Source organism: Salvelinus fontinalis, chromosome 36, assembly GCF_029448725.1.
Source record: "Salvelinus fontinalis isolate EN_2023a chromosome 36, ASM2944872v1, whole genome shotgun sequence".
Classification (NCBI taxonomy): domain Eukaryota; kingdom Metazoa; phylum Chordata; class Actinopteri; order Salmoniformes; family Salmonidae; genus Salvelinus; species Salvelinus fontinalis.
Genome location: NC_074700.1, coordinates 16,858,571 through 16,912,501, shown reverse-complemented (window position 1 = coordinate 16,912,501; position 53,931 = coordinate 16,858,571). Strand labels below are relative to the sequence as shown.

The 53,931-nt window shown below is 42.6% G+C and overlaps 2 protein-coding genes, 2 long non-coding RNA genes and 1 other non-coding gene across 5 annotated transcripts in view; 1 reads left to right on the top strand and 4 right to left on the bottom strand.

The window, feature by feature from the left end:
- Positions 1-3,538, bottom strand: part of LOC129835315 (uncharacterized) — a 5,009-nt gene extending 1,471 nt beyond the window's left edge. Inside the window, exons 1-4 of the mRNA XM_055900900.1 lie at positions 3,444-3,538; positions 2,975-3,322; positions 1,798-2,148; positions 1-61 (exon numbers count right to left, since the gene is read on the bottom strand). The exon at positions 1-61 is cut by the window's left edge and continues 44 nt beyond it. Of these exons, the coding sequence (XP_055756875.1) occupies positions 1-61; positions 1,798-2,148; positions 2,975-3,322; positions 3,444-3,534 (851 nt within the window). The 5' untranslated portion in view covers positions 3,535-3,538. The remainder of the gene's footprint in view (positions 62-1,797; positions 2,149-2,974; positions 3,323-3,443) is intronic.
- A 6,169-nt stretch (positions 3,539-9,707) lies between these two features.
- Positions 9,708-11,987, top strand: LOC129835815 (uncharacterized). The gene is made up of 5 exons (XR_008756543.1): positions 9,708-9,797; positions 10,610-10,740; positions 10,900-10,984; positions 11,088-11,653; positions 11,808-11,987. It is a non-coding gene; the product is annotated as an uncharacterized LOC129835815 (long non-coding RNA).
- A 15,965-nt stretch (positions 11,988-27,952) lies between these two features.
- LOC129835303 (uncharacterized) lies at positions 27,953-29,797 on the bottom strand. The gene is made up of 6 exons (XM_055900893.1): positions 29,745-29,797; positions 29,249-29,614; positions 28,797-29,147; positions 28,566-28,697; positions 28,378-28,427; positions 27,953-28,263 (listed from the first exon to the last, which is right to left on the bottom strand). The coding sequence occupies exons 1-6, from the start codon at positions 29,785-29,787 to the stop codon at positions 28,120-28,122; spliced, it is 1,086 nt and encodes a 361-aa protein (XP_055756868.1). The 5' UTR covers positions 29,788-29,797; the 3' UTR covers positions 27,953-28,119.
- Positions 29,798-43,501: 13,704 nt separating this feature from the next.
- Positions 43,502-46,302, bottom strand: LOC129835313 (uncharacterized). The gene is made up of 3 exons (XR_008756403.1): positions 45,789-46,302; positions 44,797-45,093; positions 43,502-44,682 (listed from the first exon to the last, which is right to left on the bottom strand). It is a non-coding gene; the product is annotated as an uncharacterized LOC129835313 (long non-coding RNA).
- Positions 46,303-50,173: 3,871 nt separating this feature from the next.
- On the bottom strand, positions 50,174-50,249 carry trnaa-ugc (transfer RNA alanine (anticodon UGC)). Its single transcript has one exon. It is a non-coding gene; the product is annotated as a tRNA-Ala (tRNA).
- Between the last annotated feature and the right edge of the window lie 3,682 nt (positions 50,250-53,931).

Sequence of the window (53,931 nt, the reverse complement as noted above, 5' to 3'; positions counted from 1 at the left end):
AAGCTCAAGATGTTGGATACGATTAGAGCCAGGAGCTTGGTGTCCACCAGATCAGCAGGGCCTGTGGTTTAAATTAAGCTGTTGATATTAATTCTCAGTTAAACAGATATACATTACCAGTCAAAAGTGTCTTTATTTTTACTATTTTATACATTGTAGAATAACAGCGAAGACATCAACACTGAAATAAAACATGGAATCACGTAATAACCAAAAAAGTGCTAAACAAATCAAAATATATTTTATATTTGAGATTATTCAAAGTAGCCACCCTTTGCCTTGATGACAGCTTTGCATACTGTTGGTATTCTCTCAACCAGCTACATGAGGTAGTCACCTGGAATGCATTTCAAATAACAGGAGTTCCTTGTTAAAAGTTAATTTGTGGAATTTCTTTCCTTCAATCAGTTGTGTTGTGACAGGGTAGGGGTTATGTAGAGAAGATATCCCTATTTGGTAAATAGGGTCCATATTATGGCAAGAAGTCCATATTATGGCCAAGTCCATATTATGGCCAAGTCCATATTATGGCAAGAACAATTCAAATAAGCAAAAAGAAATGACCGTCCATTAATTTAAGACATGAAGGTCAGTCAATACAGAACATTTCAAGAACTTTGAAAGTCTTTTCAAGTGCAGTCGCAAAAACCATCAAGCACTATAATGAAACTGGCTCTCCTGAGGACTGACAAAGGAAAGGAAGACCCAGAGTTACCTCTGCTGCAGAGGATAAGTTCATTAGAGTTAACTCCACCTCAGATTGCAGCCCAAATAAATGCTTCATAGAGTTCAAGTAACAGACACATCTCAACATCAACTGTTCAGAGGAGACTGCGTGAATCAGGCCTTCATGGTCGAATGGATGCAAAGAACCACTACTAAAGGACATCAATATGAAGAAGAAACTTGTTTGGGCCAAGAAACACAAGCAATGGACATTAGACCGGTGGATATCTGTCCTTTGTTCTGATGAGTCCAAGTGTTATATTGTTGGTTCCAACTGCCGTGTCTTTGTGAGAGAGTGGGTGAACGGATGATCTCTGCATTTGTGGTTCCCACCGTGAAGCATGGAGGAGGAGGTGTGATGGTTTGGGGGTGCTTTGCTGGTGACACTGTCAGTGATTTATTTAGAATTCAAGGCACACTTAACCAGCATGGATACCACAGTATTCTGCAGCGATACGTCATCCCATCTGTTTTGGGCTTAGTGGGTCTATCATTTGTTTTTCAACAGGACAATGACCTAAAACACACCTCCAAGCTGTGTAAGGGCTATTGACCAAGAAGGAGAGTGATGGAGTGCTGCATCAGATGACCTGGCCTCCACAATCACCCAATCTCAACCCAATTGAGATGGTTTGGGATGAGTTGGACCGCAGCATGAAGGAAAAGCAGCCAACAAGTGCTCAGCATACGTGGGAACTCCTTCAAGACTGTTGGAAAAGTATTCCTTGTGAAGCTGGTTGAGAGAATGCCAAGAGTGTGCAAAGCTGTCATCAAGGCAACGGGTGGCTACTATGTTTAACACTTTTTTTCTTACTTTATGATTCCATGTGTTATTTCATAGTTTTGATGTCTTCATTATTATTCTACATTGGAGCAAATAGTAAAATAAAGATAAACCCTTGAATGAGTAGGCGTGTACAAACTTTTGACTGGTGCTGTACATGTTACATTTGTAAGCTTAGCCTTACACCCTTTAACAATTTAGAGTTTCATCAGCACATTTATTTTAGTTTGATTGCTCTTGAATTATGACAGGTACAAATCTAAATTCAGAGTTTAAAATCAAAATACCTCCAACATCCAGCTTGGTCCCATTCCCAAACAGTATTTCCCCACATGAGGCCACAGCACAGTAGTAAGTCCCAGCATCAGAGAGGCTGAGGTTCCTCTTGGAGAGGTTGTAGACACAGCTCCGTGTAGGAGACCCAGCCTCAGGGATCTTCTCACACTGATCACTACTGTCTCCATGGGTGTAAATGATTCCTGGATGGGATTCTCCTGAGCCATGTCTGAACCAATAGACACTGTGATCTCCTGAACAGGTCTTAGTGTGTACTGTACAGTTCAGAGTCACAGAGTCTCCTGGCTGGACTGACTCAGACACAGACTGCTGAGTAAGATGCTGGTTCCTGGAATCTACATCTTTTACACAATAAAACCAAGGTTCTAGTAAATGTTTGATATATTACAATAGAACCGCTTGGAGAGCCTGATAGTCACATGTTAATAAATTTACACTGAGTGTACAAAACATTATCAACACTTAATATTACTATTTGTTTTCTACAGGATCGGGGTCAGGACCCAGACTCTCTAAACTACACAGCGTTGAGATTCAGTCAGAAGAGGACAAGGAATATGAAAACAGCTAAAGGTCTAATAATGGAGATGGAACATGTTGTGTACGCTGCCACAAGATCATGTCTACATGTTTTCATGTTGATTTCAGTGTAGCACTGATGAAGAACTAATGCAGCTGTTTTTTCCATGACACAGACTGACCAGGTGAATCCAGGTGAAAGCTATGATCCCTTATTGATTTCACCTGTTAAATCCACTTCAAACAGTGTAGATGAAGGGGAGGAGACAGGTTAAAGAAGGATTTTTGAGCTTTGAGACATGGATTGTGGGGTAAGACAAAATGGGCAGTAGGTGATAGTAGGTGATGATAGTAGGTGCCAGGCACACCGGTTTGTGTCAAGAACTGCAACACTGATGGGTTTTTCATGCGCAACAGTTTCTCGTGTGTATCAAGAATGGTCCATCACCCAAAGGACATCCAGCCAACTTGACACAACTGTGGGAATCATTGGAGTCAACATGGGACAGCATCCCTGTGGAACGCTTTCGACACCTTGTAGTCCATGCCCTATGAATTGAGGCTGTTCTGAGGGCAAAGTGGGGTGCAACTCAATATTAGGAAGATGATCCTAATGTTTTGTACACTCAGTGTATATATGTTACTTACCCCGATACATCAGAAACACACCCTTCCCGAAGATCATGGCATCGTAATCGCGTGCAGCACAGTAATACATCCCCATATCTGATGGTCTAGCATCTGAAATAGTCAGCACAAAACTGGTTCCACTCTTCATTGCCGTAAATCGGGTGTTGTTGATAAACTCTCCAAAGAACTTTGCAGTGTTGGAGTGAGTGTAAAGAGACAGCATCAATACTGGGGCTTGTCCTATTATTATCTTGATCCAGTTGTAGTAGTTGCCATCTTCTTCTGACATGAGGCATTCCAAATTAACTCTGTCTCCAGGCAGGAAAGTCTTTAAGACATCGCTCTGGCTGATTTTAGCAAGAGACCCTTAAAAATAATAAAACATTCATGACTTACTTTTTCTTACTAACTTTTTACAGGTTTTGTCTCAGCTGTTTCTAATCAGACTTGAACCCTAACCTTACACGCTAAGTTAGATCAGCCTTACCTGTTTTAAACATCAGTAAAAGTATGAGAAACAGTTGGGTTATTGTATAATTCCTTCTCTGACGATAGCATCTCATGTGTAGACTAGTCATCCTGTGTGTCAGATGAGAGTGAGAATCAGAGGGTTATGGGTGTCTTTTTATACTTGGCTTGGGTGATGGTCCACAGGCCTGATTGGCTGCTCTGTGAACTGTAAAGACACGTAACAGGACAACTTTACCCTCCCCTCTGACCTTTTTCTGTCCTCATGTTACACAACAAGTTTCAATTTTCTTCAGAAAAGCTACCGAGATATACACACCGTATGGACCATGTGAAACATCCTGGTCCTCGTTTCAGTTCTTTAATTTCACTTTTTTACAGTAATACGACATGATTATGATTGGCAAGCTCCTATCTACTCACTCATAGATGTATCAGTAGCATTAACATTATTCATCAGAATGACAACTGCTTATGAATGCCTTCTCCAGTACTTTAATTCAAGAGTCTTGGACATTGCGGCAAATTATTTTCTATCAGACAGAAACAATACTATTCATGCACTTTTTTTGTGATATTGTATGATTGAATGCATACATTGAGGAGTGTTTCCACTTGTCCTTACATGATTTATCATTCCATTGATCTCAAAGTGACCAATGTAGGCCCTTACCAACAGGGGGAATCTTGCTCTATGCTCCCTCAAATCTACTCTTTAGCTTACACCTATAAAGGTACTCCTTAATATTTCTATACTCCCAATACTTTCTCCAGTTATGCCATTTGTAACATACTATTTCATCTTGAAGATGAAAGTCGTGACAACAACAGGTTGTGTTCTGTAAACATGTGGGATGAGTGTTGTTCAGACGGAGGGTTTGGTGAAACTGGGGGTGGAAACCTTGGTTCCATCTGAAAGAGCACCATATTCCTTACAGCAGGGTTCCCCATCTGGCTTTATTTGGCCCCCCAAGTTTTCTGAGCAATAAAAAATATAATTAAAACTGTGTGGAATTGTCATTGTTGGACAAAAAAAACAGTTAAAAAAACGCCAGGAAATCAGCTCCAAGTGATTTTCATTTATGAAATCTGTTCCCAAGTATTCCCATGCATAATAAAGGGACACGACATGATAGTATAAAAATATAAGCAACGTTTGAAATTATTATTTTTTAGTCAAACATTATATCTGTTATGGCTTCTTTCGGTTAATTTGTAGTCTACAAATTATTTGTAATTATGTTCCACCCTCCGACCATCCGCTCAAGAATATTTGGCCCACGGCTGAATCTAGTTGATGATACAGTACATAGTGCACTTATTTTGACCAGGGCACATAGGGTGCCATTTTGGAAGCACATTTGTCATTTAGTTGATGTTATAGGTAGATAACGGTTTTGGTAAAAGTAAACTAAGCCTTGATAAGTGCATGTTCTTACTGCACCCTCCTGTCCTCCTAAACAATGAGGACATGAAAACCGTAGGCTAGAAGTGTAAGAGGTCAAATTACAGCTGAGACATTTTGTTATCAACTTCTTCTGAATCCCTCTGTTCAGAACAAATACAGAAATTGAAAAAGTGCATGATGACCAAAGACATCACAAGGCTCATCACAGGCCTTAGAAACACAATGAGTCAAATTATCTGATTGCAAATCACACTGCATTGGTAGAAAACTATAACACATAAAACACAATGTCACAGGAAATATGAGGTGTGAAATCAAAAGTACCTAAGAAAGAAACGTTTATGCCAAATGTGGAAAGGCATGATGTCTGTTTGTTTAGTTGTTGAGTGGAAACTTCTGACCACAGAGATCTTTGTATGAGGTGTGTGTTGTTTTCCATCCCTGTTCACACCAGCGAGTTGACACTGACCACAGGCCGAGGATGTAACATCTGCAGCAAACGCATCAGATGAGAGTCTGCAGAGAGGATTGACACCTGCTTCTGTACACTCAACATTACAGTAGTAGGTCTATTATTTATGGATGCATTCACTCTGCATGCAAATACATCATGGATGCACTATGACTGAAGGAGGCCTACAAGTGCTCAAAGTGTTCAAGATGTTGCATACAACATATTTTATGGTCTTTTGAACATAGCCCACTAAAGTATGGTTATTGTACTAAACAGAAGATGGTGGTGTGCAGGTGTCCCAATCCCCAGGTTTGCAACATACAGTATCGTTGTACATAGTGCATTCAATTAAATTCAACTGTATTATGATAACAACAGTAGATAAATGTTTGTCTTTATTTGTACTCCTCCCACATTGTGCACAAATCTAGTCTAGAGCCTGGGGTAGTTCGGTTTTGGTCAGGTATTTACTCTGTCAGTATGGATGGAAAGAGATGTGGGGCCTGATTGGTGAGAAGAGATTGTGTGCTTGAGAGAGAGAGAGAGAGACAGAGACACAGAGAGAGAGAGAGACAGAGAGACAGAGAGACAGAGAGAGAGAGAGACAGAGAGACAGAGAGAGAGAGAGAGAGAGACAGAGAGAGAGAGAGAGACAGAGAGAGACAGAGAGAGACAGAGAGACAGAGAGAGAGAGAGACAGAGAGACAGAGAGACAGAGAGACAGAGAGAGAGAGAGACAGAGAGACAGAGAGAGAGAGAGAGACAGAGAGAGAGAGAGAGACAGAGAGAGACAGAGAGAGAGAGAGAGACAGAGAGAGACAGAGAGAGAGAGAGAGAGAGAGAGAGAGAGAGAGTTGACGAGAACAACAGATCAGTGTGGTTCCACTGCCTCTCAGACAAATGTTATCACGAGAGGTCCAGTGTTGTTCACCTCAGCATAAGAAAATCTCAATTGCATACTCCTCAAGTGCTCTCCCCTCACCTCCTTCTCAAAGCCATTTGGATGAGAAAGCCAGAGGTTCCTCCCCTCTGACTTTGTCCTCCAATGGGTTTTGAGAAGGAGAGAGGACGCGAGGAATATGCTATTGAGATTCTCCCCAGGTCCCCCTCAACACTGAGCTGCTCCTTCCTGTCTCCCACACTACAGGAAGTGATGCGTTGCTCACTGCTCCCTCCTACTCTACCTCGGGCCCAAACCATGATGCCCGTCACAAGAGGATTTTTGACTACTTGGAATAGCGGGGGGAGAGCACAACAACAACAGTCAACTCTAAAACAACTATTCAATATACACTGAGCGATCAAAACATTAAGAACACCTTCCTAATATTTAGTTGAACCCCCTTTTGCCCTCAGAACATCCTTATGTTCCTAATGTTTTGTACACTCAGTGTATATTTATTCGTCGGGGTAAGGACTACAAGGTGTGGAAAATGTTCCACAGGGATGCTGGCCTATGTTGACTCCAATGCTTTCCACAGTTGTATCGAGTTGGCTGGATGTCCTTTGGGTGGTCTTGATGTACACAGGAAGCTGTTGAGTCTGAAAAACCCAGCAGTGTTGCAGTTCTTGACACAAACCGGTGCGCCTGGCACCTACTACCGTATCCCGTTCCAAGGCACTGAAGTATTTAGTCTTGCCCATTCACCTGCTGAATGGCACATACACACAATCCATGTCTCCATTATCTCCAGGCTTTAAAATCCTTCTTCAACCCTCTAGAGTTTTAAGATGGTCTTACCAAAGATAATTTAGATAATTTACTAAAGATAATTTAGACATCAATAAGGGATCATAGCTTTCACCTGGATTCACCTGCTCAGTCTATGTCATGGAAAAAGCAGCTGCATTAGTTCTTCATCAGTGCTACACTGAAATCAACATGAAAACATGAGTGAGTTTGCATAGAAATTAGTGTAAGTATTTGTTTTTAATGTTTTACGACTGCCCTCGTTTTTTTATCAGCTTTGGAGACAGATTTTTAAGTTCTTTGTTGATCTTGTGGCAGCATACACAACATGTTCCATCTCCATTATTAGACCTTTAGCTGTTTTCATATTCCTTGTCCTCTTCTGACTGAATCTCAACGCTGTGTAGTTTAGAGAGTCTGGGTCCTGACCCCGATCCTGTAGAAAACAAATAGTAATACTACACAAAACATACAAATACTGTATCAACAAAACAAACACTTCTAAAAAATAGCTTAGTCCAAGTACTGTTATCTTAAGGTCATGTACACAAATCAAGTAAATATAACATTTTCTATTACCTGGCTATTTTGTGGTTGCAGTTGAGACACGATATCTGAATAAGGAAAGAGTAATTTCAGTCAGTACACAAACAGTTATTCAAACATTCATGTTACGTTGTGTATCGTTGATGTTATGGGGCTATTTTTCCTCCACTGGTCCTCAGATCCGTGTTAAGGTCAACATCATGAACGTTATCAAGTACCAGGACTATTTTTAGCCAAAAACCAGGTTGCCTCTGCCATAGTCTGCCTCTGCCAGGAGGCATTAAAGAAATGGTTAATTCACCACAAAAAAACATAATAATTGTCTCTGGACTTGAACACCATTGAAAACCTGCAGTTTTAATCGAAGAAGGCAGTCCATAAGCGCAGATGAAAGGAATCAAGGTTCTGGAAATATTCTGTCTGGAGGAATGTTCTTAGATCCCTCATTATATGTCCTCCAATCTCATAAAACATTTTATAAAAAGGCTCAGTGTCTTTATCCTCGCCATGGGAGGATGCTGGAGTATTGAAAACAGGGGTGCCAATAATTATTTCTCTGATCAATTGTGTTTGTATAAAATAATGTAATTTTCACAGTATTTGAATGATTTGTTTTAAACAATCTTCTTTGCTCATCGTTATCAATGGTGACAATTTTGGAGGTGACTGTATAAGGCTTGTGGTCCTCTACTGTACCTGTGTTTAGTCTGTTTGAATCTCGTCTGACCTTGAGGACCAGGATGAGGATGATTATCAATAGAACAGCAGTTACAACACCCAGGATCACAACCAATAGGAAGAGGCTCATGGTTCCATCAACCTTTCCTAAGAGACAGACAGTTTCATTACAATGTCCTATTAGATCAGAGGTGTCAAACATATGGTCGGATCCGGCCCGTGGATGGTTTGAGTTTAAATAAGGAAACGAAAACATTTAACCTACTGGGAAAACTGGTTGACTCAACTTTGTTTCCACGTAATTTCAAGCCAAAAATTCAGTGATGACGTTAAATCGACGTGGAAAACTTATTGGATTTGAAAGAAGTCAAACTTCTAAAGAGAATGACATGGTAAAATGTTTTGTTGATTTCATGTTGAATTCACATTAGTTGACAATTCAACCAAGTGAAAATCAAAACTAGACTGAACTGATGTCTGTGCCAGTGGGACATTTCGTAAACTAAATTGAAGCTGTCTAGGAATGATAATGGATGTACATATATACAGTCTCTTCACTCTGTTCATCTCACTAACTATCAGCGAAATGAAAGCTAGCATCGGAATTTTTTTAAATGATGGATAGAGGGCACATTTTGACAGCGAGGAAATATAACACATTTTCAGTGCTGCCCTCCGGACCTCAGTGAAAACAGTACGTGGCCCCAGGAGGAAAATTAATTTGACACACCTTTACAACTATAAAAATTATTGGGGTTGTCCTTGGGCTTTCTGTGGGCGCGAACCCTGGCTTTGTCGCTGTCCTCCATTTTTTCCCTTTCCCTCTGCTACCAAGGAAGGGTTTTGCATCCTTTCATGTCCTTCCAAGTCCAAAACTTCCTCAACTCATGTTCACGCTGCTTGGTCCTTTGTTGGTGGGATATTCTTTCACGTACGTGAGGAGAGACGGACAAGGCGCAGCGGATGTTGAGTTCCACATATTTATTATAAAGTGAAACTTAGCAAGAACAAAACAATAAATTAATAAACAACGAAACGTAACTACGTGGTGCACATGCACAAAAATCAAAATAATATCCCACAAACACAGGTGGGAACAATAACTACTTGAATATGATCCCCAATTAGAGACAACAATTACCAGCTGCCTCTAATTGGGAATCATACAAATTACCAACATAGAAATAATAAACTAGAACCCCACATAGAAATAATAAACTAGAATACCACCCAGCCACGCCCTGACCTACTACACCATAGAGAAACAAAGGCTCTCTATGGTCAGGGCGTGACAACCGGTTACACTTTCATTAACTCCTGATTAGATCATTACATATTTTTAAGCGTTACATCAAAATACCTAACATACACTGTGTCCAAAATATTATCAACACCTGCTCTTTCCATGACATAGACTGACCAGGTGAATCCATTTGAAAGTTATGATCCCTTATTGATGTCACCTGTTAAATCCACTTCAGTCAGTGTAGACGAAAGGGAGGAGACAGATTAAAGAAGGATTTTAAAGCCTTGAGACAATTGAGACATGGATTGTGTATGTGTGCCATTCGTAGGTTGAACGGGCAAGACAAAAAATGTAAGTGTCTTTGAACGGGGTATGGTAGTAGGTGCCAGGTGCACCGGTTTGTGTCAGGAACTGCAACGCTGCTGGGTTTTACTGAGTAAGGTTTGTAGGCCTCCTTGCTCGCACACGATTTTTCAGTTCTGCCCACAAATTTTCTATGGGATTGACCTCAGGGCTTTGTGATGGCCACTCCAATACCTTGACTTTGTTGTCCTTAAGCCATTTCGCCACAACTTTGGAAGTATGCTTGGAATCATTGTCCATTTGGAAGACCCATTTGCGACCAAGCTTTAACCAAGCTTTAACTCTTTCCTCATGATGCAATCTATTTTGTCATAAACCTAAAGCTAAACCTTATAGCCCTAGCCCTAACCCTTAAGATAACCCTACAGCCCCAATCCTAACCCTAAATCTAGCCCTAGTCCTAACCCTAAAGCTAAACTTATAGCCCTAGTCCTAACCCTTTAGCTAACCCTATAGCCCTAGCCCCAACCCTAAAGCTAACCCCATAGCCCTAGTCCTAACCCTAAAGCTAACCTTATAGCCCTAGTCCTAACCCTAAAGCTAACCCCATAGCCCTAGTCCTAACTCTTAAGCTAACCCTATAGTCCTAACCCTAAAGATAACCTAATCCCGACTGTAGCTACAGGTAGAAAGGTAGACAGGCCTTTTCAGATACAGGCCTTATAGCTCATCATCAAAGCCTGCAGTTCTGTCTGAGTGTCAGAGCTACTAACCAATAATATCAGGTCATCTCTGGCTCCAGCCTTTTAGTTCCCGTCACCTCACACTGTGGTTAATTCTCGTCATCTTTCTAATGTCAGTTAGACCATGAAGAACAAACTACAAGAAAGGGGCAAAGCTGACGCCTATAAAGGATTTTTTTCACACGTTTTAGTCTGATACAGCAACATACTGCGGTTGAAGCCTATTCAGGATGGACTTGGAGACAAAGGTACATTCATTATGACTATTGTATTTAGTTTAACTTGAAAATATGGTTAATTCATGTAAAAATCCTTTAGGTACAGTTTAAAAACCAGAAACAGATAAGAATGTTCACCTCTTGATGTGTACGACAGCTAATCCCTTGTCTCTCACTCTTATTTTACAGACAAGATGACCAGTATACACGTTAGAAGGACAATGATGAAACTCTGTCTGTTATATGAAGGAAATCTATCTGTTATTCTGAACAGGTAAAGCTAGGGGTAATAAGAAAACAGACATTTTGAGTTCTTACAGTACATGCATGAACAATGATATGTGAATTCTTTATTAATATAAATATTTATCTCTCAGCTTTGTCTCTTGCTGTTGTCAGTCAGTCTGATGTTTGGAGCACCTTCACTCTTGGAGACACAGCTGATTTGGAATGCTGCATCACTGTGTATGACGATGGCAGGACAAGCCCCAGATGTTGTCTCTGTATTTTCACTGCAATTTTCTTCGGAGAGTTTAACAAAAAGCGTTGCTTTGCTACGAGGGAGAGTGGCACCAGATTTGTGGAAAAGCTGCAGATTCCAGGACCCAGCATGTTTTACAGTAGTCTGTGTCAGAGTCTCCTGGCTAGACTGACTCAGTGACTTTGAACTGTATAATACACACGGAGACCTGTGCAGGAGAGTGCAGTGTTTATTGGTTCAGACATGGCTCAGGAGAATCCCATCCAGGAATCATTTACACCCATGGAGACAGGAGTGATCAGTGTGAGAAGAAGAGCCCTGAGGCTGGGTCTCCTACACAGAGCTGTGTCTACAACCTCCGCAAGAGGAACCTCAGCCTCTCTGATGCTGGGACTTACTACTGTGCTGTGGCCTCATGTGGGGAGATACTGTTTGGGAACGGGACCAAGCTGGATGTTGAAGGTAGCTAACATTTCTTAACCCTTATGCTGTTATTAGAAAGACATTAACATTACAGTTTATTGATTGATAACACATTTTCGGCTGCTGCCCAACGCACTATAGTGGAGTGATACAGTAAATTGAATTTAATTCAGATGGTGACGTTGATCCACAGATGAGAATCCTGGTCCTTCTCTCCATCATAAGAACTGGAGTTTTCTTGTTGTCCTACCATCATCATCATCTACACAACCAGGAAATAGATAAAGCTAAGGCCAATATCAATAGAACGTATGTTACTTGCTTTCACCAAATCCCCGTGTATGCACTTATTGTATTAGCATGAATAAATAGCACTGTGAACACTGATACTGACTTACGTCATTCTGTTTGAGGGAATATGTCAGAGGTTTTCATGAAGGAAAATAGTTGATCAAACTATTGAGATGACACCCAATACTTTAGGTTTTGGGGAATGTTTTTTGATTGTTTGTATTCCTCACATACTTCGCACATCTGACTGAGCGGCAGGGGTCAGGTGTTTATCATCCAGATGAAGAGAGGTGTGAAAATAATGTGTGGTTTTGATGCACTGAGAGGTGTTGTGAGAGCTGAAGGCCAGTCTTCCTGTTGTGCTGGTTGTTTGTCTTCAGCAGAGAGAGCGTGACACATGATATGTCTATTGTCTCCATCTCACATCATTGTCAACCGCCCCTCAAATCACCCACGCATTTCTACTTACACATGTTACATGGTGGAAAATTGACCATGTTCTTTTGAGCAGGCACACCCTTAGAAAAAGAAGGTGCTACCTAGAACCAAAAAGGGTTATTTGGCTGTCACATAGGAGCCCCTTTTGAAAAACCCTTTGGTTCCAGGTAGAACATTTTCAACAAAGAAATGTATTGGGTGGGTGGGCAGAGAGGATATATATATATACACTGCTCAAAAAAATAAAGGGAACACTTAAACAACACAATGTAACTCCAAGTCAATCACACTTCTGTGAAATCAAACTGTCCACTTAGGAAGCAACACTGATTGACAATAAATTTCACATGCTGTTGTGCAAATGGAATAGACAAAAGGTGGAAATTATAGGCAATTAGCAAGACACCCCCAATAAAGGAATGGTTCTGCAGGTGGTGACCACAGACCACTTCTCAGTTCCTATGCTTCCTGGCTGATGTTTTGGTCACTTTTGAATGCTGGCGGTGCTTTCACTCTAGTGGTAGCATGAGACGAAGTCTACAACCCACACAAGTGGCTCAGGTAGTGCAGTTCATCCAGGATGGCACATCAATGCGAGCTGTGGCAAAAAGGTTTGCTGTGTCTGTCAGCATAGTGTCCAGAGCATGGAGGCGCTACCAGGAGACAGGCCAGTACATCAGGAGACGTGGAGAAGGCCGTAGGAGGGCAACAACCCAGCAGCAGGACCGCTACCTCTGCCTTTGTGCAAGGAGGTGCACTGCCAGAGCCCTGCAAAATGACCTCCAGCAGGCCACAAATGTGCATAATATACACAGCCACCCTTTGCCTTGATGACAGCTTTGCACACTCTTGGCATTCTCTCAACCAGCTTCATGAGGTAGTCACCTGGAACGCAATTCAATTAACAGGTGTGCCTTGTTAAATGTGAATTGGTGGAATTTCTTTCCTTCTTAATGCGTTTGAGGCAAATATTTATTTTGTGACAAGGTAGGGGTGGTATACAGAAGATAGCCCTATTTGGTAAAATACCAAGTCCATATTACAGCAAGAACAGCTCAAATAAGCAAAGCGAAACGACAGTCCACCATTATTTTAAGGCATGAAGGTCCGTCATACTGGAAACGTTCAAGATCTTTGAATTTTCTACAATGCAGTCGCAAAAACCATCAAGCGCTATGATGAAACTGGCTCTCATGAGGACCGCCACAGGAAAAGAAGACCCAGAGTTACCTCTGCTGCAGAGGATAAGTTCATTAGAGTTAACTCCACCTCAGATTGCAGCCCAAATAAATGCTTCATAGAGTTCAAGTAACAGACACATCTCAACATCAACTGTTCAGAGGAGACTCCAGAAATAAGTCTCTCACTGTTGCCGCCTGCTACCGACCCCCCTCAGCTCCCAGCTGTGCCCTGGACACCATTTGTGAATTGATCGTCCCCCATCTAGCTTCAGAGTTTGTTCTGTTAGGTGACCTAAACTGGGATATACTTAACACCCCGGCAGTCCTACAATCTAAGCTAGACGCCCTCAATCTCACACAAATCATCAAGGAACCCACCAGGTACAACCCTAAATCCGTAAACATGGACACCCTCATAGACATTATACTGACCAACTTGCCCTCCAAATACACCTCTGCTGTCTTCAATCAGGATCTCAGCAATCACTGCCTCATTGCCTGTATCCGCTATGGGTCCGCGGTCAAACGACCACCCCTCATCACTGTCATACGCTCCCTAAAACACTTCTGCGAGCAGGCCTTTCTAATTGACCTGGCCCGGATATCCTGGAAGGATATTGACCTCATCCCGTCAGTTGAGGATGCCTGGTCATTCTTTAAAAGTAACTTCCTCACCATCTTAGATAAGCATGCCCCGTTCAAAAAATGCAGAACTAAGAACAGATATAGCCCTTGGTTCACTCCAGACCTGACTGCCCTCGACCAGCACAAAAACATAATGTTTTGACTGCAATAGCATCGAATAGTCCCCGCGATATGCAACTGTTCAGGGAAGTCAGGAACCAATACACGCAGTCAGTCAGGAAAGCAAAGGCTAGCTTTTTCAAGCAGAAATTTGCATCCTAATTCCAAAAAGTTCTGGGACACTGTAAAGTCCATGGAGAACAAGAGCACCTCCTCCCAGCTGCCTACTGCACCGATGCTAGGTAACACGGTCACCACTGATAAATCCATGATAATCGAAAACTTCAACAAGCATTTCTCAACGGCTGGCCATGCCTTCCACCTGGCTACTCCAACCTCGGCCAACAGCTCCGCCCCCCCCCCCCCCCCCCCCCCGCAGCTACTCGCCCAAGCGTCCCCAGCTTCTCCTTTACCCAAATCCAGATAGCAGATGTTCTGAAAGAGCGGCAAAACCTGGACCCATACAAATCAGCTGGGCTTGACAATCTAGACCCTCTATTTCTGAAACTATACGCCGCCATTGTCGCAACCCCTATTACCAGCCTGTTCAACCTCTCTTTTATATCGTCTGAGATCCCCAAGGATTGAAAAGCTGCCGCGGTCATCCCCCTCTTCAAAGGGGGAGACACCCTGGACCCAAACTGTTACAGACCTATATCCATCCTACCCTGCCTATCTAAGGTCTTTGAAAGCCAAGTTAAAGTTCATCTTGAAAATCGAATTAGCATCAACATCCTCCATCCTCCATCCTCCTTCAATAACACCTGCGAAAGCAGCCGCTGCACTCTAGTTTACAACAAAAACTAGCTAGCTTAGACTGTAGGAAAACTACTGCTCGCTATTCCGTTTCAGGAATCTAGGCATATGTCGCGCGTCACTACTTCACAGGAGAGGCATTTGAAAGTAAAACTTTTTTTTAGCAAAATGCTTTTTTGAGGCAGATAGGTCTTCTGGAACATGTGAACTTTCAAACTTGAATGCCATCTGTAAATTTGAAAAAGATTGTTAAATTACGAGCCTTGTTACGAAAAAAGACAGGAATCTTCCCGCTAGCCATGATTCGCTGAAATAATGGATGCGCTGGACCTGCGGAGAGATGAGTTCGGATTGGTCTGCCATGTTGCACGCTTCTGTATATAACATGAGCTGCTCAGTATGTGTAGGTAATCCTTTCTAACGCGTAAAAAAAAGTATCAGGAAGAACTGTGGTAATGTTGCTAATTCTCTCCACTCTCCACTTTCTGGAGGAACAAGTTGTGAAATCAGTGGAATGCCTGGTGGAAGCAGAGTATGATAGCTCAGGAGATGGAGAAATTTCAGGCGTTTGATTATGCAGAGGGAGTCGAAAAGAGAACACACAAAGGCTGTTGTATAAAACACCTGTCTCTGGATTACAGTGGCTTGCGAAAGTATTCACCCCGTAGCATTTTTCCTATTTTGTTGCCTTACATCCTGGAATTAAAATGGATTTTGGGGGGTTTGTATCATTTGATTTACACAACATGCCTACCACTTTGAAATGCAAAATATTTTTGATTGTGAAACAAACAAGTAATAAGACAAAAAAACTGAAACCTTGAGCGTGCATAACTAAAAGTCAATGCTTTGTAGAGCCACGTTTTGCAGCAATTACAGCTGTAAGTCTCTTGGGGTATGTCTCTGTAAGCTTGGCACATCTAGCCATTGGGATTTTTGCCCATACTTCAAGGCAAAACTGCTCCAGCTTCAAGTTGGACGGGTTCCACTTTTGTACAGCAATATTTAAGTCATACCACAGATTCTCAATTGGATTGAGGTCTGGGCTTTGACTAGGCCATTCCAAGACATTTAAATGTTTCCCCTTAAACCACTTGAGTGTTGCTTTAGCAGTATGCTTAGGGTCATTGTCCTGCTGGAAGGTGAACCTCTGTTCCAGTCTCAAATCTTTGGAAGACTGAAACAGGTTCCCCTCAAGAATTTCCCTGTATTTAGCGCCATCCATCATTCCTTCAATTCTGACCAGTTTCCCAGTCCCTGCCGATGAAAACATCCCCACAGCATGATGCTGCTTCCACCATGCTTCACTGTGGGGACGATGTTCTCAGGGTGATAAGAGGTGTTGGGTTTGTGCCAGACATAGCGCTTTCCTTGATGGCCAAAAAGCTCAATTTTAGTCTCATCTGACCAGAGTACCTTCTTCCATATGTTTGGGGAGTGTCCCACATTCCTTTTGGCGAACACCAAACATTTGCTTATTTATTTCAGCCCACTCTTCTGTAAAGCCCGGACTAGAGGGCGTCGCTGGAGGCTCCGGACTAGAGGGCGACGCTGGAGGCTCCAGACTAGAGGGCGATGCTGGAGGCTTCGGACTAGAGGGTGACACTGGAGGCTCCGGATTAGAGGGCGTCGCTGGAGGCTCCGAACTAGAGGGCGACGCTGGAGGCTCCGGACTAAAGGGCGTTGCTGGAGGCTCCGTACTGACGGGTGACACTGGAGGCCTCGTGCCATAACTCCTCACTGGAAGCTTCGTGCCATGGATCCTCACTGGAGGCTTCGTGCCATGGATCATCACTGGAGGCTTCGTGCCATGGATCATCACTGGAGGCTTCGTGCTATGGATCATCACTGGGGGCTTCGTGCCATGGATCATCACTGGAGGCTTCGTGCCATGGATCATCACTGGAGGCTTCGTGCCATGGATCATCACTGGAGGCTTCGTGCCATGGATCACCACTGGAGGCTTCGTGCCATGGATCACCACTGGAGGCTTCGTGCCATGGATCATCACTGGAGGCTTCTTGCCATGGATCACCACTGGAGGCTTCGTGCCATGGATCACCACTGGAGGCTTCTTGCCATGGATCATCACTGGAGTGGAGAGACACACAGGAGGCCTGGCTCTGGGAGAAGGCACAGGACTCACCAGGCTGGGGAGACATGCAGGAGGGTTAGGGTTTAGCTGTTGTCGGGAGAAGGAGAAGACCAAGGTGCAGCGTGGTAAGTATTCATAATACTTAATAAATACGAATACTTGAACAAAAAACAACAAAATGACAAACGAACAGTTCTGCAAGGTGCAATACACAAAACAGAAAACAACTACCCACAAACACAGGTGGGAACAGGCTACCTAAGTATGGTTCTCAATCAGAGACAACGATTGACAGCTGCCTCTGATTGGGAACCATACCAGGCCAAACACATAGAAATACAACACACAGAAAAAAACATAGAATGCCTACCCCAACTCACGCCCTGACCAACCAAAATAGAGACATAAAAAGGATCTCTAAGGTCAGGGCGTGACACCTGCTTTCACTGAAACAGGCCCAGATCCACGCCTTTTGCTTGAAGAAAAGACGTCGGAAAAGAGGCCGCAGATCGGGCACCCTTCTGAGAATCCGGAGGCGAGCGAGTAAACTCCCATAGCCTTCCATTATTCTTGATAATGTGCAATCATTGTAAAATAAATTGATGACCTACGATTAAGATTATCCTACCGACGGGACATGAAACACTGTAACATCTTATGTTTCACAGAGACGTGGCTGAACGAAGATACGGACAATATAGAGCAAGCAGGATTTTCCATGCACCGGCAGAACAGAGACACTCCCTCTGGTAAGATGAGGGGTGAGGGTGTGTGTCTTTTTGTCAATAACAGCTGGTGCACGATGTCTAATATTAAAGAAGTCTTGAGGTATTGCTCGCTTGAGGTAGAGTACCTTATGATAAGCTGTAGACCACACTATCTACCAAGAGAGTTCTCATCTGTATTATTCGTAGCCATCTGTTTACCACCACAAAGTGAAGCTGGCACTAAGACCGCACTCAACCAACTCTATAAGGCCATAAGCAGAGAGGAAAGTGCTCACCCAGAAGCGGCGCTCTTAGTGGCCGGGGACACAGAGATGTATTCATAGCTGTCCCCCGCCCTCCATTTGACAAATCTGACCATAATTCTGTCCTCCTGATTCCTGCTTACAAGCAAAAACTAAAGCAGGAAGTACCAGTGACCCGCTCAATACGGAAGTGGTCAGATGACGTGGATGCTACACTACAGGACTGTTTTGCTAGCACAGAATGGAATATGTTCCAGGATTCATCCATTGGCATTGAGGAATACACCACCTCAGTCATTGGCTTCATCAATAAGTGCATCGATGTCGTCATCCCCACAGTGACTGTACGTACATATCCCAACCAGAAGCCATGGATTACAAGCAACATCCGCATCGAGCTAAAGGCTAGAGCTGCCACTTTCAAGGAGCGGGAGACTAATCCGGACGCTTGAAATCCCGCAATGCCCTCAGACGAACCATCAAACAAGCAAAGCATCAGTACAGGATTAAGATTGAATCCTACCACACCGGCTCTGAATCTCGTCGCATGTGGCAGGGCTTGAAAACTATTACAGACTTCAAAGGGAAACCCAGACGCGAGCTGGCCAGTGACGCGAGCCTATCAGACGAGTTAAATGCATTTTATGTTCGCTTCGAGGCAAGCAACACTGAAGCATGCACGAGAGCACCAGCTGTTCTGGATAACTGTGTGATAACGCTCTCAGTAGCCGATGTGAGAAATTTTTTTTTTAACAGGTCAACATTCACAAAGCCGCTGGGCCAGACGGATAACCACGACGTGTACTCAAAGGCATTCCAATCTTGCATTGTTATGTATATATAACAGTTAATATATTTGTGTAAGATGTTGTCTTTTCTTTTGTTGTAGTTCATGCACGTGCTGGGACTGAGCCCTCAGCCACACAACAGGAGAGTGGTCTCATATCAGCCAATGTTGGGGACACAGTGACTTTGCAGTGCTTCTATGAAGGCGACGTGGCCATGCATTTCTCCTGGTTCAAGCAACCCTTTGGAGAAAAACCTCAGGTCATCTCAACAGTCTATAAGTTTGACAAGAGTCCTACATTTTACCCCGAGTTCAAGGGTAACCCTCAATTTTCAATGCAAAGCGGCCAAGCAATAAATCACCTCAGTATCTCAGACTCAGTATCTCATCATCAACATCTCCACCCCGCTGATCCTCAACACTGGGGCCCCACAAGGGTGCGTTCTGAGCCCTCTCCTGTACTCCCTGTTCACCCACGACTGCGTGGCCATGCACGCCTCCAACTCAATCATCAAGTTTGCGGACGACACTACAGTGGTAGGCTTGATTACCAACAACGACGAGACGGCCTACAGGGAGGAGGTGAGGGCCCTCGGAGTGTGGTGTCAGGACAATAACCTCACACTCAACATCAACAAAACAAAGGAGATGATTGTGGACTTCAGGAAACAGCAGAGGGAGCACCCCCCTATCCACATCGACGGGACAGTAGTGGAGAGGGTAGTAAGTTTTAAGTTCCTCAGCGTACACATCACGGACAAACTGAATTGGTCCACCCACACAGACAGCGTTGTGAAGAAGGCGCAGCAGCTGTGAAGAAGGCGCAGGAGGCTGAAGAAATTCGGTTTGTCACCAAAAGCACTCACAAACTTCTACAGATGCACAATCGAGAGCATCCTGTCGGGCTGTATCACCACCTGGTACGGCAACTGCTCCGCCCACAACCGTAAGGCTCTCCAGAGGGTAGTGAGGTCTGCACAACGCATCACCGGGGGAAAATTACCTGCCCTCCAGGACACCTACACCACCCGATGTCACAGGAAGGCCATAAAGATCATCAAGGACAACAACCACCCGAGCCACTGCCTGTTCACCCCGCTATCATCCAGAAGGCGAGGTCAGTACAGGTGCATCAAAGCAGAGACCGAGAGACTGAAAAACAGCTTCTATCTCAAGGCCATCAGACTGTTAACATTAACATCTGCTAACCATGTGTATGTGACAAAAACAATTTGATTTGATTTGAAGTGTCTTGCTCAAGGGCACATTGACAGTTCGGGGATTCGAACCAGTAACCTTTTATTTACTGGCCCAGTGCTCTTAACCACTAGGCTACCATCCGCCCTACGTACTGACTTACCTGATCAAATAATTGCAAAATAAAATGCATGTTACTACACTGTAATAACCCCTACTGTATAATGGACAACTTGACATTGTTTCAGGGGGTGATATTCAAGTGGCGACTGAAGCGGATATGAGGATCCTTGTCCTCTTCTCCTTCATAAGAACTGGATTTCTCCTCTACTGTCCGACCATCTTCTTCATCATTTACTTCATCAGGAAATAGATTCATTCAATGATTCAGTTTCTCAGTCCTTCAGCTGTTACAAATACAAATGTGTTTTACTGTCTTTTCAAATGTTTCAGTGGTCGTCAGCTTTTGTAACATAACGTAAAGTAAAATGTCCATATTTCAGCCTTTTGACATGTTGAAGATGCAGATATTGCTGTTCAGACTTTCAATAAATACATTCATCTTTATTGAATTAAAATGCAAAAATGTTTTGCTTTCTTGAGTAAGGCACATCCAAAAAGCAGGTGTTTCAGCCTAGCTCAGTGCTTTCTGTGGTGGTGGGGCAGCCAGCGGAAAATACGGAGCATAGGGTTTGGCATTGTCCTCTAGTTGCGCCGTGATTGGCTCAGTGTTCTGTCACTCATGGGGACACTATGTCACTGCAAAATCTACAGGGAGAGCTCGGAAATTCAAGACCCTTGGGTGCTACCATAGAGTTACATTAGAAGTGCCCATCCAAGAAGGCCCAAGGTCATTGGCCACAGATAAAATGACATAAAATATCATTATATGTACTCTAGCTTTTGTTGGACTGATCATGTCAACATCCTACTTTCAAAATGTTAGCTAGCAAGCAGGCAGTCATCATCATGCATCAAGTCTGCAATCTATTGGCAAATCTTTGTCAGTCCTTGTCATATGAAGAGAAACTATGAAGAGAAATTATAGATAAAACATATTGATGCTCATCGGCCATTGGACATAAACATTACACAAGAAGTTGGAAATCGCAAATTCAACAATGAGTGGTTTGGAAGGAATCATTGTCTAACTGCAAGCATCGCAAAGCAATCACTAGCCTGCTATTTAGTGCAGTGGCTTTGTGGTCCCAAGTCTGGGTTTAACGGTCTCTTTTCCAAGTTTAACCTGTTTGGGCTGCAAGCTGAATATTGAAAAAACTGGAAAATGTGTGCACATTTTCAAACGGCCTCCTAAGAAACTTTTTATTTTCCAATATGCATATATTTACTACTGTTGGATAGATAACAGTCTATAGTTTCTAAAAAGGTTTGAATTGTTTCTCTAAGTCGAACAGAAATATTTTTACAGACATTTTCCCAGCCGAATTGAGATTTCCAAAATGCGATGTGTCTCTTTAAGACCTTCTCTATAAAAGGCCCTTTGACTTGGGACCATAGAAACACGTCACACGCCTTCGTCAGGCTGTAATGCGGAAGTGAGAATTGAAAGGAGTCGAATATCTCGTCCATGGACTGAATAACACACCTTCTTGTGAGACCTGCGCAGTTAAAAAAAAATTCCGGGCGCGAAGCAGAATTTGGTCTCGGCTTCTGGAACAAGGTAGATAACGGTGAATATGATCTCTGACTACGATATTATTTGATACATGTCACAAAATCATCCTAAAGTATGTTTTTTCAATATACTTTAATTATATTATTGCAATTTATTCTGGACTTTAGATGTGATACGACGGAAGAATTTTTTGAAGAAACGCTGAGTAGCGCCGCAATGCTATTGTGCTTGCTAACCAAAGAGGGAAATAATTCGTTCTGGAACCCAACTAAAGACTCTACTGGACATTGGACCCCGTTACAACATTCTGATGGAATATCAACAAAGATAAGACCCAATTTGGGATGCTTTTTCATATATCTGTTGAGCTGTGCTGTGCTAACTGGGCTAACTGTGCTAGGCTAGCGCTTGACCAATGCTAGTGCTGACTTATGCTAGCTTATGTTGTTAGCTAATATAACGATATATTGTGTTTTCGCTGTAAAACACTTCAAAAATCGGAAATGTTGGCTTTATTCACACGATATCTGTCTTTCATTAGCTATCCACCATATGTTTTTCTGAAATGTTTTATGAGGTGTAATTAGTAGCCGACGTTGGTGTCTGTATTTTCTCTGGCTACTCCCGTCTGGATTCAGACTCTAGCTATGTGTTAGCATTTTTGGGTAGCATCAATGTAAAACTGATTTATAGCTAAAATATGCACTTTTTATGAACAAAACATAGATTTATTGTGTAACATGTTATATGACTGTCATCTGAGGTAGTTTTTTCTGGGCTCTTTAGGTTGGTTTTAGTTTATTTCGGTTGGCTTGTGCATGCTACTTGAATCATAATTCATACTTCATAATCATATCCATACGTGTCTGTCCACTTTTGTATTTGGTGGTGAGCTAACATAAATATATGTGGTGTTTTCTCTGTAAAACATTTAAAAAATCGGACATGTTGGCTGGATTGACAAGATGTTTATCTTTCAAATGCTGTATTGGACTTGTTAATGTGTAAAAGTTAAATATTTTTAAAAAATAGATTTTGAATTTCGCGCCCTGCAGCTGTTGTCATTTTCGTCCGATTTCGGGCTTGCACCCCAAACAGGTTAAAAGGATAAACATTCAACATAGGCCATGCTGTCAATCCAGTATGACTTCTGCCGCGTTCGAAACAACTAGAAACTTGGAACTGGGAAATCCCAGACTTCAGTGAGTTCAAGACAACTGGGAAATCTGAATAAAAACGAGCTCCGACTGGGAAAATACGTATTGAAAATACGTCATCCAACTCGGAATTCCAAGTCGGGAACTCTGGCCTCTTTCTAGAGCTCCGACCTGAAGATCATTGACGTCAGGATTCAACCTTGTTTTTTTCAGAGTCCCCAGTTGTCTTGAAAGCACCATAAATCCAGAGAAGGCCAGACTTTGATGACAAAGTATGATGACAAAATTAGCCACGAAGGACCGCTGCGCCACCTTCCTGTTCAAGTGAGCACAGCAAAACAAGGTGAGTCCAAAAATGTATTGTATACTGCTGGATAAATGATGTATTATGCCAGGGAGATATGTGTACTGTAGCTAAGAAAGTAATACTAAGTGTATGTTGTGTAGTAAACTGTTAGTAGCCCATGTGCCTCTCCCTACTGTTCTGACTTGGTTGTGCACATTTAGCCTGTAGCCTGTTTTAGAGAAATGTCATCATCTAATATTGTAAGAGCTTTCATTGGCAGCTTATATACCCCTTTTATTTATCCTACGGTTCTGACTTGGTGTACAGGGAGAATACTGTAAGAACGGCTCATATTCTGAATTCTGTCGCTGTTCATTTCAAAAGTGCTGAACAAATAGTTATATTGACAACGTCCATCCTAGCTTGCTCATTAATGTCTTAACCGAAATTACGGATGGCCTCTTATCCACTTGTCATCCCCTTATGCCATAGTTTGTACATCTCAATTGTCAGTAGAAACAGCATTTGTTTAAGCAAGTCAGCCATATCAGCTATGTTTTTTATTAGGCATTAAATTAGTCTGAATTAACTGTTTCGCTGCCAGACAAGTCTCCGCTGATAGCCAGGTGTAGCAGTGGGAAGGTGTTGGGACTCTGCTGTTGGAACATCTTCATGTAGGCCCTAACAGTTTGTGGGCACCGTTTGTCACCGCTACAGTGCAGTTGATGTATTGTTTAGTGTTGTGTTGTGTAGCGGCTTTGTTGGCATAAAATAAATGTATGCTAAAGTCGCCACTGGATAGGAGAAAATTCCATACATATAACGAGGGAATTCTTAATGTTGTTGACCAGAAAAACACAAACAAATAATTTATAATACTGTACCTACATCTGGTGCCCAGTGTGAGGATGAGATAAAATATTTAGAATATTTTTACATTTCATGCAGCCTTTTTTAGAGTTCAGTTGTTCAATTATCTGACCTTCAATGTCAGGATTGGTTCCTTTCACTTGAGTAGATTCATTGGCTAAAGAGAACCACACAACATTTAGACATTCTGAGTAGGAAAATTATCTGAAATTGAAATTGGAAACATAATTTTCTGTCTTCCATTCTCTTCCCATTTCTCCACTGACCTTGAATCATGAGATATGCACCATTTCCAAAATAGCATTCATTATACCAGAATATTCCACAATGATACAATCCAACATCAGTGAGGGCAACTTTCCAAAGAGTCAGATTAAAACTAATTCCATCCTTTTGCAACTTGAAATTACACTGTTTCATAGTAGGTTGTTACAAGTCCATGTCCTGGAGTGTGTTTCAGCCATATCTAGGATAACACTAAGTCCACTGTGGAGAAGCTTTCGAGGGTCACAGAACCCCCTAGTGGCACCAGTTCTGTCCACACAGGCTGAGATACAGGACAGAGTACATCATTGGAGAGGGAACTATCTGCTCACAGTGTAAACCAAAGATGAACAGAGCAAAGTACAGAGATGAAAACCTGCTCCAGAGTGCTTAGGACACTCAGGACCACAGACTGGGGTGAAGGTTCACCTTCCAACAGGACAACAACCCTAAGCATAAAGCCAAGACAATGCAGGAGTTGCTTCGGGACACATCTTTGAATGTCCTTGAGTGGCCCAGCCAGAGCCCGGACTTTAACCTGATCGAACATCTCTGGAGAGACCTGAAAATAGCTCTGCAGCGACGCTCCATATCCAACCTGACAGAGCTGGAGAGGATCTGCAGAGATGGAGAAACTCCCCCAAAACAGGTGTGCCAAGCTGGTAGCGTCATACCCGAGAAGACTCGATGCTGTCATCACTGCCAAAGGTGCTTCAACAAAGTACTGAGTAAAGTGTCTGAATACTTATGTAAATGTGATATTAAACTTTCTTTATTCAGATAAAATTGCTAAATATTCTAAACCTGGTTTTGCTTTATCATTATGGGGTATTGTGTGTAGATTGATGAGGGAAAACAACTATTTGATCAATTTTAGAACAAGGCCGTATTGATTTGCATTTTAATGAGGGAAATAAGTATTTGACCCCCTCTCAATCAGAAAGATTTCTGGCTCCCAGGTGTCTTTTATACAGGTAACAAGCTGAGATTAGGAGCACACTCTTAATGGGAGTGCTCCTAATCTCAGTTTGTTACCTGTATAAAAGACACCTGTCCACAGAAGCAATCAATCAATCAGATTCCAAACTCTCCACCATGGCTAAGACCAAAGAGCTCTCCAAGGATGTCAGGGACAAGATTGTAGACCTACACAAGGCTGGAATGGGCTACAAGACCATCGCCAAGCAGTTTGGTGAGAAGGTGACAACAGTTGGTGCGATTATTCGCAATTGGAATAAACACAAAAGAACTATCAATCTCCCTCGGCCTGGGGCTCCATGCAAGATCTCACCTCGTGGAGTTGCACTGATTATGAGAATGGTGAGGAATAAGCCCAGAACTACACGGGAGGATCTTGTCAATGATCTCAAGGCAGCTGGGACCATAGTCACCAAGAAAACAATTGGTAACACACTACGCCGTGAAGGACTGAAATCCTGCAGCGCCCGCAAGGTCCCCCTGCTCAAGAAAGCACATATACATGCCCGTCTGAAGTTTGCCAATGAACATCTGAATGATTCAGAGGACAACTGGGTGAAAGTGTTATGGTCAGATGAGACCAAAATGGAGCTCTTTGGCATCAACTCAACTCGCCATGTTTGGAGGAGGAGGAATGCTGCCTATGACCCCAAAAACACCATCCCCACCGTCAAACATGGAGGTGGAAACATTATGCTTTGGGGGTGCTTTTCTGCTAAGGGGACAGGACAACTTCACCGCATCAAAGGGACGATGGACGGGGCCATGTACCGTCAAATCTTGGGTGAGAACCTCCTTCCCTCATCCAGGGCACTGAAAATGGGTCGTGGATGGGTATTCCAGCATGACAATAACCCAAAACACAAGGCAACAAAGGAGTGGCTCAAGAAGAAGCACATTAAGGTCCTGGAGTGGCCTAGCCAGTCTCCAGACCTTAATCCCATAGAAAATCTGTGGAGGGAGCTGAAGGTTCGAGTTGCCAAACGTCAGCCTCGAAACCTTAATGACTTGGCGAAGATCTGCAAAGAGGAGTGGGACAAAATACCTCCTGAGATGTGTGCAAACCTGGTGGTCAACTACAAGAAACGTCTAACCTCTGTGATTGCCAACAAGGGTTTTGCCACCAAGTACTAAATCATGTTTTGCAGAGGGGTCAAATACTTATTTCCCTCATTAAAAGTCAAATCAATTTATAACATTTTGACATGCGTTTTTCTGGATTTTTGTTGTTGTTATTCTGTCTCTTACTGTTCAAATAAACCTACCATTAAAATTATAGACTGATCATTTCTTTGTCAGTGGGCAAACGTACAAAATCAGCAGGGAATCAAATACTTTTTTCCATCACTGTATATTAGAGTCAGTTTTATAAATAACTGTTTTGCTTTGGTTGGAAGCTGTCAGGTGCAACATGAACAGCAAGTAAAGATAGTGAGAACAACAGTGACACCACATAGACATCCTGCGGAAAACCACATAGAGACATAGAGACACAGAGAGCAGGTAGGAGGGTCCTGTGTGCACAAAGCCAGCAGGCCCACCTGACCAAAGCATAGATACAGCCTCGTCTTGGGCTTACAGAAGACTGCAGAGTACCTGTGAACTTGTTGTGTGGGGGTGGGTGTGAGTGACATGCTATCAACACAACTAAAAGAGGACAACACATTACAGAGAGAGGACTTGAATAAATAGGTTGTCTCCCATACCTATTCAACTACTCCCTGGAACTCAATACAAAACTAGACACAAACATGAGTCATTGTCTTCGTCATATAGAGAGCACTCTGCTACCCATTTTATTTAGAATGATTGTGTGGCTCCTCCTGGTAACTAAGCTACGCTTTATAATAACTTAGTTGATGTTAGTAGTAATGATCCAGTGATGATGACTAACTAGCCTGTTTGATACAAGTGACTCTATGATGCTGAAAAGGATTTATAACATGATACAGATGTGTATTATGTATGTAATATATTAACTCGATAAAGATTCTTAACCAAACATTGTCTTTGTTGGGCATTTTTTGACAGATATTATGACTACACACATGATCTATCACAGGAAAGTACATTTTCAACGATTCTTAGTGAACAATTTGAACATTTGGACAATTCTAAAAGTTGCTGCCAACTCTACTGTTCAGGTAGTTATGGGGACTTCCACGTACCTCAAAGAGAAATGAAGTGCAGTACTTCAACCTGCACATATGCATATTCACATTTTGTATTGTTTGTCAAAACTTCTCAATTACTATGCGTACATTGTCATATTTGGATTATATTTTCGACACTATCAGCTCTCTTCAAAATATACTCAGTTAAGAAGTCTATTTTTAGTTCAGGCTTTTCTCATGAAGAGAGTGAGTTGTGCTCTTAGTGACATGGATGTTTGTGGTTTTGATGCACTGAGGTGTGTGAAGACAGTGTGTGGTGAGGACTGATGGTCATTACTGGGGTTTTGAGATGAGTTAAACTGAGTGGAAAATCTATTTAGGGCCGTCAGAACACCACAGAGATGTGATGCAGAATACAGCTTAAAAAGAGAGTTTGAGACAACTGAAAGTTTTAGTCAGTAGAATGTACTCTACGCATGCTATTATAAACATCATGTAATCAGGATGCAATGTACCTGCAAACTTCCCAATTTAACTTGAAGAATATGAGAGAAAATCAAACAATACATCAACATTACAGTGAATTCATGTTTTATTTGATCTAAAATGCACCACAGTATCACACCAGTAATGTTAAAAGGAGTTAGACAGAATAGAAGCAATTGTAACACAATTATAATGATAAAAACACAGTGTGTAACAGAAAAGCAATGCAAGTCTTAAAGGAGGTAAATCTATGTTTCAGTCCATGTTTTGGCACCTCACCCCAGAGTACTCCGTGTCTCTCTCCAAGGTGCTCCTCTGTCTCCGGGTCTTTGGCTTCTTGTGGATGATATTCAGAGCAGCGTAATGGACCGATGTGAGTGTGTCATCATGTTCTTGATCCTAAGAAGAATAGCAAAACAAATTCCCACAACATCAGGAAATGACCTGATAGAAGGATCTGTTTACAGTTCATCAAAGTCATACTCAGAATAGTTCACTATACGGTCTGCATACCTGGTTATGAGAACTGGGGACTATCGGACCACTTGGCTGAGGGTGCGTTCCTTTTAAACAAACATGAAGGAATCATCATCATCAACATCATCATCATACAATGGATTAACCCAGTTTCATGACTATAACATGTAATGTATATTGCACCAACAGTTTAAGCATATATTGTGGGCAATGATAACGCTTACCGCTGCACAGCAGAGAGGTTTTCTTGTTCATCTTACACATAACACAACCAAGGACAATGATGATGATGACACAAAGAGCCAACGCTACACCCAGACAGTACACCAAGAGAACATGGTCCTCCTTACAACCATCTGTAGAAATACAGACAGTGGAAGAGGAAATTCATGACATTTTGTTTAAGCAGGCATAAAATGTTAGAACATTTTAGAAATGTCAGAAATATCACTAACAGTCAATGTCCAGCTTGGTCCCTTTTCCAAATAGTATCTCCCCACATGAGGCCACAGCACAGTAGTAAGTCCCAGCATCAGAGAGGCTGAGGTTCCTCTTGGGGAGGTTGTAGACACAGCTCTGTGTAGGAGACTCAGCCTCAGGGCTCTTCTCACACTGATCTCTCCTGTCTCCATTGGTGTGAAGGATTCCTGGACGGGATTCTCCTGAGCCATGTCTGAACCAATAGACACTGTGTTCTCCTGCACAGGTCTTGGAGTGTATTGTACAGTTCAGAGTCACAGAGTCTCCTGGCTTGACTGACTCAGACACAGGCTGCTGGAGTATAGACATGTGGTTGGACCCTGAATCTAAAGAGAGTGAGTAAGGTCATGGTGTGTACATTTTCTTTTCTTGCTAGATTCATTCATTTAGCATTATATGAACGCAATAAGATACAGAATTAAGTTACCTTTGACAATTAAAGAAGTTCCTTCTCCAAATATGACTTTGCCCACTTCCATAGCACCACAGTAGTATGTAGCTGTGTCCCCTGACTCTGTCTTTGAGATGGTCAGGTTAGAGCTGCCAACTCCTCTCTCCACACTCAAGCGTTTGGTCTCATTGAAGTCCTTGGTAAAATGGTTGAAATAAAAGGTCTTTTGAGTGCGATAATATGATGATGCCATGAGAAGAGGCTTCTGTCCAACAGTTTGCTTGAACCAAGCGACCCTGACCATCAAATTAGATTGACAAAAGCAAGTGAGTGATACACTTTGTCCCAGTTGTGTAACTATCAAAGGGTCTGGTTGGATTACATCCTTGTTAAGTGCACAACCTGTGAAGCAAACAAACAAAATAAATCAAATTATATTATATTATCATTTTTCAGACTACATAGTCATTCAAATTGATTAAAAAAGACTATGACATAAGTAAAAGGATCAACGTTTATATTTCTTACTTACCCAAATTGGTGTTAATTAAAATTATTGTCCAATATATAATCATAATTTCCTTTCTGAACTGTATAGTGTGTGGGTCTGACAATGAGGCACCTTTTATATGATGACACTCATTGGTTAATCATCATGAGGTAGGCGGAAACTCTGAACTAAGTGATATTATTGGCTGTCTGAACAGGCATAAAACATGTGATACAAACTTCAATCTAACATGTGTCCTGAGGCATACCATAGTTAGAGCAGCCCTTCACATTATGTAATGTCAGAGTTACTGGTTTATATTTTTTCATCATTTGGGTCGGTGGCTGAGACTACTGGTACATACATGTATGTCCTCTTTGACATACACATGGGGTTTACATTGTATTTCTCACTTCATGTCTGTAGAAGGCAGTTCAAGCTTTCAGGAGGAAGTGAACTCTGGTGAGGTTGGTACCTTTTTGACAAAATAAAGATGTGATTTTGATACCTGGTGCAAATAAGTGGTAAGAAGTAAGAAGTCATTAAACTAGGAAATAAAATTATGCTTATTGAACTATCACACCAACATAAAGGCAGGTTACAGACTTCCATGTTAAAATCATTATCATAAAAAGGAAGAATTCAAACATTTGCAAAGTCATTATATACATTGTGTTGTACACTTCTACAAAACAAACGTATCCAGGCAGTCAACCTCAGCCACTATTGATGAGGATTTGAGACTTCTGAAACCATCCTAGTATCAGCTTTCACACTTGCTGGACAATTATGCTCTGCATCTGAGTTATTTTACATTTATATTAGGTGAAGCAAGCCCTTTCAATAGCATCCTACAGCAAATGAGAAATCTATATAATCGCCAGTTCACACGGACACTGTCAAGATTAAAGGAGAATTCAGAGGAGGGGTGGGGCTTAATTTAGAATGATGCTGATTGGATGACTGTCACGTTCTGACCTTAGTTCCTTTTTTATGTCTCTATTTTGGTTTGGTCAGGGCGTGAGTTGGGGTGGGCATTATATGTTTTGTGCTATGTTTTGTATTTCTGTGTTTGGCCTGGTATGGTTCCCAATCAGAGGCAGCTATAAATCGTTGTCTCTGACTGAGAACCATACTTAGGTAGCCTGTTCCCACCTGTGTTTGTGGGTAGTTGTTTCCTGTTTTGTGTTGTGTCACCTGATAGGACTGTTCCGTTTTTTCGTTGTTTCACCTTTGTTATTTTGTTTTCAGTGTTCAGTTTAATAAATTTAACATGTACACGTACCACTCTGCATTTTGGTCCGATCCTTCCTATTCCTCATCAGACGAAGACGACGATCGTTACAATGACCCTCACATGTCACATCCTGTCTTGATGACACACCAGAGTAGATGATTTCTTCCTCTCTCTGTTCTCTCAGTTCTGTCCTCTGTCTCCTGGGCTTGGCACTCTTCTTGTCAGCTAACTTCATGGCAGTGTAGTTCAAGACATCATCGTCACTCTGGACAGTGGTGGAAAAAGTACCCAATTGTCATACTTGAGTAAAAGTAAAGATACCTTAATAAAAATGACTCAAGTAGGGCCTCCCGAGTGGCGCAGTAGACTAAGGCACTGCATTGCAGTGCTACCTGTGCCACTAGAGATTCTGAGTTTGAGTCCAGGCTCTGTCGCAGCCGGCCGCAACTGGGTAACCCATGGGGCGGTGCACATTTGGACCAGCGTCGTTAGGGAAGTGTTTGGCCGGTAGGGATGTCCTTGTCCCATCACGGGCCGGGCACAGTACACGCTGACACCTGTTGCCAGATGTAGGGGTTTCCTCTGACACATTGGTGTGGCTGGCCCTTCTGGCTTAAGTGGGCATTGTTTTGAGAAGCAGTGCGGCTTGGTTGTGTTGTGTTTTGGAGGATGCACGGCTCCCGACCTTTACCTCTCCTGAGTCTGTCTGGGAGTTGCGTGATGAGACAAGACTGTAACTACCAATTGGGTTAAAAAAAAAATATTAAAGTGAAAGTCACCCAATAAAATACTACTTGAGTGAAAGTCTAAAAATATTTAGTTTTTATACAAAAGTATAAATATTTTCAAATTCTGCATATTAAGCAAACCAGATGGTGCCATTTTCTTGTTTTTATTTATTTACGGGAAGCCATGGGCACACTCCAACACTCAGACATAATTTACAAACGAAGCATGTATGTTTAGTGAGTCCGCCAGATCATGGGCAGTAGGGATGACCAGGGCTGTTCTACTGATATGCGCATGAATTGGACCCTTTTCCTGTCCTGCTAAGCATTCAGAATGTAACAAGTACTTTTAGTGTCAGGGAAAAAAGTTAAATGTACATTATTTTCTTTAGGAATGTAGTGAAGTAAAAGTTGACAAAAATATAAATAGTAAAGTAAAGTACAGATACTCCAAAAAGCTACTTAAGTAGTAATTTAAAGTATTTTTGCTTAAGTACTTTACACCACTGACCGTGGAGCTATGGGGATGAAACATAGACTCACTCAATTCGAACTCTATTATTAGGTCTAACTACAGCTCATGCTGTCTACAATACTATGTACTGCAGCTGGCCAACAGAGGGCTTGTCCACCCAAAGTAAGAGACACAACAGCAAGAGTCAGTGGATCCTTTACTTAATGTTTTTCTTGCCATTGTGGTCCATGGGAGTCATACAGTAGTTGGGACCTGGTTGGCCACATGTTATGACACTGTCATCCTCTAGGGCCTCTATCACTTCCACACAGTCACATAGTAACACAGAGAAACAGAAAACATGTCAATAGTCTTTACTTAACCAACAATACCTCATATACTATTTATTCTGTAATGTATTGACAGATACAATCCCTCCCATTATATAAGTAGAAGGAGGCTCTTTCTTCTTGGCCCAGGTGATGATGATACTTTACATCACACTTCAAACCACAGTTTGTGTTTAACTACGGACTTCAGATGTCTAGGTCAAATTACCTAATAAATAGTTCATTGTGGTTTTATACAGATTTCAGTCGACTATGTATAATTAACTAGATGCCTCGTAAAAATAGTATTCTATTGTTGATAAAAAGGACAACATGAAGAGCAAAAAATTATGTCATACAACTGACTGACACCACTGAGACATCCTGCTGAAACCACATAAAGAGAGACAGAGAGAGAAAGAAACACAGAGAGAGACAGAGAGGGTCCTGTGCAGAAGGCCAACAGGCCTTACCAAAGTGTAGAAAGCTACAGCCTTGTGTATTGTTCATAGCAGACCGCAGAATACATGTAAACAAGGCTGTGGCATGCAATCAGTAGGCTTATGTCTTAGAGAAAGCAAAGAAGAAAACCTCCTACACCACAACTGCATGATATTTTCTGTAACATGATGCATGGGACTTCCTGACTCCATGTAAATTAAGACATTGACCTTTACATTGTAAGCACTGTGTTTAGAGACCATTGGTGCACTAAGGGGTGTGAACAGTACGGTGGCCTTGAGAGGGAAAGTAGTGCAGAGTGTTGGTGCAGGTCAGTCTTCCTGTGTTAAAAGTCTATGAAAGTTAGTTTCCAATGGTGGAAAGTCACTGTAACACCCTCCACTATGACCACAGAGGTGTATGAACAGAATGCATTGAGTTCAACTTGTTGACATTATTTTGGTTTAACAGTTGGAAATGCTTTATTTTTCTTTACACATGCAAATCAAATATAAAATAAGTTTCACACAGAAACAATGCATTAAATTATTTGTACTTTGTGTTGCACTTAAAATAGCTATCATCACATTATACTGAAGCATTCATATAGAGCTAGTTATTAAAGAGGTATCTTGGATACAATGACAACTGTTTCATTCATCCAGTTCTCCTGTCTGATCCCAGAGTACACCATCTCTTCCTACATGTTGCTTCTCTGTCTTCTAGACCTGTTCTTCTTGTTGCTCAGATTCAGAGCTACATAATGGAGACTGTCTGCATCTTGGGCCTGTGTGAAACAGAACTGTATTTTTAACATTAAATGTAATAATTTCCTCCTGAGCCATGTCTGAACTAATAGACACTGTGTTCTCCTGCACAGGTCTCAGTGTGTATTGTGCAGTTCAGAGTCACAGAGTCTCCTGGCTGGACTGTCTCAGACACAGATTGCTGGAGCACAGTCATGTTTCTGAAATGGACAAAAAGGTCTATTAACCCATAGAATTTCTAGAATATCACGGCAGCAAGTGTTCTAACTGACGATTTGTTAAATTAAAATCTCATCTGATTAAGGAAATACCTCATATTTACACCATAAATCTCTATATTCAGATTTAAAAAACAAACTTTAACTTTATCTTTGATCCTTCTCCAAACTCCATATTGTTGCTAAAAGAGCTCCCACATCGTATGTGCCAGAGTCTATCAGCTGCATGTCTGAGATCCTTAGGTGATTCTTTTCTTAGCCATTTTCCACCGAGAAGCGAGGGTTACCCTTAAACTCCTGATAGAATGTTGCGTTCCTTTCAAACTTATTGACAGTTGAGGAGAACTGAAGTTTATCTCCCAAGGTTTGCTTGTACCAAGAGAACAATACTGCCTTGTCACTTTCATGAAAGCAGTGCAAAAACATGGTGTCTCCAACATTGGCTGACATGAGACCACTCTCTTGACGTATGGATGAAGACTCAGTTCCAGCTAGCACATCAACTAGAGAACATGAAAACATATTAACTATGCTATAAGTTACCCCAAATAAAACTTTAGATTGTCAAAGTGTCTGTACAACAATATTTGGACATCACATACTGCAAGCAGAGAAATATAAAAGATTGACTTACCCATCTCTACGAGAAGTGGAAATATATGACAGTGTGATCATCCTTAAAGTTGTCATCCACTTCACAACTTGTTCTGACTCAGAATAGTTGTCTTATATAGATTCTCATCATTATAGATGTATTACATATTAAGTACTTATTATTGAATTGTGGCATCCGTTATTCTTTATCACTGCAGCTATTGTTGTAAAAGAGAGTCATAGTTGTGACCTTTTTGGAACATGCATGCTATGACACTGTCATCCACGAGGGCTTCAATCACCACAAAGTCACTTCACCTCACTGAAAACATCTATGGAGAAAACACAGCAAACACAATACAGTAGTCTTATTTTAGTGATCTCTCATTCAGGAGAAACTCATGGCTGATATCTACACTCATAGAAATTTCTAATAGTTTACATGAACGACTGCTCATTCGAAAAGAAATTGCAATTTACACTACAGTTCAAAAGTTTGGGGCCACTTAGAAATGTCGTTGTTTTTGAAAGAAAAGCACATTTTGGTTCATTAAAATAACATAAAATTGAACAGAAATACAGTGTAGATATTGTTAATGGTGTAAATTACAATTGTAGCTGGAAACGGCAGATTTTTTATGGAATATCTACATATGCGGACAGAGGCCCATTATCAGAAACCATCACTCCTGTGTTTCAATGGCACGTTGTGTTAGCTAATCCAAGTTTATCATTTAAAAGGCTAATTGATCATTAGAAAACTCTTTAGAAATTATGCTTAGCAAAGCTGAAAACTGTTGTTCTGATTTAAAAAAAATTGCCTTCTTTAGACTAGTTGAGTATCTGGAGCATCAGTGTTTGTGGATTCGATTACAGGCTCAAAATGGCCAGAAATAAAGAACTTTCTTCGAAAACTCGTCAGTCTATTCTTGTTCTGAGAAATGAAGGCTATTCCATGCAAGAAATTGTCAAGAAACTAAAGCTCTCGTACAACGCTGTGTACTACTCCCTTCACAGAACAGCGCAAACTGGCCCTAACCAGAATAGAAAGAGGAGTGGGAGGCCAAGGTGCACAACTGAGCAAGAGGACAGGTACATTAGAGTGTCTATTTTGTTAAACAGACGCCTCACAAGTCCTCAACTGCCAGCTTCATTAAATAGTACCCGCAAAATACCAGTCTCAACTTCAACAGTGAAGAGGCGACTCCGAGATGCTGGTCTTCTAGGCAAAGTTGCAAAGAAAAAGCCATATCTCAGAATGGCCAATAAAAAGAAAAGATTAAGATGGGCAAAAGAACACAGACAATAGACAGAGGAAGATTGGAAAAAAGTATTATGGACAGACAAATCTAAGTTTGAGGTGTTCGGATCACAAAGAAGAACATTTGTGAGACACAGAAAAAAGAAAATATGCCGGAGGAGTGCTTGACGCAATGGTGGAGGCAACGTGATGGTCTGGGGATGCTTTGGTGGTGGTAAAGTGGGACATTTATACAGGGTAAAAGGGATTTAGAAGAAGGAAGGCTATCACTCCATTTTGCAACGCCATGCCGTACCCTGTGGACGGTGCTTAATTGGAGCCAATTTCCTCCAACAAAAGGACAATGACCCAAAGCACAGCTCCAAACTATGCAAGAACTATTTAGGGAAGAAGCAGTCAGCTGGTATTCTGTCTATAATGGAGTGGCCAGCACAGTCACCGGATCTCAACCCTATTGAGCTGTTGTGGGAGCAGCTTGACCGTATGGTACGTAAGAAGTGCCCATCAAGCCAATCCAACTTGTGGGAGGTGCTTCAGGAAGCATGTGGTGAAATCTCTTCAGATTACCTCAACAAATTGACAACTAGAATGTCAAAGGTCTGCAAGGCTGTAATTGCTGCAAGTGGATGATTTCTTTGACGAAAGCAAAGTTTGAAGGACACAATTATTATTTAAATTAAAAATCATTATTATAACCTTGTCAACTTCTTGACTATATTTCCTATTCATTTTGCAACTCATTTCATGTATGTTTTCATGGAAAACAAGGACCCCAAACCTTTAAACGGTACTGTACATATTTACGAGTGTTTGTCTTGTTGTCTGTATCTGTGGTTGCCGGTCCGTCTGCTGGAGAGAGTCGACAGAAAAGTCTCTAGTTGCGTTCCTAGTGGATAAGTCAGGCATACCCATGTTGTCGCATAGAATAGATGTTTCGGCGGTTGTCGGTATTCTTCGTCCTAGGCTAAGTATATTTCCAGCTGCAAACTGAAAAGTCCTCGTCTAAGATTTGCTCCTTCGTGGCAATGTTTTAGAGTTTAACCATTTCTAGCTGTGTAGCTGTAACGTCAGGTGAATGATGGGTGCAGAGTCAGGCGCAGAGAGCAAAAATATTCCGGGTACAAAACGCTTTAATGTCCACAGCATAAAACAGGAACAGGTACAAAAGGGTGACGCCAAAACACAGGCGCAAAACAACCCACAGACCACTGTTTAAATCAAGCTGGAATAGCGTAAATCCCACAAACAAATAATCCACTCACAACGTCAAACGTGAATATACAAAATAAGCCCGCACAAACACTAGCGGGCGAAACTAACCTAAATAGTACCCCTCCTAAAACCCAAACAAGAAACAGGTGAAAACAATTAGACAGACATAAACGAAAAGGAAAAAGGGATCGGTAGCAGCTAGTAGACCGGCGACGACGACCGCAGAGTGCCACCCGAACGGGAAGGGGAGTCACCTTCGGTAATATTCGTGACAGTACCCCCCTCCTGACGCGCAGCCCCCGCAGCGCGCCGACGCCGGCCTCGGGGACGACCCCGGGGGCGAGGCGTAGGGCGATCCGGATGGAGGAGATGGAATTCCCTTAGTAGATTTGGATCCAATATATCCCCCACCGGGACCCAGCACCTCTCCTCCGGCCCGTACCCCTCCCAGTCCACAAGGTACTGCAGGCCCCTCACCCGGCGTCTGGAGTCCAGTATAGACCTTATCGTGTACGCCGGGGACCCCTCTATATCCAGAGGGGGCGGAGGGACCTCCGGAACCTCACCTTCCTGCATGGGACCAGCTACCACCGGCCTGAGGAGAGACACATGAAACGAGGGGTTAATACGATAATACGAAGGAAGTAACAATCGATAACACACCTTGTTTATTCTCCTCAGGACTTTAAATGGCCCTACACACTGCGGACCCAGCTTCCGGCAGGGCAGGCGGAGGGGCAGGTTTCGGGTCGAGAGCCAGACCCTGTCCCCCGGTGCAAACACGGGGGCCTCACTGCCGGTCAGCGCTCTTCATCTGCCGTCCACTCGCCTGACGCAAAGACTCCTGGACAGCTCTCCAGGTTTCCTTAGAGCACTGAACCCACTCCTCCACCGCAGGAGCTTCGGTCTGGCTCTGATGCCATGGTGCCAGAATCGGCTGTTGCCCCAACACACACTCAAATGGTGACATGTTGGTAGAGGAGTGGCTTAGTGAGTTCTGGGCAATCTCTGCCCAGGGGATGTATCTTGACCACTCCCCTGGCCGGTCCTGGCAATACGACCGCAGAAACCTACCCACCTCCTGGTTCACTCTCTCCACCTGCCCGTTACTCTCCGGGTAATACCCCGAGGTCAGGCTGACCGAGACCCCCAGATGTTCCATAAACGCCTTCCATACTCTGGACGTGAACTGGGGACCCCGATCAGAAACGATATCCTCGGGCACCCCGTAGTGCCGGAAGACATGGGTAAATAGTGCCTCCGCAGTCTGCAGGGCCGTAGGGAGACCGGGCAACGGGATAAGACGGCAGGACTTAGAGAACCGATCCACAACGACCAGGATAGTGGTGTTCCCCTGAGACAAGGGAAGATCAGTAAGGAAATCCACCGATAGATGGGACCACCGCCGTTGTGGAACGGGGAGGGGCTGTAATTTCCCTCGTGGCAAATGTCTAGGATCCTTACTCTGGGCGCACACCGAACAGGAGGAGACATAGAATCGCACGTCTCTCACCAAGGTAGGCCACCAGTACTTCCCTCTAAGACTTCGCACCGTCCTTGAAATACCCGGGTGACCTGACGAGGGTAGACTATGAGCCCATCGAATCAATTGATCCTGAACAGCGAGCGGCACATACCTACGACCCTCCGGGCACTGTGGAGGCGCAGGTTCCGCCCTTAGTGCCCGCTCGATGTCCGCGTCCACCTCCCATACTACCGGTGCTACCAGCTTAGCCGCCGGAATGATGGGAGTAGGATCGATGGACCGGTCATCAGTGTCGTATAGTCGGGACAGCGCGTCAGCCTTGTATTGAGGGAACCTGGTCGATACGAAATCGTAAAACGAAATCGGGTAAAGTACATGGCCCACCTTGCCTGACGAGGATTCAGTCTCCTAGCTGATCGGATATACTCCAGATTCTGGTGGTCGGTCCAGATGAGAAAAGGGTGCTTAGCCCCCTCAAGCCAGTGTCTCCACACCTTCAGAGCCTTGACCATGGCCAACAACTCCCTATCCCCCACATCATAATTCCGCTCCGCTGGCCCGAGCTTCTTCGAAAAAAAAGCACAGGGGCGGAGCTTCGGTGGCGTACCCGAACGCTGGGAGAGCACAGCCCCAACCCCAGCCTCGGATGCGTCCACCTCAACTATGAACGCCAAAGAGGGGTCAGGATGCGCCAACACTGGCGCCTCGGTGAACAGCGCCTTCAAACGACAGAAAGCTCTCTCCGCCTCTGCGGACCACTGCAAGCGCGCCGGGCCCCCCTTCAGCAGTGAGGTAATAGGGGCCGCCACCTGACCAAAACCCCGGATAAACCTCCGGTAGTAATTGGCAAAACCTAAGAACCGCTGCACCTCCTTTACCGTGGTCGGAGTCGGCCAATTACGCACGGCTTTTACGCGGTCATCCTCCATTACCATCCCCGAGGTGGAAATGCGATAACCCAGGAAGGAAACGGCTCGTTTGGAAAACTCACATTTCTCTGCCTTCACGTACAGGTCATGCTCCAGCAGTCGCCCAAGAACCTTGCGCACCAGAGACACATGATCGGCGCGTGTAGTGGAGTAGATCAAGATGTCATCAATATACACCACTACACCCTGTCCGTGCAGGTCTCTGAGAATCTCATCAACGAAGGATTGAAAGATGACTGGAGCATTCTTCAACCCATACAGCATGACGAGGTACTCATAATGGCCAGATGTGGTACTAAACGCGGTTTTCCACTCATCTCCCTCCCGAATACGCACCAGATTATATGTGCTCCTGAGGTCCAATTTTGTGAAGAATCGCGCCCCGTGAAATGATTCCACCGCCGTAGCGATGAGAGGTAGTGGGTAACTAAAACCGACAGTGATGGAATTTAGACCTCGATAATCAATACACGGACGTAAACCACCCTCCTTTTTCTTCACAAAAAAGAAACTCGAGGAGGCGGGTGACATGGAGGGCCGAATGTACCCCTGTCCCAGAGCCTCCGTGATGTATGTCTCCATAGCCAACGTCTCCTCCTGGGACAACGGATTCACGTGACTCCTGGGAAGTGCAGCATTTACCTGGAGGTTTATCACGCAACCCCCCTGTCGATGGGGTGGTAATTGGGTCGCCTTCCTTTTACTGAAGGCGATAGCCAAATCGGCATACTCAGCAGGAATGCGCACGGTGGAAACCTGGTCTGGACTCTCCACCGTTGTCGTACCGATGGAAACTCCTAAACACCTGCCTGAACACTCATCAGACCACCCCTGGAGAGCTCCCTGTCTCCACGAAATCGTAGGATTGTGAATAGCCAGCCAGGGAATCCCTAACACCACCGGAAACGCAGGTGAATCAATAAGGAACAGACTAATCCGCTCCTTATGATTTCCCTGCGTCATCATATCCAGAGGTATCGTGGCCTCCCTGACCAGCCCTGACCCTAGTGGTCGACTATCTAAGGAGTGCACGGGGAAAGGGGGGTCTACCTTAACGAGCGGAATCCTCAACCTCTTAGCGAGTCCGCGATCAATAAAATTCCCCGCTGCGCCTGAATCGACTAGCGCCTTATGCTGGAGAGATGGGAAAAACCTTAGAAAATAGATTAACAAAAACATGTGATCAACAGGAAGCTCTGGGAGAGTGTGGTGCTGACTCACCTGAGGTGACCGAGGAGTGTTCTGCCTGCCCTCTCGAATCCCAGATGGACTCCTCCAGCACCGACCGGAAGTGTGCCCTCACCGGCCACAATGGGTGCAGGAGGAGCCTCCTCCTCCGGTCTCCCTAGACGCAGCCCCTCCTAGCTCCATAGGAATGGGAGCGGGGGGAGGCAGGAGGTGGAACTGACAGAACCCTCTCAGAACGTCCGCGAGCAGCCAGCAGATGGTCTAGCCGGATTGACATGTCGATCAGCTCATCTAAGCTGAGCATAGCATCCCGACAAGCCAGCTCTCTGCGGACGTCCTCCCTTAGGTTACACCTGTAGTGGTCTATCAGGGCCCTGTCGTTCCACCCTGCTCCAGCAGCCAAAGTACGGAAATCCAGCGCAAAATCCTGCGCGCTCCTCGTCCCCTGCCGGAGAAGAGCCTCTCGGTGGATGCTGCAGTGTACCCAAGTGGCATTGGGAGCAACTGCTTGCATGCGCGTTACCACTCCACTATGTCTCCCTGTCATGGCTTTTGCACCATCAGTACAGATACCAACAAACCTTGACCACCAAAGTCCATTCGATGTCACAAAGCTGTCCAGTACTTTAAAAATATCCTCTCCAGTTGTCCTGGTTTCCAGTGGTTTGCAGAAGAGGATGTCTTCCTTAATTTACCCCCCCATGAACGTAACGGACATATACCAGGAGCTGTGCCAGGCCCGCCACGTCTGTTGACTCATCCAGCTGTAACGCATAGATTTCACTGATGTGTCGTGAAACAGTATTGTTTAATGAAGACATTGTCTGTATAGTTTTTTGGGCCTTTTCCCCCAGCATTGTCCCAACCATATCTGCGGCAGCAGGAAGAATTAAGTCCTCCACAATAGTATGGGGCTTGCCTGTCCTAGCCACTCGGTAGCTCACCGTATAATTCGCTTCTAGCCCCTTCTTATTAATGGTATCTGTTGGTTTTATACATGTCTTACTACTCGAAAGTCATCTTAATTCTTGCTAAAAAAACTCCCCGGGCTTATTTTTCAAATTGGCATGTTTTGTTTCTAAATGTCTGCGCAAGAGGGAAGGTTTCATCGAGTTATGAGATAGTACTTTTGCACATATAACACACTGTGGCTGAGGAAAGGCACTACTCCCAATATAAGTGAACCCCAAATCAATGTAGTTCTCATCGTTCTCAAGGCTGTTTTCAACTCTCTAGAGACCGCAGGAGCGGTAGAGATACTCTTAATGATCGGCTATGAAAAGCCAACTGACATTTACTCCTGAGGTGCTGCACCCTCGACAACTACTGTGATTATTATTATTTGACCATGCTGGTCATTTATGAACATTTGAACATCTTGGCCATATTCTGTTATAATCTCCACCCGGCACAGCCAGAAGAGGACTGGCCACCCCTCATAGCCTGGTTCCTCTCTAGGTTTCTTCCTAGGTTTTGGCCTTTCTAGGGAGTTTTTCCTAGCCACCGTGCTTCTACACCTGCATTGCTTGCTGTTTGGGGTTTTAGGCTGGGTTTCTGTACAGCACTTTGAGATATCAGCTGATGTACGAAGAGCTATATCAATACATTTGATTTGATTTGATCGTATTTGCGCCTCTTCGATGGTCCAACGTCCCTGTCTGTTGTTCGGTGCTTTCCCGGGTAAGGGGGCAGTAGCTCTTCGGCTGCATCAGATTCACAACTGTCGGTGTCCATGCTAGCTGGGCTAACAACAAATGTAGAATTACTGATGCTAGCATTGGATGTGCTCGTGGAAGCAGAACAACTTGTGTCGTCGACAGGTGCAGTACTGCTGGAAGTAGCACTATTACCAGTAGAGCTGTTATGTGTCTCTATGGATGCGGGCCTTACCTTCGAGCAAACGGAATGAGCAGATCCTACGTTTGGCTACGTACGGACCGTTAGTGGAATTCTCGCGCGAGAGTAACGGTTTATGTGATTGGATGTTAAGTATTTGATTAGGCTCCCTGTATTTGACATTGTATTGTTATTTCGCTGAACATTAGATGGTTTCATTTGATTTTTGGCAGTGATACGAGGCTACTCTCGCGAGAAAAAAACCTCACCCAAATGTGTAGCCCCGTTGGAAAATAGAAATGGACTGTTTGAAGACATTTCTTTTTTTAATGTGAATCATATTTTGATCCTTTTTATTTGGCGTACCCCCACGGCATTGCATGTTCCCCTGGCGTGCACCATCGTGCACATGTTGATTTTGTCCATCCACACCAGAAGAGTTCAGGACATGTAGGTTGAAATATCAAAACGAACTCTGAACCAACTATATTAATTTGGGGACAAGTTGAAAAGCATTAAACATTCATGGCAATTTGTGACTCACCACCTGGATTTGGTCTTATGTAGCAAAATTTGAAATGTTTTTTTTGTTACATTGGATGAAAGAAGATACTCAGAGCTACAAAATGGTGTATCATACAAGGTATTTTTGAGGAACAATGGGAAAGTAATTCTGCTTTGAAAGTTGATACACTTGTAAACTCACTTTGAGAAAAGGGCCTTTGAATGTTTTGGTACCTACTGGAGAGATCTCCTTTGTCTACACCCATTCAGCATTGTTCACACCCTCTTAAGCCAGCCCCACCCATCTCTTTAAGGATTCACATGATGTCATGTGCTAAACAGTGAGTAGTGTAGTAAAGATTAAGACTAAAAGTGGTAGTAGCCTAGAAACATTTCAGGTAAACAGAAAGTGTCCAGATAAAAATATTTTATAAATATTAGATGACACTTACCCAGACACACTTGTCTAAGTTGATGGGTCATGTGAAAGAAATTATATAACCCGCAGCCACATCCAGTGGTGGAAAAAGTACCAAATTGTCATACTTGAGTAAAAGTATAAGTCATTTAAAATTCTTTATATTAAACCAGACTGCACAATTTTTTCTCCTTTTTTATTTTTATTGACGGATAGCCAGGGGCACACCTAAACATTCAGCCCTGATTTACAAACGAAGCATTTGTGTTTAGTGAGTCTGCCAGATCAAAAGCAGTAGGGATGTTCTCTTAAAAGTGTGTGAATTGGACAATTTTCCTGTCAAAATGTAATGAGTACTTTTGGGTTTTAGGGAAAATGTATGGAGTAAAAAGTACATTATTTTCTTTCAGAATGTAGTGAAGTAAAAGTAAAAGTTGCCAAAAATATAAATAGTAAAGTAATGTACAGATACCCCCAAAAATACTTAAGTATTACTTTTAAGTATTTTTATTTAAGTACTTTTGACCACTGCCCAAATGTCTTCACACCAGTACATTAGCATACTTTATATACTGTTAGACACTCACTTATCACATAGTATTCCATACATAAGTCAAGGCCATGCAACCTGAGTTGAAACCCGAGTGAGGTGCACATGTACAGTACATAAACAGATGCATATGCCATATATTTATATGGTGGACACTTGATATGGTCACATGATATTGTTGTGGTATGTCAGAAATTCATGTTACGACCACACATATCAGTATTCATTTTATATGTCAATATTTTGCTAAGTCTTGGTAGATGGATGGGTCTCTACAGAATGTGTAAACGGTATAGCCAAATGGTTACTTGCGTAATAGCAATATCAGAAATAGATAGTGTTAAAATAAAATAATACACGGTATGTACAAGAACAATATAAATAACGCTATCGGTGATAGACGAGGTAGTTATATGCATACAATAAGGGTAAAGTGGCTGATCAGCAGGATATTTTTTTTATAGTATCAGCAACGTATGGCGTGTGTGTTAAGAGAGAGTCATTTGAATAGAGGCACTGCAGATAGTGCTGATGACTGGTCCGTCCGAACCACGCATGAACAAGGGAATCTATATTCGGAGAGTCTGTTTCTGTCCTGCCCTTGACTTTGGTGCAGGGCATGTGATGTCCATAGCCGCTTTGTCACAAAACTCCTTGATCTTCTTAAAAATATATGTTTGTCTAGCTGTGTCCGGTCCAGGTGGTGCTTGTACAGGCAGACCATCTATGGGAGGAAGGATGTCAGCGTTGCGTAGCAGCTGAAACCAGGTCCTGACTGAGTCCGAACGCTCCTTGGCGACAACAACACCAGGCTCCAGAGCATCGAAGCTGTGAAACAGGGAATAACAACAACAACAAATATCAGAAGACATTACAACCCTGCACAACATCAATTCACCTCTCAAGTTTAGATACGAAGAATGCAATGAAAATGATTTTCACCTGAAGTGCGGAGTCAGGTGTTGTTGCCAGCCATAGTTTCCACCAGCACCGTGCCATCTTTCAGTCCAACCAGCTGTGGAATGTTGACCCCTGTCACAGTGCTGTCCTTCACAACACCAGCAATCTCAGACAGTCTGTTCACTCTGGTCTTTCTGAAGCTCTGCTTGAAATGGTGCATATATTTGATGACTGAGCTGATGCATTTGCTTGTTTGGGACAGCTCTCTTTTTGATGGGAGGCAATAGACCATTCTCCTTGTATGACTGGTGGAGGAGAGTCAGGCATGTTCTACTGACGCTGTAAGACAAATTCCAGATACAATATTTTAGCATTATTATACAATAGATGCGAAATGGCATTCTGAGATAACATCACTAACATTACACACACTTCTTTCACGTAAATTAATGTTAGCTAGCAAGCCAGTTATCTAATCTCAGCTAACGTTAGCTAGTTAACAGCAAGCTTTAACTTGGGGTCTTTTGTTTAGACATGTCATATTAATGTTAGCAATACAAACTGATTGTCATAGCTAAAGTTAATCAAATAAATTAGGTTCAATGTTAATGTTAGCTAGCTAACATTAGGCTATAACTAGCAATGTGAAATGGCATTCTGAGAAAACATCACTAACGTTACACACATTTCATACACATAAATTAATGTTAGCTAGCAAGCCAGCCATCTAACCTCAGCTAACTTTAGCTAGCTAACAGCAAGCTTTAACTTGGGGTCTTTAGACATGTCATGTTAACGTTAGCTAGCTAAAAAATTAACTATAATCCAATCCATAGAGTAACGTTACCAGCAATACAAACCGATAGTCATAGCTTAAGTTAACCAAATAAATTAGGTTCAATGTTAACATTAGTTAGCAAACCAGCCATCGAACTCCAGCTGGCTAGCTAACAACAAGCCTTAACTTGCAATGAAAACAACTTTCTGACAAATTTAGAAACTAATTGTATCTGAAACTGTAGCTAAATTCTTACCCGTATACATGGATGAAAGCTTCACAGCAGACTGCAACCCCTTTCATGAAATAAGGCGCCCTGTGTCATTTCCGTTTAGTTTGCACAGCTTGTTAGGCCCATTGTGTTCCACTGATTTCAAAACTTGGTCAACTTCTTCCGTGACAACATCATTGTTGATCGCCGTTTATCCCCCACCACCTCCATAACAAGACTCTACAATGTCTTCTTCAATGAAAATATTTTTACCTAAATCAGGGATTTCCTCATCGTCTGATTTATTCTCTGAGTCAGAGAGAGTCAGCATGGCACGATCGTGTCAAGTCACACTGGTTCACACTGACTGTGTCCAGAAAGTAGTCGATCACAACTTTTTCCCACTGACCTTTGTCGATAGTGCCTGATAAGTTCAGGGCAGCAATGTTATTGAGAGCAGTAGCAACATATTTGCAGTTCTCCATGGCTAACGTTACATCTTTAGAAAAACTGCAGTATCAAGGATTACCTATGCATAACGAGCAGCTAATTTTATAGACACAAGATGCTACACAGCAGAACAATCTGAAACTCATCTCTCGGCATGTCCAGCCCAGTCATTATCTCAGCCAATCATGGCTAGCAGGAAGGTTCCCGGCTTTTTCTTTGGCTAAACCAACTTGGCTCGTAATTTACCAACTTTATTTGTATTTACAGATGGCATAAACATTTTTTATTAAGGCACATGAAAGTTCACACATTTGAAAAGGCATTTCTGCCAAAAAAATAATTTTGATAATGTCACGGCCGTTGAAAGAAGAGGACCAAGGCGCAGCGTGGTGAGCGTACATTCTCTTTTTATTAGAAAAGACGCAGAACAAAATAATAAACACTACAAAACAAACCGTGAAGCTAAAGGCTAAGTGCCATAAACAAAGTCAACTTCCTACAAAGACAGGTGGGAGAAAGGGCTACCTAAGTATGGTTCTCAATCAGAGACAACGATAGACAGCTGTCCCTGATTGAGAACCCTACCCGGCCAAAACATAGAAATACAAAAAATAGAACATAGAATACCCACCCCAAATCACACCCTGACCAAACCAAATAGAGACATAAAAAGGATCTCTAAGGTCAGGGCGTGACAGATAAAACATTTTTTTTGCATTCAAATGGCTCTCCTGTGAAGTCTTGCGACATACTCCTAGTTTCCTGTATCGGGTCACATTTAGCTAGCTAGCTTGCTGTTGGTAGCCATCTTGTCCTGGGATGTAAACATTGGGTTTTAATTTACCTGAAATGCACAAGGTACTCTACTTCAACAATTAATCCACAGATAAAAGGGTAAACCGAGTTAGTTTCTAGTAATCTCTCCCCCTTCAGTCTTCTTCTTCTTTGGACTTTATTTGTCAGTTGGCAACCAACTTTAATGTGCATAACCACCACCAACTGGACTGGAGTGTGGACCTCAGTTCATCTTTTAATCACCCACGTGGGCATATGCTCCTAAAAGCCAATGAGGCAATGGGAGAGGCGGGACTTGCAGCGCTCAAGCAGACTTGACGCATGCGAGTAGTTTGGATGCAATGATTAAATAACATGTATGTGTACATTTATTTTGCAACGCTAGCACACGTAACACGAGCGGTATTATCAGTATGTAAGTGTAAGAGGTCAAATTCCAGCAGTGATGTCACACAAATAAGATGAGGTGTGAACTCAAAAGTACCTAAGTACCGCAGCGTTGCAGCGTTGCATAAGTTTATACCAAATGTGTGAAGGCATAATGTCTGTTTGTTTAGTTGTTGAGTGGAAACTTCTGAACACAGAGATCTTTGTATGAGGTGTGTGTTGTTTTCCATCCCTGTTCACACCAGCGAGTTGACACTGACCACAGGCCGAGGATGTTGCGTCAAGCAGTGAATGCATCAGATGAGAGTCTGCAGAGAGGATTGACACCTGCTTCTGTACACTCAACATTACAGCAGTATTATTGTTTATGGATGAATTCACTCTGCATGCAAATACATCAAGGATGCACTATGACTGAAGTAGGCCTACAAGTGCTCCAAAGTGTTCAAGATGTTGCATACAACACATTTATGGTATTTTTAAAGATAGCCCACTAAAGTACAGTTATTGTACTAAACAGCAGTTGGCGGTGTGCAGGTGTCCCAAACCCCAGGTGTCCAACATACAGTATCATTGTACATCATGCATTCAATTAAATTCATCTGTATTATGGTTTAGATGCGGCAGAGAGAGAGATAGAGAGAGAGAGAGTGTAGTTTGGTTTTGGTTAGGTATTTATAGTCTGGCGGTATGGATGGAAAGAGATGTGAGGCCTGATTGGTGATAAGATAGAGTGTGGTTTAGATGCGCAGAGAGAGAGAGAGAGAGAGAGAGAGAGAAAGAGAGAGAGAGAGAGAGAAAGAGAGAGAGAGTTGACGAGAACAACAAATCAGTGTGGTGAGAGATGAGAGCTCCAGGTCAGTCTTCCTGTGGTTCAGGTTGCTTGTCTTCAGCAGAGAGAGAGATAATGGAATATACCTAGGCCTATCAGTGACAACATTATACACACAAACTATAAAAGAAGTGTTTTGTACAAAGTTGTTTTAATTTATTGGTTATTTCCCCTTAAATATACAGTACAGTATATTACCACAATTATTCTGAGTTTGGTTAAAATGGCCCCAGTTTGTGGTAGTTTTGTTGCAGTTTGTTTTCTAAATCTTATTTGAATCTTATTTACACATAATTAGATATATTAACGCAGGACTATGTCATCTCTAATTTAAAAAGATGGTAGAGTACTGGGAATCTATTCTATAGTTATTCTAAAAAATGTAATAAAAAATAGACTCTCTCTAAGACAAATGTCATGAAAGGCCCAGTGATGTTAACCTCAGCAGGTCTTACTCAACACTGAGCTGCTCTTTCCTATCACTCACACTACAGGAAATGACACTTTGCTCACTGGCCCCTCCTACTCTACCTCAGACTCTAACCATGATGGCTGTCAAAAGGGGATTTTTGACAACTTGAAATAGGGGGACAGAGCACAGCAACAGTCAATTATAAAACAACTATTCAGTGTATTACATTAGTTCTTCATCAGTGCTACACTGAAATCAACATGAAAACATTTAGACATGATCTTGTGGCAGCGTACACAACATGTTCCATCTCCATTATTAGACCTTTAGCTCTCTTCTTATTCCTTGTTCTCATCTGACTGAATCTCAACGCTGTGTAGTTTAGAGAGTCTGGGTCCTGACCCAGATCCTGTAGAAAACAAATAATAATATTACACAAAACATGCAAATACTGTATCAACAAAACAAACACTTCTAAAAGATAGCTTAGTCCAAGTACTGTTATCTTTAGGTCATGTACACAAATCAAGTAAATATAACAGTTTCTATTACCTGGCTACTTTGTGGTTGCAGTTGAGCCTCAATATCTGAATAGGTAAAGAGGAATTTCGGTCAGTACACAAACATTAATTTTATGTTTTGTTACCATGCAAACTTTTTGTCAGAGAGGAATATCCCAAGAATGTGTGCTTGTGGTTTACTCTCAATTTACACGGAGTGTACAAAACATTAAGAACTCCTTTCTAATATAGAGTTGCATCCCTTTTACTCACAGAACAGCCTCAACTCATTGGGACATGGATTCTACAAGGTCATTTTGCAGGGCTCTGGCAGTGCACCTCCTTGCACAAAGGCGGAGGTAGCGGTCCTGCTGCTGGGTTGTTGCCCTCCTACGGCCTCCTCCACGTCTCCTGATGTACTGGCCTGTCTCCTGGTAGCGCCTCCATGCTCTGGACACTACGCTGACAGACACAACAAACCTTTTTGCCACAGCTCGCATTGATGTGTCATCCTGGATGAACTGCACTACCTGAGCCACTTGTGTGGGTTGTAGACTCCGTCTCATGCTACCACTAGAGTGAAAGCACCGCCAGCATTGAAAAGTGACCAAAATATCAGCCAGGAAGCATAGGAACTGAGAAGTGGTGTGTGGTCACCACCTGCAGAACCATTCCTTTATTGGGGGTGTCTTGCTAATTGCCTATAATTTCCACCTTTTGTCTATTCCATTTGCACAACAGCATGTGAAATTTATTGTCAATCAGTGTTGCTTCCTAAGTGGACAGTTTGATTTCACAGAAGTGTGATTGACTTGGAGTTACATTGTGTTGTTTAAGTGATCCCTTTATTTTTTGAGCAGTGTATTAAGGATTGCAAAGGGAAACCCAGCCGCGAGCTGCCCAGTGACTCAAGGCTACCAAACGAGCTAAATACCTTCTATGCTTGTTTCGAGGCAAGCAACACTGAACCATGCAACATTTACATTTAAGTCATTTAGCAGACACTTTTATCCAGAGCGACTTACAAGTACATACATTCATACTTTTTTTGTACTGGTCCCCCGTGGGAATCGAACCCACAACCCTGGCGTTGCAAGCGCCATGCTCTACCAACTGAGCCACACGGGACCATACTGAATATTTTTCCACATAGTCATATATGCAAGAGAGCACCAGCTGTTCTGGACGACTGTGTGATCACGCTCTCCATAGCCGATGTGAGTAAGAACTTTAAACAGGTTACCATTCACAAAGACGCAGGGCCAGACGGATTACCGGGACGCGTACTCAGAGCACCCTGGAGTCACTCCAATTCACACATCGCCCCAACAGATCCATAGATGAAGCAATCTCTATTTCACTCTATGTTGCCCTTTCCCACTTGGACAAGAGGAACACCGTTGTGAGAGTACTGTTCATTGACTACAGCTCAGCGTTCAACACCATAGTGCCCTCCAAGCGCATCACTTTGCTAAGAACCTGACCGCAAGGCGTTATTCCCTCCATCCTCATCATTAAGCTAAGGATCCGACCGCAAGGTGCAACAGATTATAATGTGTACGGCCCAGTACATCACTGGGGCCGAGCTACCTGCCATACAGGACCTCTATACCAGGCTGTGACAGAGGAAGGACCTACATTTTTTCTAAAGACTCTAGCTACCCAAGTCACAGACTGTTCTCTTTGCTACAACACAGCAAGCGGTACCGATGCACCAAGTCTGGAACTAACAGGACCCTGAACAGCTTCTACCCTAAGCCATAAAACTGCTTAATAGTTAAATACAGTAGTTCATCAAACAGCTACTCAAACTAATTGATTTGAACTTACTTTGTTTCATTCATCACATATGCTGCTGCTACTGTTTATTTTCTGTCACTCTAGTTATATGTACATACAGTTGAAGTTGGAAGTTTACATACACTTAGGTTAGACTCATTAAAACTAGTTTTTCAACCACTCCACACAATTCTTGTTAACAAACTATAGTTTTGGCAAGTCGGTTAGGACATCTACTTTGTGCATGACACAAGTCATTTTTTCCAACAATTGTTGACAGACAGATTATTTCACTTATAATTCACTGTATCACAATTCCAGTGGGTCAGAAGTTTACATACACTAAGTTGACCCTTCATTTAAACAGCTTGGAAAATTCCAGGCTTGGCTTTAGAAGCTTCTGATAGGCTAATTGACATCATTTGAGTCAATTGGAGGTGTACCTGTGGATGTATTTCAAGGCCTACCTTCAAACTGAATGCCTCTTTGCTTGACATCATTGGAAAATCAAAAAAGATCAGCCACGACCTGATTGTAAACCTCCACTAAAATTGTAGACCTCCCCTTTGGTACAAGAAGTGCAAATCAATCCCAGAACAGCAGCAAAGGACCTTGTGAAGATGCTGGAGGAAACTGGTACAAACGTATCTATATCCACAGTAAAATGAGTACTATATCGACATATCCTGAAAGGCCGCTCAGCAAGGAAGAAGCCACTGCTCCAAAACCGCCATAAAAAGCCAGACTACGGTTTGCAACTGCACATGGGGATAAAGATCGTACTTTTTGAAACAATGTCCTCTGGTCTGATGACACAAAAATAGAACTGTTTGGCCATGATGACCATCCTTATGTTCGGAGCAAAAAGGGGGAGGCTTGCAAGCCGAAGAACACCATCCCAACCGTAAAGCATTTGGGTGGCAGCATCATGTTGTGGTGGTGCTTTGCTGCAGGACGGACTGGTGCACTTCACAAAATAGATGGTATCGTGAGGAAGGAGAATTATGTGGATATATTGAAGCAACATCTCAAGACATCAGTCAGAAAGTTAAATGGGTCTTCCAAATGGGCAATGACCCCAAGCATGCTTCCAAAGTTGTGGCAAAAAGGCTTAAGGACAACAAAGTAAAGGTATTGGAGTGGGCATCACAAAGCCCTGACCTCAATTCTATAGTACATTTGTGGGCAGAACTGAAAAAGCTTGTGTGAGCAAGGAGGCCTACAAACCTGACTCAGTTACACCAGCTCTGGCAGGAGGAATGGGCCAAAATTCACCCAATTTATTGTGGGAAACTTGTGGAAGGCTAGCCGAAACGTTTGACCCAAGTTAAACAATTTAAAGGCAATGCTACCAAATACTAATTGAGTGTATGTAAACTTCTGACCCACTGGGAATGTGATTAAAGAAATAAAAGCTCAGATAAATCATTCTCTCTACTATTATTCTGACATTTCACATTCTTAAAGTAGTGGTGATCCTATCTGACCTAAGACAGGGAATTTCTACTAGGATTAAATGTCAGGAATTGTGAAAATGTTGTATTTTGTATTGCTGATTCAACTTGTTAGCCAGGGTTTGTGAAGATAACCAAGAATTTACAACTTTCAGATGAAACTAGATAAGGTGAGGATTAAATATGGACTGCTATTGATGTAAAACATTACCAGGTCTTTAAGAGTTTATTCGTAAGATAACAGCTCTATAAACATTATTTTGTGGTGTCCCGACTTTCTAGTTAATTATCTACCTGATTAGCTTAATCATTTAATATTAATTACAGACATGATTTTATGGAATAGCATGTCATTTCGCTTAATCCGGTATAGCCAAAGACACGACGCTACAGAGATATTTACTGATTTACATTTCAATATATTTTATTTAACTACACATACAATATAGGAAGATTTAAACGTGTATTCAAAGATATGGCAAACCACTTGTCCACCTCTCCATCCTCCACTTTGTCATCTTGTAGCAGCATACACTACATGGGTTCAGCTCCTTCTCTCTTCTTCTCTCCCTCTTCTTTTTCTTGGAGGTGAAATTCAGGGCAGCATAATTCAGTGCATCAGGATCTTGGTTCTGTACATTTGGAAACACCATGAAATAGAATTATAATTTACACTGTTTCTGAATTGCTCATATTTTCAAAATAATGTCACTGAACAAATAGCATTTACCTGATCACGTTGTGGTTGTCGTTGTGAGTCAGGTCCTGAATATGATATAAAACAGAGATGAGAGAAGATATCAACTGATTCCATTGTAGTGTTCACAATATAACTTGTACTGACTCTTTCAATTGTCAGTATACAGTATTTCAGGGGAAGGTAACCCTGTTCCTGGAGTGCTGCAGGTATTACCTGATTTTGTTCCAAATAGGCAACACACCTACCCAACTGAGCTAATGGACCATTTCAGTGATTGCCTAAATTCAACTCAACTGGTCTTCCAGGTCGGTTAAATTAAAAACATGAGGTGCAGCAGCACTCTAGTAGAACAGCAGTTACAACACCCAGGATCACAACCAATAGGAAGAGGCTCATGGTTCCATCCTCCTCTCCCACAAAACAGATTTCAATTAGAATAAGAACTATAACATTTTTTACCCTATTTGCTACCAATAGTGAATTATCAGGTCGCTATAAGATGCTGTTATACTTAATTTCTATTCTGTGGTACTTTCATGGTACATGATATTAATTCATTTCTGAAAGATTCTCACTTAAAATTACAGAATGAACATACCTTCTTCATAGTGCTCTATAGTGTCGTGTCTTTGCTATCGTTAAATTGAAGACTTATAGTTTTTATCATATATTCCTGTAATTAGGGCTTACGCTATCACTTGAGTAATAACGTAACTAATTAACTATGAATTCGAGGGCACCAGGGAAAGTTATTAGATTACAAAGTTATAATTTCCCAATATAACCTTTCAAATATTTTCATATCTGATCAATAGTCTTCTAATTAATGATTTATTTACTCTTTCTCACGTCAGTCTCATTCCAAACGTCGTAAATCGT

Bases quoted from the DNA above. Each gene is read 5' to 3' on its own strand.
- LOC129835303 (XM_055900893.1), bottom strand. From the start codon at position 29,787: ATGATTATATATTGGACAATAATTTTAATTAACACCAATTTGG. The intron at 29,615-29,744 runs GTAAGTAAGAAA...TTTGCTTCACAG, and splicing joins TTTAATTAACACCAATTTGG to GTTGTGCACTTAACAAGGAT. The intron at 29,148-29,248 runs GTAACTTAATTC...CACTCTCTTTAG, and splicing joins AACTTCTTTAATTGTCAAAG to ATTCAGGGTCCAACCACATG.